This window comes from Eptesicus fuscus, chromosome 12, assembly GCF_027574615.1.
Source record: "Eptesicus fuscus isolate TK198812 chromosome 12, DD_ASM_mEF_20220401, whole genome shotgun sequence".
Lineage (NCBI taxonomy): Eukaryota > Metazoa > Chordata > Mammalia > Chiroptera > Vespertilionidae > Eptesicus > Eptesicus fuscus.
In genome coordinates, this window is record NC_072484.1 from 12,322,240 (window position 1) to 12,394,328 (window position 72,089).

The following is a 72,089-nucleotide window of genomic DNA, read 5'->3' on the forward strand; positions in this document are numbered from 1 at the left end:
TGTATTCTTTTCTAGGGATCATTACATCTGTGATGAGTCTCAAATGATCCCCTTGTCAGAGACTTGCTGAGTGGTGAGCAAAACAAGGAAATTAACTTGGGTTCTGGGAAAACCCCACGGAAGAGAACACTTCCTGGGAACGGCTCTGTTCTCTCATGGACAGGGCTGCAAGGACTCTGACACCTTTATTTTGTTGTTATTCATTCCCTTTGTTCTTTAATTTTGCTGTAACTAATTTAGTTGAGTCTTCTTTCTCTAAGTTATAAATTGCAATTTTGAGTGGTGTGCTGTGTACCAGACACTGCTTTAAGAATTTTGCACGTATTTGCTCGCTTACCCTTATGACAACCCTGGTGGCAGATACTATTACTCGACATTTTACAGACAAGGAAACTAAGGCCCAGAGGGTATAAGCAACCAGCCTGAGGAAGTGCTGACTGACTCAGTCTGACTCTGAACCCTCAGTCTGACTCTGAACCCTAGCCCACTTCATCACTTAGCCTCTCCTAAATGCAGCATGGAAGACAGGGTGTTTGTTTTATTTTTTAAATAATCAGACTTGTGGGGCAACTGACTGCCCTTATTTAGCACTAGAGGCCCAATGCACGAAATTCGTGCAAGGGGCTCAGCTCTCACAGCCCCAGCTTCGTCCGGAAGGTCGTTCAGCTGTCCGGTCTAATTAGCATATTACGCTTTTATTATTATAGATTATTCAGTATCCTCAGGTCCAAACTTCAATCCAGTTGTTTGTTTTTTTTTAATAACTTCTCTCAGCGCTCAGTGGCCTATCTCCCAGACCCTGGACAGCCGCAGCCTTTGAGCCTCAGCCACACCATCCATTAGCAGTGATTTCTCAGTGACCTAAATGATAGTACATGACTTTGCTACCCACTAAATTTAAGCCCTTGAGAGCCTTCATATTTCTTTATCCCACAATGCCCAGTCCAGGCAGAATAGGCAGTTGGCACATCACATATGCATACTGCCTGACTAGCTAATGGATAATCTGTAGCTTTAACCCGTTTCTACCAGTTTCCAAAAGCATCAGCCATGGAAGGGATGCCTGCATAAAGCCTGGGGAGCAGCTGACTCCATTTGTTGGCATCTTCCGAGAATAGTACTTTGTGTTCTGCAAACTTTGGAGGTCACTGGAATTTATTTGATTAGTTTTACTTTCAAGTTACCTCACAGCCTTTAGAGACCATTTTCCCCCTGGAAACCAATTGCTTGCAGTCACACCTGCCCAAATAGATTGACCCAATCCTGTAACCTCCAGCAGCACTTCATTCACACCAACACTCAGGTGTGAGCTCTGTATCCATGCCGTTTTTCCAATAAGTTAATTGGTGCCAAATATCTTTTCATAACCAATAAATTCTGCAGAGCTGAGGAAGGCAAATAAGTCTTGCTTCCCTGCACTGAGGCCCACTAATGAACAACACAGAATCACATTTTAATTATTTGTATCCAGAAGCCTGCCTTACTGCTTCATATCTCCCTTTGGCATATATATAAACAACAACACAACTATGGGTTTTCCCACCTGAATCAAAGGCAGAGCCAAGCATTTGCAGGAATTGGGGTCTTATGAATACTTCATGTGGTTATCTTTGGCTTCAGTATGTGCATTCCTCTCCCTGGACAAAATATTTGGAAGATTAATTGACTGTCAGATGTTAATGGAGAGAAAGGAGGAGCTGATGACTGACATCTCACTGCTGCTTCCTTGTCCTTCGAATTCCAGCCCTGCAGCTGTGGCCAGTAGCAGGAAAGACACAGGACATGGATCCAGTGATTTCTGCTCAAGATTGGCATTTAGCCCTTAAGCTGGGTGACCTTGAGCCTCATGGGACCTTATTTTCCATCCATTTCAATACGTTTAAATGGAAGGCAAGAAATACAGAATGTAAATCTCATGTCTAAATACAAACAGGTTAATCAGCATAAGTGATCAAATAAGAAATGGTAGCTAACTTATTTTGCCAAATGCCACAATAAATCTTCTGTAGATTAAATCATTAAATTTTAAAATTAAAAAATATTTTATAAAATCAGAATAATATATTAATGCCCACTGGGGAAGAAAAGTAATGGTTTTATTGTTATAGTGATAGAATTAGCTACAAAAGAAAAGATCACAATAATGACTACACAATTTTGAAACTTTAATAAAATGAAAATCAGCAGTGTGATGATAAAGTGTGTTATAAATATAACAGGTAAAGCTTAAAATCTGAAATATACCAAGCTTTAATTTTTTCCCCCTCAGACTTGCTCTTCTTCCACTTTGGCCAAACACAGCATTGAATTTACTGCCTTTTTCACCCCTTCAGTCCCCTCCCCAGTTCTGGACCTCCTCTAGATCAGCAGCAACCAAGTCTCTGTTCTGAATGTTCATAGTTTAGACAGGTTTCCGACCACTCCTGGTCCTGGAGCTCAGAGGGAGGAACAGCAGCTCATTCTCAGTGCCTCATGGTTTTCCAACACTTTCCATCATGAATCCATCTACACACCGGGTTTCTGCATAAGTGCCCTGGGTGTGAATTATTGGTGAGGCGGGGGGAACTACATATTATCACATGAAACTGACAACCAAACCATTACAATATACCTTTTCCCACCTCAGACAGGCCTTTGATGGCACTGGCTGTCCTTTTACTCACCTCCAATTTAGGACAAAAAGGGAATTCTACCCCTTCCTACAGCAAGTAGAATGGCAGCCTGCCTGCTTCTTAAAGATGCAGAATCTCAAGCCTCAATCAGACCTACTGAAAATGATTTTGCATTTTAGCAAGACCCCAGGTGACCTGATTGCACAATAAAGTTTTAGGAACACTGGTCTAAAACTCATCGTACTCATCTCTCAATAAAAGTGAGCCTGGATTGCCTGCTGGCATGGCTCAGTGGTTGAGCGTCCACCTCTGAACCAGGAGGTCACGGTTCAATTCCCTGCAGGAGGCGGCCGATCAATGATTCTCATCATTGATGTTTCTGTCTCTCTCTCCTTCTCCCTTCCTCTATGAAATCAATAAAAATAAAAACATTTTTAAAAAAGTGAGCCTGGATCTCATTTCACAGAGAATATTGGTGAAAAATATAGGGGTCCCTTTAAATTTCTTCAATTGCAAAGCCTTCTCTTTTGTTGCAAGATATATCCCAACACCCTCCTTATCTAAGGCTAACTATTCTGCCTGTGCTTCTGATTCTACTCTCTTTGAACAGCTTTAGAAAAATGATGCCATCTCTCATTCTCTCACTCTTTCATTATATGATCAATCTCAGCCTTTCTCCTGTATCTTTGCTCTCAACCTGAAAAGGGATTTAAACAACCTCATATTAAAATGGAGTTCTGCCAACATCTACTAGACAACAAGACACCAGCATTTCTTTTCTGATCTCCCTAATGGCTGGCTCTGAAAGAATAATCTACTCTTGTTCCTGTAAATTATTTAATTACCATTCATCCTAGGTTTGGGACTAAGGCCTGGGCCAAGATTCTTCTCTCAAAGATTTCTGGTGCTTTGCTAACTGCTTACTATAATTGCTCAATCTCACAAGCATGATCTTTAACCCAAGCTCTCCTTGAAAATTAGTTTCTTTTTTTATAATGATTTTCTTTTTTTAATTAAATTTATTGAGATGACATTGGTCAACATGATCATATAGGTTTTAGGTGTGGGTTTCTATGTTATAAGATCTGTATATTGCTCAGTGTACCTGCCACCCAAAGTTAAATCTTCTCCTGTCACCATATATTAGAACCCCCTTCTCGCCAATCCCCCCTGCCTTTTTTTTCAATCAGCACACTGCTGTTTGTGCTCATGGTTCCGTTTTATATCCCACATATGAGTGAAATCATATGGTTCTTAGCTTTTTCTGACCGACTTATTTCACTTAGCATAATGTTCTCAAGGTCCATCCATGTTGTTGCAAATGGCAGTATTTCATCCTTTCTTATGGCTGAGTAGTATTCCATTGTATATATGTACCACGTCTTCTTTATCCAGTCCTCTATCGCGGGACACTTTGGTTGTTCCCATGTCTTGGCCACTGTGAATAATGCTGCAGTGAACATAGGGGTGCAATTCCACCCCCCTGGTGGAGCCCTTACTTTTCTGATGTCTCTGATCACTCACTTGCTTTTGTCTCCCCACAACTACATGAGTAGCAGGCAGGGATCCTGGTTGGGATCCAGGTAAGTCCTGGCCTGAGTGAAAAGTTGATGAGCAGGAATGTGTAGACTGGGGGAAAATAAAGAAAGGTAATCTGGGTGAGTACAAGATACAGTTCCTTAAGATAAAGATGCCAACCCAAAGGAAGAGCAGAAAAAAGATATAGGAAGTGTTTCCATAAGAATATTGGGTAAACAAGATATGAGTGGAAATGGCCACAGTTTTGGAAATAAGATCCTGTAGTTCTGCTGGCAGCATAAAAAATAGAAGCTTGTGGAGAGTGAACATCAATCAAAGAAAGACAAAGGGCTTTTTTTTCTTTTTTTAAAAAAATATATTTTATTGATATTTTTACAGAGAGGAAGAAAGAGAAATAGAGAGCTAGAAACATCGATCAGCTGCCTGCACACCTCCTACTGGGGATGTGCCCGCAACAAGGTACATGCTCTTGACCGGAATCGACCTGGGACCCTTCAGTCCGCAGGCCGACGCTCTATCCACTGAGCCAAACCAGTTTCGGCAGACAAAGGGCTTTTTGTGGGTGCACATGAAACACGTCGTTGCCCTAGAAATACCTGGATTCCACAGTGAGCTGCTGGGCTCCTGAGCCCCAAATTCTGAGTTATCAGTGTTAGTGCAGACCCCTCAGGTGCTCCTACACAGTGAGCCTGGGGAAACCTGGGTGCTATAGACACCCCCACCATCCTAACCTCAGCACTCCATACGTTCTTTCTAGGTGAACTTCTCAGGTGATCTCATCTTCTGCCGTGGCTTCCCTAATTTATGACTGCTGGTGGTGGGGAATAAAGATGTCTGGCCATGCCTAGCTGTGAGCACCATCTCAAACACAGCAGGTCAGAAAGCTCTCCTCCGGTCTACTTATCTATGTTTTCCTAGCATCTCCTCTCATCAGCACTCATGTGTCTAATGGACTCATTTAGACCTGGTTTCTTTTCAGTCACATTTCCTTATTGTATTTTTTTAGCCTTTATATTTGGACTTTTAAAATATTAACTGTTTTAATGGGAAAAATACATGCAAAAGGTAAAAAAAAAGAAATTATAAAGAAAAATGCAATAAAAACCGAAATCTCCTAGCCTCCAAAAATCCCATTCCTCCTTCCACAGGAAGTCCCCAATACCCCTTTGCGGTGACCCCTTCCAAGGTGCTATTTCTGCAGATACACAGGCTCAGGCACAGGCTTAGTCCCCACTGCATGCCATCCTCAGTCAACCTTGGAGATGGCTCCATATCAGCATAGATAGCTCTGCTTCCCTCCCTGTCACGACTGCACTGCATCCCAGCGTGTGGGTGCTTGAAGATTTGTTTTCACTGGTCTTCTTTGATGCACTCATAAGTGTGTTTTCAATGTTAGGAACCAGTAACAATGTTGTCATAGTACCACGGCATATGCATTTTGTAATTAAAAAGGTGTTACCATATCATTTTCCAAAGTCTCTGTGGCACTTTATATTTTCCCTAACAATGTATGAGCAAGTCTTTCTCCCAACAACACTACCAGCAAAAGGGGGTATTAATAATTTTGACAAAAGTGGCAAGTGATTTTTTTTTTTACTGTCAGAAAATTTGCCTTTTTCTGATAATCAGTGAATTTGAACTTATTTTCATATATGCATTGCCCATTTGGATTTGTTTCCATTTGAATTATCTGTTTTTCTCCAATTTTTCCATGTTTTCTTTCTCTGGTCCATTTGAAAATTTTCACTTTATAAAATGGATATTAGCCCTTTTTTCAGTTGGTATTTTTATGGCATCTTTCCCATACTTTAAAAAGTTTTATATAATAGCCTGGCCATGTTGCTTAGTGGTGGAGCATCGATCCATGAACCAGGAGGTCACAGTTTGATTCCTGGTCAGGGAACATGCCCAGGTTTTGGGCTCAACCCCCAGTAGGGGTCATGCAGGAGGCAGCCAATCAATGATTCTTATCATTGATGTTTCTATCTCCCTCTCCCTTCTTCTCTGAAATCAATAAAAATATATATTTTAAAAGTTTTATATAACACACAACTGTCACTTCTTTTATATCTTCTATTTCATTGTGGTTAAAATGGCCTCTCTCAAACATAGAATATGCATCTATGTTCCTAGATTTTCTCATAAGAATTTAATTACCCATTATTTACATTAAAGCCTTTGATCAGACTAGATTTTAAGTTTATATAACTGCTAACATCTCTAATTTTATTTTCTTCCAGAAGACTAACATTTATCACAGTGCCATACTAATATATAAAAACCCTGGGTCATAAGGACCAGTAAAGACTGAGGCTCAACCAATGGGAAGTCCATCCTGCACTCAGCGCTGGGTTGCCATCCCAGCGCTGACTGCTTCTGCTGCCAGTGAGGTGCCCCAGCACTGACTGCTAAGGGGGCTGTGAATCAGGGCCAGAGAGAGGCCTGAAGGGAGAAGCAGGGACTGATCTGTTGCCTCTGTGGCAGCTTTTGATCAGCACTTGCTCTCTCTTTCTCTCTCAGTCTGGCCAGCAGCCATGCCTCCATTTCTCTCCAGGCCTCCACCAGGGCTGCTGATCAGGCCCGCCTTTCTGATCAGGCCTTGTTGATAGGCCCAGAGACGCTGACTGGCATAGGAACTGACCAATCAGAACCAAATGTGGGTGCTGTGAAGAACCAATGGCTGCCTAGGAGGTGGAGCTTTTGACATTGATTGGCATAGGAACCAACCAATCAGAACCAAATGTGGGTGCTGTGAAGAACCAATGGCTGCCTAGGAGGCAGAGCTTCTGATGCTGACTGGCATAGACACCAACCAATCAGAACCAAATCTGGGTGCTGTGGGGAGCCAAAGGCTGTCTAGGAGGTGGAGCTTTTGACGCTGACTGGTGTAGAAACTGACCAATCAAAACCAAATTGGCCAGCAGAGGAGGGCAGTTGGGGGTGAGATCAGGCCAGCAGGGGAGGGCAGTTGGGGGCAACCAGGCTGGCAGGGGAGGGCAGTTAGGGGTGATCAGGCTGGCAGACAGAGGCAGTTAGGGGTGATCAAGCAGGCAGGTGAGCAGTTAGGAACCAGTGGTCCCAGATTGCTAGAGGGATGTCCCACAGGGATCAGGCCTAAACTGGCAGTCAAACATCCTCCAAGGGGTCCCCAATTGGAGAGGGTGCAGACTGGGCTGAGGGAAACCCCCCCTCCATGTATGAATTTCATGCACCGGGCCTCTAGTTTATTAGTAATCTAATGTTTTCCTGCGGAATTGTGTTTTGTCCCATATGAAATCCTCATACACTGAGACTGATGTCTGGATTTTTCATAGGGTTCCTCTGCCCCACCATTGACATGATGATTGGTTATAACAGCTCTGAGGATCTAAAAACTGGCAAAATATAACCACCCTCATAATATAACCACCCTTATTTTAAAAAATATAAATATATACATTTTGCCATATAAATTTTACAGTCATTTATTTTATCCAATTCAAATAAAATACCACACTGGAATATCAATTATAATGATAATGTTTGCACATTATTTTGGAGAGCATGTGATATTACTGTGACATTAAATCTTCTCATGTGTGTCTCTCCATTAGCTTCATTCTTATTTCACATATAATAAAAATTTGGATGTAAGTTCTACATCTTATATCAGTTATATAGGCTCTAGGTCTTTCTTATTAAACATATTTCTAACTAGTTTATACATTTGTCTTCATTGCAGGTAGAATACTTTTCCTATTTTATTTCTAATTATTTATTGATCAATCTAGAGCAGCCATGTTGTTTGAGTACTGATGTCTGGTGTGTATCCATGTGGAGGAGAACTAATGGAGACTGATTGGGGAGCTCTCCCCTCCAGGCCCTGCCTTGGGACCCTGGGTGATGGCCACAGGGACTGCATAAGGAGTGGGGAGTAGAGAAGGCTTTTGTAGCACCTCTGAACTCTTGTATGTGAATGAGGCTAGGATAGTAGGTGTCCTAAGAGTTCCTAATCAGTATAAGGGGAAGGAGAAAAACGGTTGCCTCAGTCTCCAGAAATGGAGAAACAGCTATGCTTTACACACAGAAGAATCTTCACTTTGTCTCTTCATCTTGGGAACATGTATTCATTCAGGACTCAGCCCAGAGACCCCCCTCTCTGTGAAGATACCCTGTCTCCCACAGGAAGTTTGTGCCTCTGTATCTTATGTGAACTTTGAAGTCACCTGTAAAGATTTATTGATCCCAGACTTAAGTCCTCCTTCATCTACAATGAGAGCTCTTATGGACATGGACTATGACTTGTTTGCCTGCATACCTCCAGTGCCAGTACAATGGCTGGCACACAGTAGAAGATTAATATATACTTAATTAAGTGATAGCAACAGAAGGTAAGAGCCAGCCCCTAAAAATGGGGTTCTGAGAAGAAGTTTTCAGAACGTATGCAGCAAGGATCTACAGTATGGAATGCTGGGACCAGTTACAGCATTGCATACCAATTTCAATACCCCTATCTCTCTGCCATGACTACATGACCTTTTCAACCCTAAATCCTCTTTCTACATCACACTCTTTCTGCATTTCCCACCTCAACCCCTCAAATAGAACCCATATCCCAAATGTTACCTACCCACTGTTTAAATTATAATACTATGCTCAGTTTCAAGAGCTACAACCTCCAAGTACATCTTCCTCACTGTTTTTTCTTTCCATGTGTATTTAATCTTCATTACTTAAACAACCTACCCCAGTCTTTAAGAACTGCCTGGTATTGCTAAGTGTTGGCTAGAAACTAGGAGGGAACCAGAAGTGGTAAGCAGGCTTTTGCTTCTGCCCTCAAAACCCATGGACCCAGGACTCAGATGAGCTCCATACTGAGCTTCTATAATAATAAAAGGGTAATATGCTAATTAGACCAGACATCTTCTGGACGTCATTCCAGATGTCCTTCCTGACAAAGCCAGGGCTGGAGGGACGCCAGCCTGGGTCCCGGGTGCCTGTCGGCAGCTTGAGAAGGGAAGCAGCCCAGGTTCTGGGTGCCTGCTGGTGGCCAGAGGAGGGAAGCCCAGGTCCCGGGTGCCAGAGGGAAGCCAGTGCCGGCAGCCAGGGGAAGGAAAGCCTACTCTTGCACGAATTTTCATGCATCGGGCCTCTAGTACTTTATAAGACGGAAGGTTACAGCACAAAGAACACAGGAGTGGAAACAGAACCACTTAGTTTTCCAGATCTGACTCTACCACTACTTAGCTTTGTTGACCTGGAATAAAACACTTAACCTCAGGCTTTAAAATAAGGATAATGGCCTAAAAGGGAGGAGATTAGAGTAGCTGCTTTCCAAAGTAAACTTTTCTAAAATAATCCTATGACCTTAGTTCTTCAAGGTTAAGGACACCAGCTAAAGTGGGAGCACACCTTTGCCTGCAGGAATCCAGGAGCCATGCTGGGCTTCCCAGGCCCAGGCGGAAAAGAGAGCCCTTTGCTCTGGGTTAGTATTTCTGCCTGGTTTGCTGACCTTAAAACGTAGGAGTCTGGATTTGGCCAGGATTTTCCCAGTTCTGCATCCTGGGAAGCCACTAAGCCCTTAACAAACTGGGATGGTCCCAATGCGAGGATCAAACCTTTTTCCTTTTTTGTAGCAATCCTGCTCCTTGCCTGCCAGGACAGAGGCTTTTGTCAACATCAGACTTCCTGCTAATTTCTAGCTCTGCTGGTTGACACCTGTTGGTATAGGGTGCTTCCTGTCCTTAACTCATTCCCTGTTAACATCTGGTCTATCACAGGACCAGACCTGTGCACTCTGCTAAACCACTCTTGGTTATCTGACCCCAAAGAATTTGTCTTTTCTTCTGTGAAAAAAAAAAAAAAAAAAAAAGGAGCTAGAGTTGCCATGCCAGAGGAATTGCCCTGCACATATTATGCCTCAAACCTTTGGAATGTTAAAACATGGCAAAATAACCATTGGACCAGGCCTAAAGCAACATTGTGCCCCAAAGAACTGTTTGTGAAGATAACGAGAAAGTAGTTGTTAGAACTGCCGGACTGATGACTACTGGACTCAAAATTAAGAACATTACTTAGAATTAAATGACTGTGTGATGTGACCTGCACCGATAGAAGTGCCTTCCTTCTATTGAGGTAATTGTCCCCTTCTTCTTCCCATAAATACCCAGGCCTTCGTCTCCTCATCAAAACCATTCGGGCTTCTGCCAGACTCAGTGCATCCCAAATAGCTATTCTTTGCCGCTCACTTTGCAAGTTCTGTTGCCTCTCACTTCAAAAGACTTTTTATTTTTAGGTTAACACTTTCCTGTGTGGCTCTACTGGTCTCTACGAGAATCCTGTCTACTCCCAAACAATAATATGTAATTGACATCTTGTGTGGGCTACATGTGGTGTGGTGACAAGGATACAACTGTCTCCATCACAGCCTCAACTCTGCTCCAGGTCAGCAAACTCACTCCACAACGGGCCACAGAGCTCACAAGGCAGGCCCGGCAGGCCCAGCAGTGTATGTTTATGGAATAGGCAGCACCCTGCTTTTGTGCACTTGCTGTTGTAAAGCTAAAGGGTGAGAGACATCCAACCTAGCAAGATTAGCTTGGGCATCAGTGAAACCAATCAGTCAAGAAAGTGACTGCTGTGAGCAGGGACCTCAAACCACTCACAAGAGCTTCAGTTTAGTGCACAGTCCCATGGTGAGATATTAGATAGAGGAATGGTGCCGATTGGATTTAACTTTGGGAAGAAAGACCTATAGTTTTTGGACCTTGTGTAGGCTCGGGGTTAGGGTGTTGTGTACCTGATTCACTCCAGAGTGACTTGCCACACACCCGCTTGCATGGTCTTTAACAGAGACCTATGAATGCAGACCCAATAGGAACTCCAGAGAATTTCAGCTCCCGTGGTTTGATTTGAATAGTAGCATTTGACTAAGTGCACATATCTGAAATAATCCAGAGGTTACATATAAAGTGAAGCATGGTGATGACTTAAAAAAAAAATGAATTCAGAAATAGAGCATCTCCTTTCCTGGCCAGTAGGCGGTGCTGCCTGTGGCACTGCTGCACCCCCTCTTAGGGTGCCATGCAGCTTGAGGGCAGCCCAGCCCTCTGCCCTGCCATGCCCCACCCCAGCCCACCTGCCCCCCAGCTCCTCCTCCTCCGCTGCTGCCCCAGGGCCCCGGCCTCCTAGTCACCTCCCTGGGTGCCCTGAGGCGCCCCCTGCCAGCCTTCCAGGGGCTGCAGGGCCAGGGCGAGGCTGTGGTGAACGGCCTGAGGAGCCCTGTGTACTATGAGGCTCAAGTCCCAAACTGAGGTAAGTCAGGTGATTAGCAAATGGTTAGAAAACTTGGTCCAGGGAAAGGATATGAAGTATTTGAGGTTATTAACATCACCAAAGAGTGGTTGAAGAATTCTTAAGCCAGTGAAGACAAAGAAGATAAAAGGAGAGATTAACATTCTGGAGAACCTTCCTGTGGAATATCATTAAATTGATTGACACTGTGAAGTACTTTGTGTTAAGACACTGGCTTTGGTATTTGAATATATCAATATCAATATCAATAATATAGATTTTAAGCAACTTTACAGGATCTGGACAGACTGTGATATCTGGTTTTATATGGATGACGTACTTCAAGTTCAGAATTACTGACCAGCAAGGGAATTGTGCTTAGGAATGTGAAACCTCCCAATGTCAGGACGGATGGATCACCAACAGGAAAATCAGCGACTGATAAACTGGGGTCTGGCTGAGTTCTACCCTCTTGCTCAGGACTGCAATGTCCTTATGGCCTCCAGGTACTTCAAGGGACCAGAGTCTTGTGGACTATAAGATGCATGACTTTAGCTTGGATATGTGGAGTTTGGGCTATATGCTAGCAAGCATGATCTTTCAGAAAGAACCCTTCTTACACGGACAGGACAACTACCTACCACCATCTTGTTTGAATTGCCGAGGTTCTGGATACAGATGAGCTGTATGGCTATTTGAAGAAGTATCGCATATACCTAGATCTGCCCTTCAGTGATATTCATGGGAATGCTGGGAAAACTTTATGCATAGTGAGAACAGACACCTCATCAACCCTGAGGCCCTAGATCTTCTGGACAAACTTCTGCAATACGACCGTCAACAGAGATTGACTGCCAAAGAGTCCGTAGAGCACCCATACTTCCGCCTCACGGGGAAGGAGCCGTCCCAGCCCTGTGCAGGTAAGGCTGTGCTTGCCAGGGGTCTCACAGCAGCTGGGTGAAGACTGGAAAGTGATGGGCAATGCGGCATTGATGCTTGTCAGTAAACCAACCAACCAAATACAAATCTTGTAGGAAAACTACAGTGTGATCTGAAATTTTAGTCATATCTTCTAAACACAAAGAAGGGTAAGACCAAATAGTCTGTCAATGAAACAAACAAACAAATTCTGGCAGCGAGCGTGATGATGCACACGGTTCAGGAACGGAGGGACCTTTCCCTTTGGAATGCATGCGAGATGAGAGACTAGACATTGTTGCACAGTTACCTGTATTGAACAGGAGACTGCTGTTGAATTAACCCTTTTGGTCAACAAGCTGTGGCTATCTGACTTCCTATCAATTCCCCTGCAGTCTGGGTTTCCTTGGGTGAGATTCAGGCTCAAGTTTTAGCAACACATCAGCAGTCTGTACTGACACACCAGCCTCATTTACCAAAAGGAGATATTAAAACAGCGACAGTATTAAAAAAAAAAAAAACAGAAGTGGAGCAGGTGCTGTGTAATATGCTGGACATTCCTGGTTCCCTGGCTGTAAGAGAAATGGGCTCTGGGAAGGCATCCTTTAAGGAGATGCTGAATTTTATTTGAGGAATTAGCATGTCAGTGTGTAATGTTAAATGGCTTAATTTCCCCAGAGGGCTAAATGTGTTTCCTTACATCGTTGATGCTTATGAAGCTGTGCTAATTTAAAAGCTCTTGCCTGGATGTCAGGATGGAATAACAACTACTGCAATAAACACTCAAAGAACATTTTCTGCCCAGGCTGGCTCCACCGCAGCCCCCGTGTGCCACCTGCGGGCATGGTCATTCTGTGCCCCCTGGCCAACTCTGCTCCAGGTAGGAAACTCCATAGCAGCCTCTGACCACCTCCCATGACTGGTAGCGGACCTCATCCTTGTTCCTGTTACTATGAAGATGCAAAGCTGAAAACTGCACACAGGCCAGGGGTCCCATACTGGGCCTAGCCACAGGCAGTTCCACCGCTTACCTCTACCCCTGCTGCATTCACACACGGTAGGCCACACCTGCTATGGTATGTGTCTCCTCTTGGTCGTGGAGCTGTAACCAGAGGTGAGCATGTCGCAACTTCTGCAGGACTGTGGGCTACAGTATTCTCTTGGGCCCTGTCCTACCTACAGAGGACCTCAGTGACTAGGGCTTGCTTTCCCAAGCCATCGGAAGCTAGACTCCATAACTATTGCCTGTGGTCCTCTAAGAGCTGGCCATTTGCCTCCCACCACATGGATTGCTTACCTGTCCAGTGACTTTCCCGTATCTACCCAGGGTGTTTCTGCAGGAGCTCCTAGAAACCAGCCCTTTGTCCTGCAATGGCATCAGGCCCAAGCTGGCTGTAACAGACACATCTGGAGCTGACTCACACCCCTGTGACTCAGGGGTGAGTTTCAGGCTCAAGCTTTAGCCCAACTGTGGTGGGCAATTTCCTGTGTCCAGACAGCATTCTCCTCACACCCCTGCTTCCAGACTCTCATTTTTTTTCTGGGTGTTTTTATCTGAAGCCATAGAACCTGTTCCGTGCAGGGAAGTTAGCCATCAGTCAACGGAGGGTGCAAAGTGGCAGATAAATTCTCTAGCTTGCCATCTCTTGGATGAGCATGTCTGTGAGGAATTCTGGAAGCTGAGCTCCAGTGTGTGGTCAGGATCAGCAATCGCCTACCCGCTGGTGGCTTTTCCTCCTGGGTTACACTCTCCTGCTCCATCACTTCTGCTTCCTGGAGACTCTACACACATCTCAGGTTCTGCTTTAGAGGGTGGAGGCAAACTAAGTTAAGGGGTCACTACAGGTTTTCTACAGGATCATTCTGACCTAGAATCAGGCAGCGAGTCCCGCTCATTCAGTGGCAAGGCTGCGGGAAGTCTGCCCTAGGTGTTACGGGAATTGCGTGTCTACCTGCAAGTGATTCGGTCCGTCAGTGAGGAAAGCCCAGATGCAGTGGAAGGTGGAAGCCCCGGGGGAGGCTGAGGGCCCTGGGTGTCCAGGTCCGGGCTTCTGCCATGAGAGACCAGGTGCTCCACTTCCTCCCTGTGGGTTAGTTTACCGGCTCCTTGGCACACAACAGTGAGGAAAGCCAGGATCCCAGCAGTCATCTCCCTTAGGCACTGCCCACTGCTCTCCACTTCTCAGATCAGTCTTATCAACTGCCAGAGCTGGTGGGGATGCCCAAGGCACCCAGGGCCTCAGCACTGACTAAGGCTTGCCACCTCCTCATCTCTGTGTGTTCTGTCCTGTCTGGTTTCATTCTCTTCTCCTCGTCCTTGTAGTTGTGTCTCTGAGACTCCTGAGTAATCACAATGACTAGTAGAGGTTTATGAATATAATCCAGTTTTTAATAAGCCAAGATTCATATAAAACAAAAATTAATATTCTTGACTTTGGCTTTTGTAAAGACTTGATTTCTGCTTCTTCCCATTTCTCATGTCCTCATCCACATTGTTTATCAAGTGTGTTTTATGAAGACTGTGTGTAACTTTGAACTTCCCTACGCAGGGAGTCCTAGTTTAGTTTTTGAACCCTCTTGGTCACTGTACATTGGCCAAGGTCACTCTGCCCTGGGTTATTTCTCTTCCTCCTCTGTCTTCATGCCTTTCTCATTCTCTTCAATCAACGGAATGAAATCCAACGAGTCTGAGTTCTACTCTTTTATAATAATCATCTATTCTGTGTACATATAGGTATATATGTGCAGTAAAGAACAAAAGCATAAGGTCAGAGAGGTAATTAGTATAAGAAGAAATTTTCAACTTCATAATTTCAACTCCCTTAGCTTTTCCTAAGAGGCAATAGACCCAAACAAATTAAGTGCTACAACTGGTGATTATGTTTTCTTCTAGGATTTGTATGGTTTCAAGTCCAACATTTAAGTCTTAAACACATTTTTTAGTTTAGTCTTGTGATTGGTATAAAAGTTGGTCTAGTTTTATTTTTTGCACATATCTGTTTAATTTTCCCAACACTATTTATTGAATAAACTATCTTTAGCCCATTGTATGTTTTTGCCTTCTTTACCAAATATTAATTGACTATAAAGGTGTGGGTTTATTTCTAGGCTTTTCTATTCTGTTCCATTGATCTATATGTCTGTTTTTATGTCAGTACCATGGTGTTTTGATTGCTATGGCCTTGTAGTATGGTTTGCTATTAGATAGCGTGATTCCTCCAACTTTGTTCTTCTTCATCAAGACCACTGTTGCTATTTGGGGTCTTTTATGGTTCCATATAAATTTGTAGAATATTTGTTCTAGTTCTGTGAAATACACCATTTGTATCTTGATAGGAATTGGATTGAATCTGTAGATTGCTTTGGGTAGTATGGACATTTTATTGATGTTAAATCTTTCTACCCATGGACACGGCATATGCTTCCATTTATTTGTACCTTCTTCAATATCTTTCTTCAGTGTCATATAATTTTTCAAGTACAGATCTTTTACATTCTTGGTTAAATTTATCCTAAGGTGTTTTATTCTTTTTGAAGTAATTGTAAATGGGATCATTTTCTTAGTTTCCCTTCAAATAGTTCATTGTTGGTATATAAAAATACAACTGATTTCTGGATACTTATTTTGTATCCTGCTACTTAGCTGAATTTGTTTATCAATTCTAATAGTCTAAATTTTAAATGACCCACACTCTGTCCCAGCCATTTTCAGTCTGGAAATTTAATCTGTAGGTCATTTAAATGCAAAGATGCACATGCAAAAATGACTTTGTAAGAATAAGTCTGGATCTAAGAAAATATTCATTAATAGGGAGCCAGTTAAATAATTAATGGTTTGTTCTTACAAAGATATATCATGCATCTGTTTAAAAAATAACTGTTTATTTTTGACACTATGGCATTAGCTCCAAAATGTAATTTAAAGTCTATAGAACTGCAGAATGTAGAGTATGCACATATGCATTTGTGTAAAAAGAAAGACATATTCATATACTTGTATTTGTATAGATTATTTCAGAAAATATAAGCAAGCAGAGCAAAGTGTTATAAAACAGAAACAACCCCAATAGAAGAACTGTCTCTGACCACCTTTCACTGGATGCACACTGACTCAATTTGATATCTGAAAAATCTTGCACACATATATCATTTTCTTAAAGAAAAACTATTTTAAGAGCAAACATGAACAATGTACATGATCATAACCCCATGTTTAAAGGCACTATAGTTTACATCAAAACAGATTCTAAAATTTGAAATTTGGAGGCAAGGAGACCATGACTAGTTCCAAATGGAAAAGACCAGTGTGGCTACCTGAGTCACTGAGCCCTGGGCTCAGGTTGTTACAGGCTACTTACAGAGCACAGCGGAGCTGCGGGCTCCCACCTGCTTCTGTCTTCTCAGGTCGTGGGAGTTTCAGATTGGTCAGGGGAGAAGGGCATTGAGTGGCAGCTGCAGCTGCAGGCACAGGCAGGTATGTGGGCTGCTCACCTGCTGGCAGAGAAGCCCAAGTGATTTTTGAAAGACAAGTTGTACCATATGATTTCACTGATATGTGGAATCCAGTGAACAAATAAACTATCAAACCAAGTAGAGACAGACCCATAGATAGATAGCAGGCTGATAGCTGTGGGGGCAGGGATGTTGGGGGGCTTAGAGAGGGGGGAGTGAAAGGATTGAGAAAAAAAAAAGATAAAAACACATGGATAAAGACAACAATGTGCGGATTTCCAGGGGGAGGTGAAGAAGGGTATAAATGGTGATGGAAAGAGGCTTGACTTGGGATGGTGAACATACAATACAGTGTACAGATGGTATGTTGTGGAATTGGCACCTGAAACCTATATAGTTTTATTAACAACTATCACCCCAATAAATTCAAGAAAGGAAGGAAGGAAGGAAGGGAGGGAGGGAGGGAGGGAGGGAGGGAGGGAGGGAGGGAGGGAGGGAGGGAGGGGGAGAGAGAGAGAGAGAGAGAGAGAGAGAGAGGAAGGAAGGAAGGAAGGAAGGAAGGAAGGAAGGAAGGAAGGAAGGAAGAAAGAAAGAAAGAAAGAAAGAAAGAAAGAAAGAAAGAAAGAAAGAAAGAAAGAAAGAAAGAAAGAAAGAAAGAGGCAGCAAAAGTGGCAGGACATTGGATAATAAAACATTGCTAGCACTAGCCAGTTTGGCTTAATGCAGTGGTCGGCAAACTGCGGCTCTCGAGCCACATGCAGCTTGCAAGCCACGGTTTGCCGCTCTGTTGACTAATGAGTTTGCCGACCACTGACCTAGACTCTCAATTCCAATAATTACAGGCTGTTGTTGTTCCTTGTGATTAAGCCCCTATGGATGGAGCCTCGGGGGGATCCGGTCAAAGGTTGCAGACTGAATCCCAGGCCCCAGCATGTGTGGGAAGCAACCAATTGATGTGTATCTCTCACATCCATGTTTCTCTCTCTGTGTCTCTCCCTGCTGATTCCACTCTCTTTAAAAATCAATAGAAAAATATCCTCAGGTGAGGATTAATGAAATAATAAAATAAAATTCCAGGCAAGATAGAGGGAGAAGAAGGTGGAAGCAGAATCATTGACTTGAAGTCTGGTCTTCAAGACCCTTCTGGATGAGCCTCAGACACAGCTGCCCTCCCTGTCTCTTTGCTCCCCCAAGAATGAACCTTCCTATCAGCACACTGTTTGGGAGCTGTTCTCACGCCTGGGAGCTTTGACTGAATTTTGATAGCTGCTAAAGAGAGTGCCTTAATAGTATGTCAAGTGATTAAAGGCAATTAGTGTTCAAAAGCCCCTTGTAATTCCAAAAGTTCTCAGACATAGGCATTTCAATTGCTCTATAGTTGTCTTATAGAATTGAAAATTATGGAATTAAGGTATACATGGTTACTCAACTGTGTACAGGAGAACTGCTCTGATCAGAGAAGCCACACTGTTGCTCTGGCCTGTGTTCCCAGTGGTTAGAGCGTTGGCCCATGCACCAGAGGGTTGTAGGTTCGATTCCCAATCAAGGGCACCTACCTGCTTTGCAGGTTCGATCCCTGGCCCTGATCAGGGTTTAATTGGTTGGGAAGCAACCAATCAATGTCTCTCTCTGTCTCTGTCTCTCTCTCTCCCCCTCCCTTCCTCCCACTCTCTCCAAAAAAATAAAATCAATGGAAGAAAATATCCTTGGGTGAGGATTAACTATATATATATATATATATATATATATATATACATATATATACATATATAGAGAGAGATAGATAGAGAGAGAGAGATATATAGATAGATAGAGACAGAGATAGAGATAGATAGAGAGATATAGATATATATAGAGATATAGATAGATATAGATAGATATAGATATATGTAGCTATGTATAGCTATAATAATAAAAGAGCAATATGCTAATTAGACCAGAAATCCTTCCAGATGACTTTCTAGATGAAGCCGGGGCTTTGAGAGAAGCCCAAGTCCCGAGTGCCTGCCGGCGACCGGAGGGAAGCCGGTGCCAGCAGCTGGGGGAAGGAAGACCTATTCTTGAACGAATTTCATGCGTCGGGCCTCTAGTATATGTATAAAAATAGAAGGAGAATGTGATATATATATATATGTTTTATATATAATATTTACTTTTTCTGAGTGACTATTATAATTTACAAAGTATTTATCACTGGTTCCCTCAAATTCTTAAATATTTCAGGACTAACTCTGCTAATTGGGATTTAAAAAATCCTCACAGGAGTCATAATACACCACAAAGTCGAGCTTTATGTAGCAACCTAGGTCTCAAAATTAGAAATGTGCAAGGAAGAGCTGGACTTGCTTCCCAGGGTCAGCGACGTTAAGCACATGACTGTCATTCTACTTGTGGCTTTAGCCCAGGCTCTGTGGGCTCTATGAGCCCGCAATAAGGCAGCCAGGAAAAGTGAACCTGTTATCTACAACTCTGCACAGTTCCACTCTGTGCCTCTCTCAGCCGGCTTTCAGGAGGAGTCCACAGCTGGTAAGGACATATTTCTATTATCTGCATCTAGCCTGCTGCTGGTTATGCACATTCCTTGGTATGAATAAGACAGTCTTTACTCAAATTGCTTTCTGCAGGACCTGATTCCCTTGTGGAACTCTATGTGAGAAAGGCTGCTCTAGCAGCTTATTGGACATAGGCCCACACGCAATTCAGAAAACCCATGACCCTCCTCAGTGGCTATAAGATTTTCTGTGTTCAACAATGTAAGACCAAGGTTATATGTATCTCCTGACTAGCATATTATTAATATCATCTGTATGTTTGTCTGTCTGCCTGATTTATCATTTCTGAGAGTATTTGTTAAAATCAATAGCCATTATAACATTTATACCCATTTATTTCCATTAAGCGAACATATTCCAATGATGGTAACTTCTTCATGTTCTGTGATACCCCGTTAAAAACGGACTTTTATCTTTCCATAACATATTGACATATCCACTTGCTCGAAGAGTAATATGTAAGACCCAGCATTTCAAAAATATTGTTATATTTTTTCAAATGTTATTTTCAACTTTCTTCCTTATTTTTAAGTGTTTTTTCAAATGGATATTGCATAGTTGGATTTTATATTTTTTTTTTACCCAGTATGAGATTTTTAATCTTTATATTAGAATAATGACTGCTTTTAGTATCATTTTTGTCTTACTAGGTATTATTTCTTCTTTATTTTATATATAACATAATGTATAGAACTTTTCATTTCTCCTTTTGTAACATACACCAACCCTTTACTTATGCATTTAAAATTTTTTGTAACATACACCAATCCTTGTATTTATGCATTTAAAAATTTACATATTTTGCTCTATGAAAATTTCACCTAACTTCCTTGTGCAGTTCAATGACTAGTTGTAAAGTATATATCTGTTTAACTACTGTTGGGTCAAGCAATAGAATATTATGCTTCCTATGCATTCCATTCAATAACATTTCAAACCCAAAAGTTAAGCATAAATTATAAAGTCAATAGTTCTTTGCTTTTCTTGATATATAGGGAATATTGACCAATGTAGTTTCATTTTTCCTGTTTTGAAACTTCCCATGAATGAAATAATATGTCAGAGAATATTGGTCTTATTTCTTTACATAATACACTGAGTGGCCAGATTATTATGATCTCTGAATGCATAATAATCTGGCTACTCAGTATATATATATATTTAGAGGTCTGGTGCATGAATTCATGCATTGGTGGAGTTTGGCCAGTCTGGCCAGGGGGAAGGGACATGGGCTGTTGGCCGGCCTGCCTGCTGGTCAAACTCCTGGTTGAGGGGACAATTTGCATATTAGCCTTTTATTATATAGGATATACACTGAGTGGCCAGATTATTATGCATTCAGAGATCATAATAATCTGGCAACTCAGTGTATATTTGAGATTTTACCCATGTTGTTGGCATTAAATTCATCATTTTCATTTAATATAGTATCCCATGAAATGATTTTTGAATAAAATGTACTTACACATTAAAAGAAGGTACAATGCATTGAGTGATTGAATATGGATGATTTTTGAGTATATCTCAGGGTTTGAGAGTTCATGAAGCAGAAACACACTGGTGAAAAACAAAATTGATTTCTATCCAACAAGAGCCCTTATAAACTAAAACTGCCTATTGATAAGTAAATGAATAAAAAGCTCTTTTGTTATGGTTTCCCCCTTGGAAAATCTTTTAAATTATACTTCTCTGGTGTGCTTCTTCTCATAGTTGGATCTACAGTTTGAAACAAATTAATTGATTAATTAATCAGGCAAATGAGATGTTTTCAATTAGACGCTGGGTTCTGAAAGACCAGCCTGACATGCTCCAGGCACAGAGATTTTCCTGGCAAATCATGGAAGCTCTGGCCTTTGGTGCCAGTTTCCTATTTCCTTGCCTTTCTTCTACACAGACCTGTTACTTAATATCCAAAGTGCACACTTCCCATCTCCCGAAGGCTCCTCACACTCACATACACACACACACACACACACACACACACACACACACACACACACCTCTCTGCACATTCCTGGGGCCTCTGTGACAGGAGTCAAGGCTGAGGGCTGTGCAGGGAGGGGCTGGCAAAGGGCCAGCCCAGTGCTCATACTGGCAACCTCTCTTTCTCACTCTCTCAGCCAGTCACTGTCTACATCCTTAGGGCCCTATAGGGCCAGAGCTATGTCCTGCAAGCTTACTGACAAAGAAGTATAGCTGGCCTGAACCTTTCCAACCCAGGAGATTTATAGTTCTCTGAACCACGTTCTCATTGGATGGTAAGTGCCCTTTGCCATAAGTTCCCATTGTGCCTGGATTACTCATGCATTCTAATTGTTGAGGACAATAATGTTGGTGCAAATGGGCTGCAGGACCATGTGATCTGCACCAGACCTTGAACTTTGAGCAGCCTTGGAAGTCACTTAAATTACCAAAATGTGTCTCTTCTGAGAACCATCTCTTTCCTCTTCCCTTCTCTTCTCTCCTCCCCTTCCCCTCCCCTCCCCTCCCCTTCCCTCCCTTCCCCTCCTCTTCTCTCCCCTCCTCTTCTCTCCCCGCCTCTCCCCTTTCCTTCTCTCCTCTCCCCTCCCCTCCTTTCCCCTCCTCTCTCTCTCAGTAGGTTACTAGCAGCTTCCTCACTCTCATAAATTTGAATGCCTTTTAAAAAGTTGAATTTGGACCCGTTTTCCTGATTATCACAGCTTCCATCCATGCCTAGAGCTTCAAGAGTCCTGCTCCTTCACATTGTTAGAAAAGGCAAAGATCAGAAGGGTTATTTAGGGTTATAACAGGCAGCCTTTGACCAGCAGGTGAATTGGGTTGCTTTCAGCCAGGAACAGTCAGGCACAACTCTAGGTGGGTTTTACCCTGGGCTCCAGGGGCTTCATCCCAGCCTGTCTGAGAGAACATGAAGGGTAGCGTAGAACAGTGAGAGGCAGATTCAGGAGCCAGCACAATAGGGCAGCCCCTTTCACAGGGGTTTCTTTGGGCGAAGGAGACGGGGCAGGAACCTTGTTTTGTGTTGTCACTAAGCTTTGGTTAACAGCAGAAAAGGCTGCCAGTATTTCTGGAGAAGCAAGGAAGGCTCCAGGGACTAAATGTACACCCTGGAATTAGGAGCACAGAGGGCTCTTTCATGCTCTGTTCAAAGAATTGCCAAGTGGCACTGGGCAAATCGCTTCACTCCTCCTCGTATCCCATGCATGTCATGATGTAGAAAAACCAGGCCTGGCTGCCTTGGAGCAGTACCAAGATGCCTACTTCCTGCACACTCCCGGGCCTCTGTCCTTTCATTGGCAAAAACCAACTCCTGGGAACTGTTCCTTTCTCTGAGGTCCTGCCACCAGCTCTGGGGGAAAGCTAGCCATGCCTCTTCCCCCATCTCCTGACCTCATATAAATGATATCCTATCTAATAAAGAGGGAATATGCTAATTGACCCTCACGCCATTGCAAAGATGGCTGTGCCCACAACCAATAAGGAGGGAATATGCTAATTGACTTCCCCGCCCTCAAAGATGGCAGTGCCTACAGCCACAAGATGGTGGCACCCAGTCCTCTCAGCCCCACTGGGGCGTCAGGTGCGAGGCAAGGCCGGGCCCACCCCCAGGCAGGCCTGGTCACTCCGTGCGCCTTCCTCTGGCGTCCCCCAGTCCCTTCAGCCCCCAAGCCACCCAGGGCTTGCCCAAGACACAGGCAAGCCTCGGATGGTGGGTGCCCAGCCACCCAGGGCCACCTGAGGCTCTGGTAACCAGGGCTGGCTGAGGCTTACCCTACCGGCAGTGGCAGCAGCAGAGGTGTGATGGGGTGTCGCCTTCCTCTGATTGCCAGGTAGCCTCCTGCCCCTGAGGGCTCCCAGACTGTGAGAGGGGGCAGGCCGGGTTGAGGGACCCCCCTCCAGTGTATGAATTTTCATGTACTGGGCCTCTAGTCATATAATATTTGTCCAAAGCACATTCTTTGGTTACTACAGCTTTTTAATAAGTTTTGAAATTAGAAAGTGTGAGACTTCTATGCTCTTTTTTAAGATTGTTTTTGCTATTATTAAAGTCTCTTGAGGTTCTATATGAATTTTAGAAAAGGGTTTTCTATTTCTGAAATTTTGATAGAGATTAGATTGAATCTGTAGATCTCTTTGAGAGTGTTGGTATCTTTTTAAAAATTGTATTTATACTTCAGTTAGAGCCAACAATGTTATATTAGTTTCAGGTGTAAAACTTAGTGATTAGACATTTGTATACTTTATGAAGTGATTTTCCCATTAAATCTAGTACCCATCTGGCACCATACACAGTTATTACAATGTTACTTACTATAATCCCTATGCTGTACTTTATATCCCCTGACTATTTGGTACCTTAATGCTATTATCTTCTAATCTTTAAATATAGTATGACTTTCCATTAATTAAATTAGATAATTAATTTCTTTCAGCAGCACTTAGCTGTTTTCAGTGTACAAGTCTTTTGCCTCCTTGGTTAGGCTTAGTCCCAAATACTTTTTTTATTTTGATGCTATTGTATATAGTATAATTTTCTTAATTTCCTCTTTGGGTTGTTCATTGTTATTGTATAAAAATGACTGAATTTTGTGTGTTGATTTTTCATGAAATTGTGCTACTACAGCTTTGCTGAATTTGTTTATTACTTCTAACAGTTTTTCTGTGGAATCTTTAGGGTTTTCTTCATATAAGGTCAGGTTGTGCACAGAGATAATTGTACTTCTTTCTTTTTAATTTAGAACTTTTATTTGTTTTTATTGCCTAATTGCCCTGGATAGAACTTCCAATACTGTTTTTATTCTCCCTTGTGGACAGTTCTGAGACTCATTTCACAGGGTTCCCAGAAGAGCGTGGTCCGATGGTGTCCAGTTGTCCATATGAATGTCTGAATATAGGCAGCCTCTTTCTATCCAGTTTCTCCCTCATTGTCCTGCACCTCTGCCCTGTGGGGTTAAATTCCCAAATAAGCTAACTGAGTTCAGGCTTTGCCTCAGGAGATCCCCAATAAAGATAGCAACTTTTTCTTGTCTCTCCCCTTCTCTCCTTTCCCCAGTGCCTCCTCCCCCAAACACACACACCTGTGTTCATACACAGATACACAAACCCCATCCATCACTTAACTAATACAGTAACTTTGAGTCATCTGCACCCAATTTCAAGTTGAACTTCAAGATCTGAGATGCACACTTTAACCCTTCTCTTCATTCTGCCCATTCCCCCTGCCCCCACCCCCCCTTGCTTGGGGAAAGTATTTAGGATCTAACATTTTTTTGTGTGCTTTATGCCAGGTATTGCTCTAGATATTTCCACAAGCATTTTTTTCTCATTTATTCCTCACTATGACCAATAGCAGAAAATATTCCTAGCCATGTCACAGGGTGGGCATATGAGTCTTAGAGAAGTTATATTTCTGGGCAAAGATCACTCTTGTCACCTGACTCTAATGGCTCTTCAGGCCTCACAGCAGGGTCTGAGGAAAGAGGAGTTCTTTCCCTCCGGGAGGGCTCAGCTAGAGCTGAAGTTCAGGTGAGACTCGAGAGTGCTGCAAGGGAGGAATTGCCAGTGAGTGGGAAATCTGATTTCTCTGACAATCCGTCCAGTTTTAGTCAATGACTGGCAGGAATGGTCTGGGAAAATGGGCTTGCTGTGGTCGCTCCACCCTGTCCACAAAATGGAAATAGGACAGCATTGCATGTTGTTTGGGAGAATGGAGGAAATGACTCAAACACCCATTAGAACCATCATTAACAGTGGGTATTCCAGGACAAGGGGCTTCACAGAGGAGTTACTGTTCTCTCCTGTGTCTCCCAGGGGGTGATCAGCTCTATTTAAGTCATTGGCGGGGCACATACTTCAGGTGTTACCTCAGAGGACCACAGAATCAGATGGCCCTCTCACCTAGCCTCGTCATGCAGCTCCTGTGCAGAAAGAGGAAGGAGCCCAGATCTTCATCAAAGACCACAGGCACACAAAAAACACAAAGCTGATGAAATGAGTTCAGTTATCAGTTGCCCTTATTGCTGAACAGTCGCTGGTGGGTAAAAGCCCTAGGTACTCTCTGTGTAGATTGGGCAGATAGATCATGTCTGGCCTCCTAGTTGAGTACTGATGGTCCTGAAGAGAGCATGGTCATAAAACAGTTGAGTGAGTGAGACATCTAAACTGACTCCATAGGAGTTGGTTCAGCTATTTTTTATCATTGAGTTCTGGGCCTTCCTTTCATGTTCAACCACTTCATAGCCAACAAAATTGTGTTCACAGGTCTGCTTTGCAGACAAACATGCACACATGAATGTCAGGTGAGATTCCACAGGTGCCTGCAGTCCCAATGGATTCAGAAGGATTCCTTAGGACTGAGTGTTGCCATGTGCAAACACCATAATGTGCACTGTGGATAGAGTTGAGAGTAAGACCCACCCAGTGCTGCTCAGTGTAAAACTCACTTTCTAAGTCCTACTACTCCATAGACCTGCAGCATCAGCAACAGTTGGGGCTTGTTAGAAGGGCAAATTCTCAGCTCCCATCGCAGACCTACCGGATCAGAAACTAATTCTAAGGTTGGGTCCAGGAATATATGTTTCACTCTACAAGTGATTCTTTTGCATGCTCAAGTTTGAGAAGTACTGGTCTAGTGGAAATCTTACAGAAAATAAACATGTAAGCAAATGAAAAAATAACAATAATCCTATATAATAAAGAGGTAATGAGCAAATTGACTGTCACTCCAACACACAAGATGGCCGCCCCCATGTGGTCAAAGATGGCCACCCCCATGTGGGCACAATATGGCCACCACAAGATGGCCAGCAGGGGAGGGCAGCTGGGGAGAAACCAGGCCTGTAGGGGAGGGCAGTTGGGGGTGACCGGGCAGGCAGGGGAGCAGTTAGGCATCGATCAGGCTGGCAGGGGAGTGGTTAGGGGGTGATCAGGCTGGCAGGCAGAAATGGTTAGGGGCAATCAGGCAGGCAGGCAGGCAAGCGAGCAGTTGGGAGCCAGCAGTCCTGGATTGTGAGAGGGATCCCAGATTGGAGAGGGTGCAGGATGGGCTGAGGGACACATACCCCCCCAACCCTTACCCCATGCATGAATTTCATGCACCGGGCCTCTAGTTTTAGATAATTATTAAGTGTGAATAAAGTAACAGAGTAAAGGAGAAGTGGGAGAAGATACAGCAGTGCATAGGGTGGCCAGGGAAGATGTTCTTTCAGAAAGATGCCATTGGAACATTGAACAAGGATAAGATGTGAAAATCTAGAGCAGATATTGGAGGGAGAAGGGAAGGAAAATGCAAATGTCAGGTTTAGTAGTGAATTTAGTATGATGGAAAGGTCTTTTGACTTCCAATAGGGTTAAATCCATGAGTGAGAGGGAGAAGTGAGAGAAAGGGTTCAGGGCATGGTGAAGGAAAGTCTTCTGAAGAAGACAGGGTGCTTACATTTTATTCTGATTACATGGAAGCCAATTGGAAGGTTTTAAACAGGAAGCTGACATGATCTGATTTAAATTTGAAAAGATCACTCCTCTGACAGGCTGTGGATACACAGGTCTTTCTGTTGCTATCATTCCTTAAACTGTACAAATGCATCAGATCCACTTTGCTGCTGAGTCTTTTCCGACCCTAAGGCTCATCATTGTCTTTTTGTGCCTGTGCCTGGTTGTAGGCAGGCTGAGTTCCATGTCCAGGGCCTGATGCCAACCTCGAATGCATCTCCACATCACCATGAACTTTGTTGTTCTGAAACAACTAACTTCATCTCAATACTCTTCCAATTAGAAACATTTTAAATTTCCTCTAGGAAGTTGAGACCCATGCTAGAACATTTGTGGATTTTTATTTCCAAAGTTTTCTAGGAGCACATTTCCTGCATCTCTCCTCCCACCCTACCCTGTTGGCACCCCAAGCTGAACAGCATTCCCCACCACACAGTTGCTAGTTAATGCTCCCCTCTGTTTCCCAATTCTTAAAAAACAGGATTTTCATTTAAGAGTCAGATAAGGTTAAGAACACCTTTTCATCACTTGCTTTGAGGGTCCAAGTGAATGGGAAATTTGAGTTGCTCCATACCCTGTGGAACACAGAGTCCTAGAGATAGATATTGTGAGAATGTAGTGACTTTTAACCTATTGACCTTGTCCAGAGGATACACATGATCTCTGTGGAAATAAGATTTTTGTCATATCACCAGGCATGGAGGTTCTTCATCATTCATGAGAACTCCTCAGACAGGTGGGGAGAGGTCAGTGGCACAGAGCTTCTGAGAAGTAGTCATATTTCATTGGCCAAGGGGAAGAGGGAAAGAATGGTCCCCTCTGCCTGCCATGCTCAGACTGGTATTGCCTGATATTGTCCTTAGCAAGCTCCTCTTAGCTTGCTCCAACTTAAAAGCCTAGGCATACAGCATCCAGGCATCACTGGGGCTGTGTTTCTATTTGTATGAAGGCTTTGATCCAAAACCCACTTGTATCTCCACTCCTTTATTGTGAGTTTCCTGAGGGTGATTTTACTCCTAGGGTCTGCCACATGGTCTTCAACAGCATAACCCCCAGCAAGTGCTGTTGAAATGGTAACCTATTAGAAGAGATATTACAATGAAAGCTCTAAAGGGAAAACAATCACCACGTTCCTCATGGGCCATTGTGTTCTACTTTTACTCAAACATCTCTCTCTCTTCCCTCTGCTCTCTTTGCTTTTATTTTTCTCTCTGAGACATCTGGGAGAGTGTCTGTTTGTGATTTACAGTTCACCAGAAGTACACAGTAGTCATTTAAATGCAAAGAAGACACAGTCTAGATGCCAAGGGCGTCCTCTCTCCTGGGACTACATCAGTGAAAACTTGGCCAGACCTGAGCTGGGCTCCCAAGAATTGAGAAGAGCAATTTTGCCGCAACCTGGAGGCTAATATGTTCTGGCTAAACTCCTGAGTTCATGGCTCTCAGCAGGATTTCAATGTTCTGTAAAATCCATTCTTTGCTGATCCAATGATCTTGTCTTTATTGTGATTTATTTTCATTAGAACCAGAGCCCAGCAAAAATTTCAAGGTTCTTCCAGACTATGAGTCCATCCAGATGATAAAAAGAGACTGCAAAGGTACTAAGAGCTTTTATGTCCAAGGATGAGTGTCTGCCCTGGGAGCAAGGTCACAGCAAGATAGTAGGCTCCAAGTCCAGGAAGGGGGAACAGGAAGCTTAATGCAATTATTCAGGGAAGCGTAGTGACTCCCTGATGCCATACATATTTAGGATGTTTCTAGATTTCCTCCCCTCCTTCTTTATCTGCTCTTCTTGGTTTTGATGATGTCTGACTGAAATCATTCTTTGGTTCCTCTGGGATGCCTATAGTTGTGGTCCTCAGCTTCTTCCCCTTTCACTCCTGGCCTTATGGTGGGTTGGCAGTTTGACTTCACCCCCAAATCACCACAGCTGATAAACTATTGCAACTTCCTGAACTGAGCTAATAGAAAAGTAAATAAATAAAAGGTTCCTTGAAAGCCATTTCAACTATGGATCAGATATCTTTTTTCTGGTTTCAAAGGTGGTGGTTGTTCTATCAGTGAATCTGTTGTTCCACATTTGTCTGTCATGTGGCATTAATTCTAGACACACCCAAGGAAAAGAAAGACCGTGCTTGTAGTGAAGTAATTTGAGATTCAGAAGCTACCTATTTTCCCTCCATCTTGATGTTGAAAATCAGCAAGTACACAGTCTTTGGATAGTGCCCTACTAAAATCGTGAGTTTTTAAAATTAAAATTACATTATGCAGCGCTAAAAAATGCACTAGGAGCAAATATTGATTTTCCTCATCTTATTTAACACTGCGTCTTCACAGAGTGTTTTATAGCCAACCATTAAGTAATAGCTGGAGCCTCAGTATGAGAACAGCAACAATGAACCTCATAACTCAAGAGAAAATAAAGACAAAATCTGAATTTCAACTTTCCACTCCTGCAAAATTGCCGTTTCCCATCTACCTGAGGAGCTTGTTAACACGCCCACTTGTGAGGCTCTGAGGGCTGATCTTGGAGGTCAAGGTCTGGGTTTCTAAAGAAGAGCTGTAGCAGAGTAAGGAGCTTCTTTGCAGCTCATCATAATCAGCCCAAAGCACCTTTCTATTAAAGAACTGGAGATGGAGCTTATTGCTATTATAAACGGGGCTCATCAATCAAATCTGCTCACATTTTCCATGTGCCCTTGCTAACCCTATCTAATTCACAGGCTAGGCCATCAAGAATAACCTCCAATGACCCTCAATGTGAATCCAGCCAGCACTCTTCCTGGCACTTTCCAGGCTGTGCTGTCTGCAGGGTGTGTGGCCAGACGACTGATCTGTGATCATTCTTGAAGTCCTGCAAGCTGGGCCTGTCTGCAAGAAAAGAGGCAGTGGACTTAGGGAATTCCAGCATTTAGAGGAAATACAAGGGCCCATGTCACAGAGCATGCCCAAAGCTGAGGAAGGATGTGAAGATGGTGCCCTGGCTGCTCCAAGGAATTGTGATGTCTATTCAAGGTCAACACAGTGCTATGCACAGGGGGTCACAGTTTTAAGTTTCACCTTATTTTATAGAAGCCATGTCCATTCCAGTGGCACAAAATAAGCATCAGAAGAATACAATGAAGAACAGGCAGCAATGCAAGACTATATCCAAGAGTCCCATCTCATCTGACCAGTGTGTGTGTGTGTGTGTGTGTGTGTGTGTGTGTGTGTGTGTAGGGGCGGGAGGGTGAGGTGCGAGGGAGAGGAAAGAGAGGAGGGAGAATAGGAGGTGGGCACAAAGGGCGTGAACTGAAAGTGCAGTTCCAGGAGGGAGATGGGATAGCTCACCACCTTCTGAGAAGCCAAAAAGTTCATTCCAGGCAGGGTGCCCGGCACTGTGAGGGTTGAAGCAGCCTAATATCAGTGGCGATCCAGGATGATAGTCTAGGAAGACAGTGGTCACATGGTTTGGGGATGTTTTGTGATGTGAACCTACTGTAGTGAGGATATTATGGGGAGCAGTGCCCTCAGTCCGGTCACATGTCAGGACTCCATGGAGAACAGTCATAAGCCCCGCTGCTTCAGCCCAGGGACTGGAGAGAGCAGACTCCTATGTCCCTGGAGGCAGCATCCCAGGCTTCATTGTAAAAGAGGTATCTGCCTTCTCACTAAAGGTAATTTTTCTCAAATTATATGATCTTCTTGAGCAATTTCAGAAGTTGGCAGAAATGTTCTTTTAACATTTTTGTTAGTAACGAGGGCAGGCAGAACCCTGGCAGGGAAACCTGGCTGTGCCTGCCGAGTGCCTTGGGCTCCACAGTCGTCACTGCCCCACTTCCATAAGCTATCTTGTCACAGAGACTACAATCTAACTTAGAGGGTGAAAACCGAGGACTAAAAGTTCCTACTCAGATGTCCTGGTGGTCTAAAGCATAACCGTGCGCGGGGTGTTAAAGGTCTGCTCATTGCTGTGGGTATTATGTCTGTCAGTGCCTTTCTCCCCCAGGGAGCCCCCTCACGTGGCTTCGTATGCAGCCTGTGCTGCCTGCCTCACTCTCTTCAGCTGAAGCTTGATGGTGACCCATCTCAGTTCTCACATGTCACTTCCTTCCCACTGTCATCGCTCAAGGGGAGGTCCTGTCGTTCTGGAGAGACTTACCTGACCTGTGAACTCCGCGGGACACACTACACTGCCTTTCATGGCCAGCTGCTGGTCCCAACTCTTGACAAGCCATCCCAAGTCTCTGTCTACTTTCAGAGGTCCTAGAGAGGCACAAGGTGTGCGCTGTCTTAAGGATATAAAGATGGCACCCTGGATGTGAAGAGGAGGCCTGGCCAGTGTACCTCAGTTGGTTGAACATCATCCTGTACACCAAAAGGTTGCTGGTTCCATTCCCAGTCAGGGCACATGCCTGGGTTGTGGGCTTGATCCTCAGTAAGGCATGCAGGAGGCAGCCTATTGATGTTTCTCTTTCACATCGATGTTTCTCTCTCTCTCCCTCTCCCTTCCACTATCTCTGAAATCAATAAAAACTTATATTTTTTAAAAGAATAATATGGGAGGAAAAAAACTAAACTGGGTTATTGTTCATCAAGGTCTGATGGTGGTACTCACCAGATAATCAGAATGGATTGTGGTGTCTCTTACAATTAGTAGTCATTTTAACCAAGAGAATGTTTGCATTCCTATTGCTTCCACAAACCACCAAAGTGAAGTAAAACTCTTACATTTCTTTTGGTCCTCAAGACACGTGTGCTCGTCTGGGTCTCGGAGTGTGTTCCAGAATGTGCGGGGCCCCGACGAGGCTCCCACCAAGTGTAGTAGGGATGACTGTGGAGCCCCACGCACTCTGCAGGGCCTGGCTAGTTCTGCAGGAGTCACAGCAGGCCCAACATCTCCCCAGGCAGGACAGTGCTTGTGCCCAGCTGGGAGGCTGGAAGCTGTGGGAGTGCCCTCAGCACGCAGGGGCAGGGTCTCCAGTGTGCTTGTCCCTGGCCAGGAATTCTTTGACACGAGAAGAGAAGGGTGCAGAGGGCTGTGGGTCAGGTGTGGGCTCAGTGTGGGAAGGGACCAAGAAGGACAGTAGGTCTGTTGGTTCCATGCCCCAGCCCTGCCACTAGATGAGCAGAAGCATTTCTCTCTCAGACTCAGCAAGTTCAAGAAAAAAAAAAAAAGTATATTCAGCTGGCCCGTTCCTTTGTAAATCCATTGCTATTGGAAACCTTGCATGGAGATGCTTCAAAGCAAAGGATGATCAAATTCTCAGATTACAGGATCCAGCGATCCCTCCACCCCTCCCAGTTACCATTTACTCCTCATTTAGTGGGACTTGAGTCCCAGGACTAGAAACCCAGTGATGGCCATTAGCTGAGATTCTGCTCCCAGTCTTATTTCATTGGAAGCAAACTGCTGAAGACCTGCTGTCCACTCCTACAGCAAGGGTCTCAAAGCACCTCTGAGAAGGGGTGTTGGCCTTTATGCCTCATCTTATTTCTAAAGTCCATGCTTTTGGGTACCATTGTATGACCAGTGACCCCCTTCAACTGACTTGCCACAGGGCAAAGAAAGTGAAGCAGAAGCAATCTATAATAATAAAAGTGCAATATGCTAATTAGACCGGATGTCCTTCTGGTCTACGAGGGCAGCCCGGGTCCCGGGTGCCAGAGGGAAAGCCGGTGCTGGCAGCCAGGGGAAGGAAGGCCTACTCTTGCACAAATTTTGTGCATCAGGCCTCTAGTGTTAGAATGAAGTGTATTTCCAAGGGAGAAGGAATGACCCACTAGGCCTTGTAGTGGCAAAGTCAGGCAGCAACCACGCTGAATGAGCTAAGATTTCTAGCTTTCCCCATGAGAGTCCTTCCTCTGCGTCTGCATGTATAAAGCCTTAGAAATCCATTACCTGCAGTTTTCCTGAATCCCCAGAAATCTACCGCCAACACATATGACAATATTCTCTGGGTACTTCAGACAGACAGAAACACAGATTCTATGTGAGCCAGTTTCTGCTTTAAATAAATCCTACAGCAGTGAGTTTACAACATCTATAAATTAAGGCACCCATGCTCTGCAGGCTAGGAGAGAGGTGGCCCACTGTATTCTGAGAGGCGCATGTTCTTAAATGTGCTCTGAGGCATTCTTAAAACACAGATCACTGTTATTCAGGGACATGTGAATGTTCAGGAAGGTGACATAAAACATCACACACCCCCAATAGTAAGTCCACTAGTATATCCTAGCACAGCAGTGTCTGCATCAGTAGCATCCAAGGTGGGCAGCCTGGTCCTTGGCACACAGGGCTTCCTGCCTAATCAGATGCTTGAAGAGAAGACTGAGGAAGAGTTGGCAGTCACACCGGATGCTATAAACATTTACTTTAAGTATTCAAATGATTCCCTCATCCAATAGTCCGCAGGGATCCCCTTTGCCTACTGTTCTTGGAGAGGGGTGGGCTTCAGCGTTAAGAGTTTGGTCCCCAAATTTGTGACTGGCTGGGCAAATTCTATTCACTTTCTTTCTTTTTACCTATCTCCAGAAGAAAAAACAATTATATACCTCAACCTCCTTTTGCTACAAGCCATCTGACCAAATTGACCAAAAACACAGTGAGAAAAGAAGAGCTCCAAACAGTTTGGCCAACAGCTCACAAACATCCCAATTCCTCTATTTCATCTAATATCCAGAAGGAGTCATTGGTATTCATTGTGCAGACTAGGTAACACTTAGATGGTGGCTCATATGAGTAAAGACATATTCATGGTCCATGGGGAGTGGGGAGAAAGTAGGTCTTTTCTAGGACACAAGAGATAATACTTTGTGACCTGTTGCAAGTGAAAATCGGCCCTCCTTGGAGATCATCAAGGCAGAGCTGTTGATCATCTCTTCAATATCTGTCCTCTGCTTAGAATAAAGACTATGTTTCCCAGCCTCCTTGCAGTTAGGTGTGGTCATGTGACCCAGCAGCACTGAGATTACATCAGGGGGAGGGGCTTTCCCACAGTCGATGTGGGTCCTTGTGTTTTTTCTCTGGGTTACCCATCCTGATGCCCCTAGAAAAACGGAAGGACCATCATTGACCATGAGGCTAAGGCCATGCATGGCAGAGAAATAGGATCTGACATGTGGAATGTCATATCTACTTTGGGCAGCTGGATGTTAACCTGAAAATGGAATCAACTTATATCTTGTTTAAGCCTCTGTTAAGTTGGAAGAAGGGAGAGGGAGAGAGAGAGAGAGAGATAGAAACATCAATGATGAGAGAGAATCATTGATCGGCTGCCTCCTGCACATCTCCTACTGGGGATTGAGCCCACAACCTGGGCATCTGCCCTTGGCCAGAATCAAACCCGGGCCCTTCAGTCCGCAGGCCGACACTCTATCCACTGAGCCAAACCAGCTGGGGCGGAGCTTCTATTTTTTAGCTGAATTCAATCCTGACTGACTCAGTTTCTGCTTCCTTTTGGGGAAACTGGACTTCCACATACTGGGAAGAGGTGGCTAAAACCTCAGGTTTTGGAATCAGATGCCTATGTACAGACCCCAGGGTTGTTGTGTGGCACATGGTATGTCAGCAGAGGATGGACGGGCCTTGGTGACAAAATAGCTCTCTCAAAGCTAGTTCCTTCACCTCCATCTCCTAGTCATTAGGAGCCAGTCTCAATGAGCCTTAGTTTTCTTATTCTTGAGAGAGAAGGACATGTTACACCTTGCTGGCTGTTGTGAGGGATTGAGGATCAGCACATTGATGGACACTTCAGAGCTTGGGGTGTGTTGGTGAAACAGACCCATGTGTGTGTTCACCAGGGCCAGATACTCCATGTCCTGATTTCTGTGTCTAATTCTCTTTGTGGTGGTCCCTCACCCTCAAATACTCCTCTCCACATCTGTGATGGGCTTGCTGGAAACACCCTCAACTGACATGCAGGCAGCCCATGGGAGAGCCCAATGTTTATCTGTGATTGCTGGCCCAGTGAGCACAGAGAAAAGGAAAGCCTGTCATGTGAGCGATCGTGTTTTTCCCGGGTATTTTCCAACACTGCTCACTCTTGTAGTTCACCTGAGCACTGTGGCAACTTCGCCTCAGTTAGAGAAAAAATAACATGTGCTTTGCTGTTTTAGGTCTATATGTAGTGTCAAGTTTTGTTACTTTAAACTCATTATGCAACTTAAAAGACCTGAAAGAAGGTTGTTTTTCAGATTAATAATGTGTGGGGTTGACAAATTATGTGAGAACTAGAGGCCCGGTGCACGAATTTGTGCACAGGTGGGGTCCCTTGGCCTGGCCGGCGATCGGGTCCTGTCTTGCCCAGTCCTGATAGGGGCCAATCGAGGCCTGCTGGCTGGGAGGAGGTTGGCTGTGGGAGCACACTGACCACCAGGGGCCAGATCCTGTGTTGAGCATCTGCCCCCTGATGGTCAGTACGTATCATAGTGACCAGTTGACTGGTGTAATGGTCACTTAGGTTTTTATATACTAGTATATAGATTAGATGAATAGTCTCTCATAAGAAACAAATCTAAAAACAGTGGACACTACAGCCCTCTGCAAGCACCCAATAGCTACAGTACTACAAACATGCCTTTTATTATTATACTCTTATGTAACTCCTTTCACACTGCAGTGTGGAATAACACCAACGTGTTAAAAACCTGCTTTGCCGTAAACTAAAAACCTCTCTTTGTTTGCCCAATTTTCCTCAGAAATTTATTTTGCTGTTGATGGAGTTATCTTGCTTGACTCTCTCTCTGGATGATAAATCAGAATGTAGTGACCCTGACATCTGACCAGGTAAGCTGATGCTTAAATGTTGATCATTATGAAATGTCAGGAGCAAAAGGCAGGCATCTCCAAAATGCAGAGATGGCTCTGGGAAAACTTGGTATCTCCGAGAACAGAAGCCTGACAGCCAATGCATCATTTTTCCTAGCTGAAATGAATTGATTCTGTCACCAGCAAACTAAATGTAATTAGGATCTTGACTGGAATCATAAATTGTATTTAAATTACAGTTAGCAGGGAACTGAGGCCAGACATCAGTGCAAAGGAGTTTGCAGTGCAATGTGGGCGAGTTGTCTTCTATTTTCCTTTTTTTTTTTAAAAATATGTTTTTTATTGATTTCAGAGAGAGGAAGGGAGAGGGAGAGAGAGTTAGAAACAGTGATGAGAGAGAATCATTGATCGGCTGCTTCCTGCACGCCCCCCACTGGAGATCGATCCCACAACCCAGGCATGTTCCCTGACAGGGAATCGAACTGTGACTTCCTGGTTCATAAGTCAACACTCAACCACTGAGCCACACTGGCAGGGCAGTCTCCTATTTTCTTAGGACTCTAAGAGTTTTTTTCTTAGTATGGAAAATACTCCGATAGATATACACCTGCCTATAAAAAAAAGTGTCAGAGACAGAGATGGGGGGAAAATGCCCCTTTGGTGATCATGTTCAGTTAAACTGGAATGTGTTACAGACCCTCCAAAAGCCATAAAGCCTCAAGACTAAAAATAATATCTGAGTGTGTGGGGGTGTGGGGGCAGTCAATTCTTTTTGGGGAGAAACTTTCAACAATGGTCAACTGTTATTCATTGAAAATAATAGAAACTACTTTATTCATGGCCACATGAACTCTACATGCATGAAGCTGTTCCTTTAATGGTAGAGGACACCTTCTCACTCTCATCTTTTTTCCCCTTTCCAGTGGGGACAGGTATCTTGCTTATTAGATGTTTCAAAATGTGCCAGCCCTCAAAAAGCACATTTAAAAGAGCAGTTTCTTGCTCTGGGAGGCTGTCTTGATAATCTTGGAGAAGAGAAAAGAGTGATATGTGGGAATCTGATGTCTGCCATGACTAGGATTTCTGGGTAGTAAAATCCAAGGAGACTATGGATTAGAAATAGATGCTGGTAGCAAGAATACCAGGTATCGAGTGGAGGAAGCACAAACTCTCCTGGTGTGGGTGTATTTCCGTATACCTATTTTATGCAGGGTTTTGTTAAAAAAATGGAACATGTCATTGTGACACAAAAAAAGAAAAACAGCCTCCTTTTTAGTCAGACAGATAATCTTTTAAAGAAAGTTTGCTATGTGAAAATATAAATTATAAAATAAGCATAAATGATGACAGGGCAAAAGAAATGATAAATGTAAAAGAATATTATAAAAGACAATGAGAAATAAATTAGAAGATTTGAGTGTCAAATATTTGAGGGGAAAGGAGAAATACAGTATAACAAAACAATAAGACAAAACAATGAAGTAGATAAAGCATTAGCTGAATCAGTCAAATAAAAAAATGCACAAACCTCAGAGGGAAGGCGGGTGGTGGGGGTGAGTGGGAATAGATCAACCAAAGAACTTGTATGCAAATATGCATAACCCATGAACACAGACCATAGGGTGGTGAAGGCCTGGGGTTGGGGGAAGGGGCAGGCAAGAAGAGGTCAATGGGGGAGAAAAGAGAGCATATGTAATGCTTTAAACAATAAGAAAATAACACAAATAAAAAGTAAAATTAGAAATCTCCAAGGCTATATTCTTAAAGAGATAATGAACCTTTCAAAAATTATTCTTCATTTTAAATATTAAAACAAAAGCAAAAACTGAAAAATAATAAAATGTCCATGATTGTCTAGATTACCAAAATTGATATAAAAATAAATATAAATATTAACTATACAAGAAAGAAATGGAAGATTTTAAGCAATTAACTTTAAAAGTAATGATTGGTTCAGAAAACTTTGCATGCTGATTTTATACATTTCCAAGGAATAGATATTTCGCTTGCTACATAAAATATTCATGAATGTGGACAAAAGGTGAACATTTCTGCTGAAGTTATTGTCATGATACGATATCTATCAAAAAAGCAAAAACTGTGAACTAGTATATAAATTTGTGCATGTTAAACATAGAGGGCTTCTTGGAGTAGCAGTGTGAAGAGTTCCATGGTCCCTCCCACAGAATAACCTACATATATAAAAGGCTAAGTGACCAACCGTCCAACCATCTGACTGACCAGCCAGTACATATGACGCACACTGGCAATTTAAAAAGAAATGTTGAGTCGCACCTGCGTGATACATATAAAGCTCTCGCTTGCGCCAATCATATGCATGTGTTTCGATCTGTCATTGTCAATTGTGAAAAAGCAAATAACAATATTAAAATATTTCTTCAAATTAATTTCCTTTCAATGTTCACGAATCTGTGCACCAGGCCACTAGTAACAATACAATAAGAGTGGTAAAAATTGCTTAAAAAACAACCATTCAAAGTTTCTGGAAATTTTTCTAAGGACATAGAGCAAATGGAAAAACACTTACGATTTTTAAAAATCTACTAAATTTATGTAAGAACAACAAGAGTCTTTGGGGTTAGAACTACAATGTGCTCCCTCTGCATTCTCCCAGCTCAGCCTAAAGAAAGCTAGCTATGGGAATTCGCAGAAAACAACATAGGGCTCTGTCTTCCCCTGCTCCAAGACTAGAGCTTCGGTATCTCCCTGGAGGGACGGGCCAACAGCATTCCTCATCCTCCCCATCTCATGTTCTGAAAAGTCTACTTCAAGCCTTTGTGACCCAAAGGCCAGGGCTCCCTTTCTGTACCCACTCATAGGCCAGAAGCTCTGTCCAGGTCAGGGAGGGAAAGTCAAGCTCAGAATACCAGAGGCTGACAAGTTCTGTCCAGTGCCTCACTCATAAAGCAGGGGTTCCAATACTAAAAATCAGCCAGTACCCCTACCCCCAGTTCTAGTGGAGTGGTACAGAGTTTTAGCCCAGGAAGGAAGGTGACAGAGAGCGCCATTACTTTTTCCAAATGGAATTGGCTTTATTTAGAACAGCACATGGGAAGTTTAACTTTATTGGCTTTCTTGAGAACAATGGAGATTTTGGTGGTAAACAATTGAAAGAAAGCTGGTGATTCCAGAGAGTGAAAACAAGTCATAGACAAGCTAGACATTTACCAGAGAGAACCAGGAAAAGTCACAAGAGTCACAAATAAGAAAAGCCCTTGGGATTCTGAACAAATCTCAAAGACTGGCCTTGAAGACTACCTCTGAAAAGGACCCCATGTTTAATTGCATCAGACTGAAGAGTAATTAATGGCCTAAGGCATTAAAAGAGGAGAGAAATCAGCTGGAAGTTTGTGGAGGCTAATGGCTAAGGGTCACAACAATAGAGGTGTCCACCTTAAACGACAGATTAAGGAAAGAGCCCAGGAAAGCCCTTCTGAAACCACTCTCATTCCAGATCACGGGGGCATGATCAAACCTGTGCCCTTTGAGGAGAAGCAACTGAGTCTATACCTTGTGGGGAAAATAGACTTCGACAATCAGATAAGCAAACAACAGTGTCAAGGCCCAGGGGATAAAGGTCAGTATCCATATTTGCTACAGTATATGATACAAAGTGCCCAATTTTCAATGAAATTTATGAGACATGTAAAAAGGAAAGCAATCCCTACAAAGGATTAGAGTAAGCAAAAATTGCCATTGACATGGTCCAGATTTTGGCCTTACCAGGTCATATAAACATATTCAAAGAAATAAAGGAAACTGTTATAAAATAAAGATATTATGAGAGGGCATGATCAAATAGGGAGATAGAAATTATTATAAAAATACCGAATAAAATTCTGGATTTAAAAATGTATAATAAATGAAACAATCCATCAGAAGGTCTCAACAGGATACTTTAGCTGGAAGTAGAAAGAATCAACAAATTGAAGACAGACTGATAGATATTATGCAATCCAAACAACAGAGAAAAAAGAATAAGGAAAATGAATAATTCCCCAGCCAGGTGGCTCAGTTGGTTGGAGTGTCGTTCCATACATCAAAAAGTTGTGGGTTTGATTCCTGGTTAGGGCACATACCCAAGTTGTGGGAGGCAACCAATTAAATTTCTCTCTCACATAGATGTTTCTCTTCCTCTCTCTAAAATCAATAAATATATCCTCGGGTGAGAAAATAATGAACAATGACTCAGAAACATGGGGCACCATGAAGTATACAACATGAGTATGATGGGTACAACAAGAAGAGAAGAAAAAGAGAAAGAAGCAGAAAAAAAAAAAAAACATTTGAAGAAATAATGGTTGAACAACTTTCTAAATTTGGTGTTAACAAAGTCATGGTAGGATAAAATTTTCATTAGTAAAGCTCAACAAACCCCAAGTGGGAGAAACACAAAGAAATCCACAGACAAATACATTATAGCAAAAATTTTGGAAGCCAAAGAAAGAAAAATATGAAGGCAACAAGAGAAAAATGACTTGCCATATAGTGGCAAGTTTCAGTGGAACCTCCTCTGAAACAATGGAGGCCAGAAGAAAATGTGATGACATGTTCAAGGTTCGGCAGGGGGTGGGAGGACGGGGGGGCGGGGGAGAATCTGTCAGCCAAGCATATTAGGTCAAAAACTCTTTTCCAAAAATAAAAGTGAAATGCATTTACAGATGAGCAAAAGATGAGAGAATATATTGCTTGCAAATCCAACTTATAAGAAATATTAAACTATATTCTTCAGGCAGAAAGCAAGGGATCCTAGAAGGTAATTCAAATCCACAAGAAAAAAAAGGAAGCATCAGGAAATGTAATTATGAAATTATTCAAAAGTACAAATGCATATGTATTTTCCTTTCTTTTCATAAGTGATTTTAAAGAGCAATTTTATGTCAAATATGTATATGATTATAATTTTAGGCCTATAACATATAGAAATAAATTTGACAATAAGCTCACCAAAAAAAGGCAAGTGAGAGCAAAGCTGTGATAGAGTAAGAAAATAAAAACAGATAAAAATTTGATTAGTAAGTATAAAAAAAAAGAAACAGAAGAGAAATAAATAAAATGGTTAATGTAACAAATTCAATAAATATGTCTGCTCTTCTTTATTCTTTTAGTTTATTTCAATGATAAAAATTACATAAAATAATTATTATATCAATGTATTGTTACTTTATAACAATTTTAGATGAATATGCATATCCACATTAACAGAAAAAGTTGGAGGAGAGAGTAGAGACATATAGGAGTACATTGTGAATATCTAATTAGAATTAAATTACTATTAAACTAGAGGCCCAGTGCATGAATTCATGCATGGGTGGGGTCCAGCCAGCCCGGCTAGATGGGGACTGATCAGGGCCAGGAGGGCAGCAGGAAGGGGACACAGGAGGTTGGCTGGCTGGCCCCGCCCCCAATCAGGGTGGGAGGGCTGATTGGGGTTGGGGCTGGCTGGGGGAAGGGGCCAGGGGAGGTTGGGGGTGCCGATTGAGGCCCTGATTGGGCCAGTTGGCCTCCACAGTGCACGTCATAGTGACTGGTCATTCTGGTCATTCTGGTTGCTTAGCTTTTATATATATAGATGAAGCAGTTTCTAATAAGTTAAGATGTATATAGAGCAACCATCTATATATGTTAAAGCCTAAGGGATCATCCAACTGTCTGACTGTCCGACCGGTAGCTATGATGTGCAATGACAATCAGGGGGCAGACTCTCTGACTGGTAGCTATGACACACACTGACCACCAGGGAGCAGATGCTCAATGCAGGAGCTGCTGCGCTGCAGTGACTTGGCAGCTGCGGTTCTCAGGTGATGCACCCTAGAACCAGAGAGGAGGGAGCTCGATTCCAGGGTGCTTTACTCGCGAACCACCCTCTCATAATCCAGGACCCCTTGGGGGATGTCAGAGAGCCAGTTTCAGCCCAATCCCCACAGGCCAGGCCGAGGGACCCCACCGATGCATGAATCCGTGCACCAGGCCTCTAATAAGTATATAAATAAATATCATGAAAAATTAAAGTTAAAGGATTTAAATAATGCAAGGAAAGCAGTAAAAAATGAACATAAAGCAATATATACATAGCAAAATAACAGAAGCAAATCCAAATGAACCAACAATAACATCAAATTTGAATGAATAGTCTCAAAAATATATTCAAAAGGCATATGTTGTCAAAGTGAGTAAAAAATAATATTCAGCTATGTACACTGCTATAGGCAACATACTTTAGATTGAATGATACAAATAGGATAAAAGTAAGATCAGAATTATCATACAATCAGCAACCATAAGAAAGAAGAGCGGCTATGCTAATATCAGACAAAATAGACTTTTAGATAAAAAAGTTATAGATAAAGAGAAATAGTGTAAAATGGCAAAATACAAATCCATCAAGAAGATATAACAATCAGTAACATACATGCATCTAAAAACAGAGTCTCAAAATACATGAAATGACAACTCAGAATTATAGGGAGAAATAGATAAACAAAAGTAGTTGTAGATGTTAATAACCCTCTTTCAATCATGAGTAAAATAACCTAGAAAAGAACAATACAGAAACATAAGACTTGAATACCATCTATCAACTAGATCTAATAGACATAAAACACTTTATCAAATAACAGTAGAACACATATACTTCTCAAGTGCATATAAGACATTCTTCAGGATAGACCCAAGGCTAGGTGATGAAAAAGAACTTCAGTATCCACTCATCTGCTGATGGGCACTTGGGTTGTTTCCAGATCTTAGCTATCTATTGCAAATTGTGCTGCTTTGAACATAGGGGGCATATATTCTCTCTGATTGGTTTTTCAGGTTTCTTGGGATATATTTTGAGAAGTGAGATCGTTGGGTCAAATAGCAGTTCCATTTTTAATTTTTTGAAGAAACTCCATACTGGTTTCCATAGTGGCTGCAACGGTCTGCATTCCCACCAGCAGTGCACTAGGGTCCCTTTTTCCCACATCCTCACCAGCACTTGTCATTTCTTGATTTGTTGATGGTAGCCATTCTGACAGGTGTGAGGTGATATCTCAGTAGATAAGTAGATAAAAAAGTTGTTGTACATTTACACTATGGAATACTATGCAGCTGTAAAAAAAAAGGTTCTCTTAACCCTTCGAGACTGCATGGAGGGACCTGGAGAGTATTCAGTCAAATAAAGGTAAGTATCATATGATCTCACTCATATTGAATCTAATGAACAAAATAAACTGATAAACAAAATAGGTCCATAAGCATAGATACATGCACCAGACTGACAGATTTCAGTGGGTTGGGAGGGATGAGAAGAGATTAACCAAAGAACATATATGCATATATGTATAGGCCACAGACACAGACAATAATGTGGTAAAAGCCTGGAGTGTGGCAGGGGCTAAAGCAGAGAGTGGCAAAGCTGGGGGGAATATAAGACAAACATAAAAAAGAAAATAATATGAAATAAAAGAGTTTGTGTGTGCTACCTGCTATTAAAATATTACCTGGTATTAAAATATTAAAATATATTGAGAAGATACAATGATTAAACTATTTGCAGAAAGGACATATGAATTAGTGGAACAGACAAAGGCTCAGAAATGGAATCTGATATTTATATATGATAGAGTTAGCATTTCAAATTATCATATTGCTCAATAGTAGTCTCGAGGACAACTGTTTAACTTTGGAAAATATTATAACGGGGTAATTCACCTAAAATTTTTTCAAATAGTGACACCAATTCATCTATAAGAATGTTGACTAGAATGTTATTTATGTGAGAAAATATAACAAGCCTAACAAGTGCCCAAGGATACACTATTTTAAGCAGTCACAATAGAGACGCGAATGGAGGCCAGTTTGTGTTCTGTGAGACCTCAGGAGAGTGCTCATGTGAAGTTTAACACAAGCACCAGGAGATGAATTTGTAAGGCATCTGGGAGGTGACTGCCCTCATTGTACAGAGGGGGACACTGAGGCTCTAAGAAAATGTCACATCCTAGTTTACAGCTAATTAAAAACAGATTCAGACCAGGATACATTTTTAAAATTCCATTCTCAATGTGTTTTATAAGAGTCACATTAAAAAGGAATTTTTGGTTGTATAAGAGAATTTGCCATGGCATTATTTTAAATATGCGCTCCTCTGGAACATTTTAAAAGATTTATTTGTAACCTAATGAAGGAGGAATATTTCAGGAACACAACTGCACAGTCTTTTTACAGGATTACCCACACACTCAGTGGCATGGTAATTATTTTTCATTCTAGCCTTTCCAATCTAATCAAGAAACCTGTGGAAATATGTAATTATATAGCACTTTAACTTTCTTATAAAGCGTTTCTTAAGTAATATTTTCAAGCTGTCTCTAGCATGAATGAGAAGCCTGATATTTCATAAACTCAAAAGACTGTAGTCAAGGTGATTTCTGCCTGACTCCTAAAAGGGGACTTGCCTCATTTCCAGGACTATTCGATCTCAAGGTCATTGCCAGGGCACAGGCCATGCTGGGAGCAGCTGTTTGCTGTCTCCTGGTGGGATGGCGATGCTGCCCTTTGCCATGGTCCTACCCTGGTGGTGCTGCATCTCATCTGCTCCTTATTTTCTCTCCTGCTGAGAAGGCAGTGTGGGCCCTCACTGCACTATTTATCTGTGAGCTAGAGATGCTGGCTGTGAGCTCCCTTACTGGTTAAACAGGCAAAGCATAGGTCAGGAGTAAAGACATGGAAAGAAGAGAAAATATATTTCAGGCAAATACTAATTAAATAGAAGCTAGTGTTACTATCACAATATTAACAAAAGAGATTTTACTACAAAAAATTGTAGTAAAATGAAACATTAAACAATATTTAAACATTTAAAAAAATAACAAATATACAATAACTCAAAACTTTTATGTACCTATAAAATAGCTTAAAAATATACCTATAAATATATATTTAACTAAAGGTTACATTAAGCTGTTTATATTTATAGATATACTAGAGGCCCGGTGCACAAAATTCGTGCACGGAGGGGGGTTGTCCCTCAGCCCAGCCTGCACCCTCTCCAATCTGGGACCCCTCAAGGGATGTCGGACATCCCTCTCACAATTCAGGACTGCTGGCTCCCAACTGCTTGCCTGCCTGCCTTCCTGATTGCCCCTAACCGCTTCTGCCTGCCAGCCTGATCACCCCCTAACCACTCTGCTGCCAGCCTGTTTGCCCCCAACTTCCCTCCTCTGCTGGCCTGGTCACCCCTAACTGCCCTCTCCTGCAGGGTTGATCACCTCCAACTGCCCTCCCTTGCAAACCTGGTCCTTCTCAACTGCCCTCCCTTGCAGGCCGGGTGTCTCCCAACTGCCCTCCCCTGCTGGCCATCTTGTGGTGGCCATCTTGTGTCCACATGTGGGCAGGATCTTTGACCACATGGGGGCAGCTATATTGTGTGTTGCAGTGATGATCAATCTGCATATTACTCTTTTATTAGATAGGATAGAGGCCTGGTATAGGGGTGGGGGCCAGCTGGTTTGCCCTGAAGGGTGTCCCTGATCAGGGTGGGGTTCCCTTGGGGTGTGGGGCGGCCTGAGCAAGGGGCCTGTGGTGGTTTTCAGGCCGGTCATGCACCCTGGCAACGCAAGCAGAGGCCCTGGTATCTGGAATTTATTTTCCTTCTACAATTGAAACTTTGTAGCCTGGAGCAGAGCCAAGCCTGGGGCTCCCTTCGAGGCCCACAGCCATTTGTGTTGGGGTTATAATTGAAACTTTGTTGCCTTAAGCGGGTGGGCCTGGCCAGGGTGTGCAGAAAGCTTTGCTTCCCTTGTTGCCGGCGGCAACCCTGGCCTGCTCTCTCAAGCTCCATTCTGCCTCCATTTGTTTGAATTTGTTTACCTTCTATAATTGAAACTTTGTAGCTTGAGTGGAGGCTTAGGCCTGCAACGGCTGGCAGAAAGCTTGGCTTCCTCTGTTACCTAGGAAACCTTGCTCTCTGTGGCTGTAGCCATCTTGGTTTGGGTTAATTTGCATACTCACTCTGATTGGGTGGTGGGCGTGGCTTGTGGGCGTGGCTTGTGGGGGTGTCGGAGGTATGGTCAATTTGCATATTTGTCTATTATAAAATAGGATACTTTATAGGTCTCCAGGGTAAACAAACAAATAATTGATATAGTGGAATATTTTGCTAATTTTAAAGACCTCAACTAGACAAAGAATTTGTTGGGGTTTAGAAATTTAAGCCACACAATTAACACTCTTGATTTCATAAACAGAGAATATTTGCTTTTCCCACGCACATATACAGGTCCCCCCAAAATGTCTGCACACTTTGAATAATTATTAATTCCAATGGGTTAAATCTGAAAAGAAAGAAACATCAATTGAGCTGTCAGCTGTTAAGTTCTTATACATTTTGAGGGGACACCCTTTGGATCATTTTTCAATCCTCACCTGAGGATATATTTATGAATTTTAGAGAGAAGAAGGGAGAGAGAGATCTATGTGAGAGAGAAAAACATTCATTGGTTGCCTCTTGTATGCACCCCAACCAGGTATGTGCCCTGACCTGGAATCAAACCCATTACCTTTCCATGTATATGATGATGCTTCAATTGAGCCACACAGGTCAGAGCTATAAATCTTTTTTTTTTTTTGAAAAGCATACAAGTTAGGCAATAAAGCATGTTAAAACTTTTTAAAGATTCTGTGATTGTGGTTTCACAGAGTCATCTCTTTGATCCCAAAGCAATTAAGTTAGAAATCAATTATAAAAAGGGAGATAAAATGTTATAATGTTAGTATTTAAACAGCATGTCACCTTTGAAACAAAGAAGAAATTAGAGTGAAGCTTTATAATTAATTATAACTAAGCATAGAAAGAATATTACATTCCAAAACTTTTTTGAAAAGAAATAATTAAGAATGTGGAAACAGCATAACAACAGATATAGCAGAGATTAAAAAAATTAAAAATTAATAAAATATAATTTACAACTCTGTCAACAGAACTTAGATCAAATGGGGAGAGAGGGAAACAAGAAAAACAAACTTTCTAAAAGAGATTCAAGAATGAATAGAAAACCTGAAAAATCCTATAATCATTAAGAAAAGTAAATCAGTATTCAAAAACCTTCCCACCAGCCCATTTTACATAAAAGTTAATTCAGACTCTCACAGAATAGATCATTCTAACATGATAAAACTCTTCCAGAGTTTGGTAGTTTGGTCACCCCTCACTGCCCCGCCTGCCAGCCTGGTAGCCCCATGCAGCATGCTGTTCAGTCATTGTGTGAGGGCATCCTGACCAATTTGCATATTACCTTTTTATTAGTATAGATTGTACTTGAGGTTTGTAGAGGCTTAGTAATGAATAGAAGTTATAAATTGGAAAGCAGGAAAGAAAATGAACACAATATAAAAAATAAATATTTAAAAAACAAAAGCAATGTATGAGTTAGTAATAGTTATCAAAATGCTCAAGAATTGTGACTATATAATAAATCAATTGCATTTCTATAACCAATATTAAACAGTTAAAAATAGGGAAGGTAGAATTACTAGTTATCAAGACATAATAATATTATAGAAATTAGGACTGTGTGATACTAGTGCATCAACACATACAATGATCAAGGCAACAAAACAGAAAGCCCAGAAGTGTGTGTAAGATAGAGATGGCCATCCCTACTGGTCAGGAAAAGGTGGACTATTTTAATAAATTGTACTAGGAAGATTTGTTTATACAGAGGGAAATGAATAAACTGCATCTTGCCTTACATTATATACTAGAGGCCTGGTGCACGAAATTCGTGCACAGAGGGGTGTGTCCCTCAGCCCAGCCTGCACCATCTCCAATCTGGGACCCCTCAAGGGATGTCCGACTGCCCGTTTAAATGGGATACTGTTAAATGGGCAGTCGGACATCCCTCTCACAATCCAGGACTGCTGGCTCCCAACTGCTTGCCTGCTTGCCGTCCTGATTGCCCCTAACTGCTTCTGCCTGCCAGCCTGATCACCCCCTAACCACTCCTCTGACAGCCTGATTGATGCCTAACTGCTCCCCTGCCAGCCTGATTGCCCCTAACTGCCCTCCCCTGCAGGCCTGGTCACCCCTAACTGACCTTCCCTGCAGGCTTGATTGCCCTCAACTGCCCTCCCTTGCAGGCCTGGTCCCTCCCAATTGTCCTCCCCTGCTGGCCATCTTGTCATGGCCATCTTGTGTCCACATGGGGGCAGGATCTTTGACCACATGGGGGCAGCCATCTTGTGTGTTGGAGTGATGGTCAATTTGCATATTACTCTTTTATTAGATAGGATAGAGGTCTGGTGCATGGGTGAGGGCCAGCTGGTTTGCCCTGAAGGGTGTCCCGGATCATGCCCTTTGGGCATGGGGTGGCCTGGGCGAGGGGCCTGTGGTGGTTTGCAGGCCGGCCATGGCCCCTGGCAACCCAAGTGGAGGCCCTGGTATCTGGGGTTTATTTATCTTCTATAATTGAAACTTTGTAGCCTTGAGTGGAGCCAAGCCTCCTGCTCACTCTGTGGCCACAGCCATTTTTGTTGGGATTTATTTACCTTCTATAATTGAAACTTTGTAGCCTTGAGTGTTGGCCTGGGCCTGCCAGGGCAGCAGGGAAGCTTGGCTTCCTTCATTGCCAGGGAAACCCAAGCCTCCTGCTTGCTGCAGCTCCGTGGCTGCAGCCATCTTGGTTGGGTTAATTTGCACACTCACTCCTGATTGGCTGGTGGGCGTGGCTTGTGGGTGTAGAGAAGGTACGGTCAATTTGCATATTACTCTTTTATTAGATAGGATTTTAAAACAATAAAAAACATAATTAGATAACATGTAAATGCGGAGAGTAAACTTTAAACACTTAGAAGAAAAATTGAGACTACACTTAATATTTGGGGATAGGGAAGGTTTTCTTTTAAAAATACATACAATGCTAACCCTCAAAGATCGATAAGAAGCTAAATTTAAGTTTGAGAACTTCCATTTATCAAAAAATCCCATGAAGAAAGCAAAAATGCAAGCTACAAACTGGAAAATGATAGTGTATTTGAAACAGATAATAAATAAGAAATAAATATTCAGAAACCAGAATCTCTCGAGGGCAATTAGAAAGGAACAGCAAAACTTAAAATATGGCCAAAATACACAGACTAACCTTTCAGAAAATAGAGACAGAGATGCTCAAAAGAATGAGAAGATGGCCAGGTATATGACATTGTCTGCCATAGTGAGATCCTGGATTATGCCTATTAGATGGGCACAGTCCTTGTGAAGGTCAAACCCAGGGCAGCAGCTGGCATTCTTACACAGTGCTTATTGAGGTATAGAAATTGGGACAGGAATTTCCTTGCAAAACAACTTGGTGTTATCTTGTAAATTGAACATCTGTGCCCCCTGGGACTTAGCAAATCCACTGAGATCTATATTCTAGAGAAACTTCCAGAGACAAGACCAGAATGTTCACAACACCATTATTTATAGTGTATTGTAAAAATGTACTCAACAATAAAATTGTTTTTAAAAAGGGGGAATTAAATAAATGAAAAACAATTGTTCATTCTTATTGTGATCATTTTAGGAATGTTTATTTCTCAGTTATTCCTCCTTTAAAATTTTTTAAAGGATTCGTTGCAATTTCAAGCATAAATTCTCTGGACTTTTAAAAAAGTAATTCTTTGTCTTTTTTTCAGCCTTCAGAAGCCTTTTGTTTTTTGTTGTTGTTGTTTTATGCAGGGCAGACACCAGGCACTCTCCTAGAATTTTGGCAGGATTTTTTTCCTTCAGACTTAGGAAGCTGAACTGCTTCACCTTTGTCTTTAAAATCACAGTGTTATGTGATTTCATCTCTTTTTCTACTCTTTCCACTTCTGTTTTCTTCAGATTCACTAAAGATGTTGCACACATGGGTTGAGTCACTTGAGTAAGTGCTGCTTCCTCTCTTTTTGTTTTCTGAAATGGCTGACTGATTATTGTTAAAGTTTACACAAATAACCCCATCAATGGGATCCCAGAAGACACTATCTCAGGGAAGAGCTAGGCGGTGGGTGGATGGGGCACCCCAGTTTGTCGGTCCCTGGACCAGTGGTTGGCAAACTCATTAGTCAACAGAGCCAAATATCAACAGTACAACGATTGAAATTTCTTTTGAGAGTCAAATTTTTTAAACTTAAACTTCTTCTAACGCCACTTCTTCAAAATAGACTCGCCTAGGCCGTGGTATTTTGTGGAAGAGCCACGCTCAAGGGGCCAAAGAGCCGCATGTGGCTCACGAGCCGCAGTTTGCCGACCACAGCCCTGGACTCATACAGCCCCCTGTTCTATCCCAGTGTAAGTAGAAAGTCAAGCACAGGGTCTAAAGGACTTTGCAAAAGGCAGAGGAAGGAGACGTCAGAGAACAAAAGCCAAGACAGTTCACCCCCACAGGCAGGAACCGCTATTTTGGGGATTTTGTAAGACTATAAGTTTCTTAATTTTGTCACGATGGCTGTCTTTTTTCTTAATCTTTATTATTAAAAGTATTACAGATGTCCCCTTTGTTTTATTTTCCCCCATTGACCCCACTCCACCCTGCACAGGCCCCTCCCAGACCTTCACCGCACTATTGTCTGTGTCCATGGGTTATGAATATATACATGTAAGTTCCCTGGTTAATCACTCCCCACTCTCACCCCTCCCCTGCCTTCCCTCTGAAATTTGTCAGTCTGTTCCATGCTTCCGTGTCTCTGGGTCTATTTTGTTCATCCGTTTATTTTGTTCATTAGATTGATGGCTGTCTTTTGAAAGGGGCAGAAGAGACCACTGGTTGTTCTTCAGTGGAATTCTGAGTGTCAGATAGGATGCTCCATCTCCCATGATTATCCAGTTCTATGAGGTGGGTACCTTTTCCTGTCCTCGGCCAGGCTATTTTGCAATTCTGTTCAAATAGGGAAGTGGATTTGTGGAGGGCTGATGGCAATGAAGGTGTTTTGTGTTCATTGTGATGCAGCTGGTTCCTTTTCAAAGCAATAAAAATACTCCCTCCCTCCCCCGCCCGCCCGCCCCGTGGAAATGCAATTGATTTCTGATCTGAGAAAGGACTTATCCAAACATTCTATTTTTTCCGAATGTTACATTTTAGTGCCAGAAATTTACCCAGTTTTGCATCTATGATTGAATTCATCCCAGCATCCTGATTGCCTATTACATGTCTATTCTTTAGATATACTCCTCTGAACCTGTTTTTGTATCTTATATCATTCATTAATCGATGAATTAAATAAAATTATTAGCGCAGGTTTACATTTGTGTTAAAGTCATGACTTTAACTTTCGGAATATTATCCCTTAAGAGTTTTTACTCAATGCAAACTAAAAGTTTTATCAATGATGTTCACAAATGGTTCACTTGATTCTCACAGAAAATGTTGGAAGGATTAATTTCTATGCCTCATTTTACAGATGTTGAAAATGAGGCTCAGATTTTCTATGCCACTGGCATTTAGAATTGGGTTTACTGAACAGGCCTGTAGTCCTGCCTCTAGAAAGTGTGATATCCAGACCAACAGAAAATTCTCAGCCCCACTTCCCCTGTGCCAATCCTGACCATAAAAGTATAGCGCATGCCGCTCTTACTGAAGAGAAATAAATGTAATATTCTTTGGGTTAGAGAAAAAAAATTAAAATGACATCATTTGGATTGGACCCATATGGTTCAGTTACTTCTCAATGTAGCACAAATTTATTTTAATTTAATGGATTTGTTACAAATTTCCTGAAAAGCTTTTTCAGAAGGAGGTTGTGAATTAGCAGCTCAGCATCCTACTGAGGAACTCATTATGTAGCAAGGTACAAGCTGAGATAATCAAATAATAGCTGACAATTTATAACTTCAAAAATCATATTCTTAAATATGCAATTGTGAGAGAAACATTTGCCGGTAGCATTACTGCAGTGCATGAAAATGGTTAGTTTTTGAGACAACAAACAGAGTACCTCCTTCTTTGTGGCCATCTGCTCTTGCCTTTGAGATATTTTGGCAGTGGGCTCTAGTCCAAGTCATTTCTCCTTCTCTAGCTTCCTCTGCTGTGTCCTACATCATGATGCACAACTCAGGGACCCTGTAGGGATATTATATCTACTCAATTAGTAATGAAACTAGGAAAGATGTGTTAACTTGAATAATGTCAGAGTGGAGGAAGTGTGTGAATGGCCCATGTTTGGGACATGCGATGTCTCAGGAGAGAGTTTGTTTTGGGCAGAATCAACACAGTAATTGGTTTAATTACTTCATGCATCATAGTGGTTTTCTAAGAGGTACTAAGCCAAAAGATCTTTTAACAAACCAAAAAATGCAATCTTTGGATTTGTGTAGGGCCCCAAATTCTCATGATTTTCTGAGTAATATTTTAAGATGTATGTTTTAAATATAAGCTTTTTATTCACATCAGAATTTATTATTGTTGTTCTGTCAGATTGTATCTGTGTTATAATATTTTATTATATTGAGGAAAATTCCTTTCATTCTCAGGAAACATATCATAAACCACAATTGCTTTTGCCTAATTCCGCTTCACAATAAGTTCTCCCTTTTAATAGCCTATCATATCTTTGAACCATCAGTTATATAAGCATCCTTGGAATTCTCTAAGCTATGCACATCTTTAATTTTTAATAAGAATGTTAAGTTGCCTGAGACCAAGGCAGGGCAAGGACAATATGCCTCACAGTATTGAATCCATTTTTGGATCTAAGATACATAGTAGGCACTTTTGAAAAGGAAAACGGGGGTCTTGCAATCTAGTTCAGTATCTGGTTAAAACTGTAATTGTACTTCCCCACTCTGACTTACTTGGGCGGAGCTGCAGAGCCTAACCTCAGGGCCCCACCACAGCTGACTTGGGCAGAGCTCAAGGACTGCCACAGGAGGAGAGATATAGGTCAGAGCCTCCCCACGAGTTTAGTTCAGGCTTTGGATCCGGAATTCCCCTGGACTAGCAGATCTGAGAAATAAAGGTTAAACTTTCCTCCCTCAGAGTGCTGGCTGATCGTTCTCCCATGCATTCTGCCACATTTTAAACATATGGCAGTTCTACTGAGGAAATCTGTATGTTTTCACCTACTCTGTCCACCTAAACCTCTGGGTCAACTTGTTTTCAAAACTAGGCTCTGCTACAAACTACCTACGTATCTTGGGCAAATTTCTGAGCTTTTGTCTCAGTTTCCTCACCTATAAAATGGGGATAATAATTGTACCTATCTCAGAAATTCGTTTTGGGGAGATTAAGTTATTTAATATGGTAATATACTTAGAGCTGAGCACATGTTAAAGAGTCAGGAAGTGTTAATCACTCTCCTGAAGAGATTTGATTTCAGGGTTACTATAGAACATATTGCCACTAACTGTCTCCTGTATCTGCCTGATTTGGTGTCTGAAATGAAAATTACTTCTTTTTTTTTTTTTGATGAGTATCAACAACTATAAGTATCTGTTGACGAATACCTAAATCCCACACTTCCCAGTTATTTAAGCCAGTTGTTTGGGGTTGTCTCACCAATGAGACCAAGTAAAGGTTCATGGAGCTCGGATTCCCAGTGCCCTCCCTGAGACTTGGTGAGGCCAAGGGAGAAAAGGGAGCTTAGTTTATTTATATGGAGAGAAAAGCGGGAATGCAGAGCAGAGAAATGGGACCCAGTGCCAGGCAGTGAGAAAGCAGGGCTTTATGAAGAAGCAGGTGCCTGGGGGAAGGGAGGGCATAGAAAGGAAAGTGAAATGCTGGCCCAGTGTTAGGTTCCTCATAGACACATGTTAAATGTAAGGACAATTTAATGTACCAGTAAATGAATTAATTAAATAATAATTAAGTGAAGGTGAGAGCACCAAGTGCAAAGACACCAAAGACGGTGTATCAGAAACCCAGCAGGGAACAGATGTGATGTCACATTCAAATCAGGGTGATCTGAGTAGAAAGCATGAACAGGCATATTTACCAAATTATAGACAAGGTGTTTCTTTGTGCAGAGCTGTAATTGCATAAGTAATCATGTCATACTAAGGATGAAAAGCAAAATCTAATGTGTGGCTTATTTGCTGCAGGTGGACAGATATTTAAGATGTGTCCTTTGTATGTGAACATTATCTCAGACTGTGTCCAAATTTTTATCTTTGCCTTATTTTGCCACCTATGATAATTGATTTCCAGGCTCCAACCTTTCCTAGAATAATTATTTCTTTTAATTAGAGACCATCAATATAATTTAGCTAGTATGTTGTAACTCAAACAACGTTAAGGGCCAAAAATGAGCCCTCGTTCAATCTCTTTGTCAGTTGGGACATATTTCTATTAGTGCATTTATTGTATTAGAATAAAATATTACTATAGCATGTGTTTCTCATTGACTCACAAGCCCTTTAATAGCAGAAGCCAGATTTTATGCAAATCTATGACCTCACAAGCATGTGCCTGATAGAGTTGTTAACTACACAAGTGGTCAATGGTGCTTGGTTCTTGCCAGTTGGCCGGTCTAACTCAGGGACAGATGATGTTTGCCATCTCAGCACAGGTTATCCTTGTGACTAAAAACCTGTCTTTAATTATTTTGGTGTATAACAGAATAAATATGTATTTCATCATTAGGAAAAAAATCACAGATATTGTCTGTGTATGTATAAGACAGCACATACATTCATCCATTCTTAGGAAGAGGAGCATGATATACAGGAATAGACATGGAAATATAACAGAAAGAAAAAATGTTAATTGTGGTTATCCCTAGGTTCAAGAATTAAAGATTAATCTAATTTAATTATGCCATTCAATAATATTCAATATTTATAACAATAAAAATGCCAGAGATACAGTAAAATATCCAAAAATTCAGGGGTACCATGCTACTTGTGTTTGTGAAAATGATACTGTGACATTCAAGATGTCCAAAGATTTTCCACCATTTCTCCCATTAAGAGGTGGAGTCCAAGTCCCCTCTGTCTGAATATGGCTCCAATGACTTGCTTGACCACTTGAGTGCTTGCGTGCAATAGAAGTGATCTTCTGAAAGTTCCATGGCTGCTTTATGAGAATCCTTAGAGCTTCTATTGGATCTCCTGGCATGCTATTTCTTGGATGCCTGAGTCTTCATCCTCTGCTGGAGAAATCAGTAGGCCATGGTATGACCGGAAGAAACTCAGCTGTGTTTGGCCTCCCAGGCATGTGAAATAAGGTGGCAGGCATGTGAATAACATATCTTGGACCTTATGACCAGTCGATCCATCAGCTGAGTCCCACTGACTGCCCCTGTCACTTCATCTCTCAAATAAATTCTTGGCTCACATAATTGTGAGATCTAATAATTTCTTTTTAAACCAGAAGTTTTGGTATAGTTTTTATGCACCAATAAGTAGATAGAACAAAATAAAGATAACCGAGCCATGCCTTGCTTTGGTTCATTTAAGTAGCTCAGACTTGTAGTCATTTGGATGGGATTTACAAAGGGCACTTAAACGTGATACCACAAATCAGAAATTGTCCTATTGTTAACTGTATACATCAAAGCATTGGCATATACACCTATTTGTTATTCAATGGCATCAGGACTTCTTTTTCAAAACAACCCTGTTCTAAGAGGAGTGATATTATGGGAGTTTTTTAAATTCTGTGTCTACTCAAAATCAGGCACTTGGACTTCTATCAGTTTTTGTGTTATCAGCTGTTGTCCTTATTAATCTGAAGATATTTTACACCAGCACTGCAGAAATAAAAGTTAAACAGGCCTGTCTTTGTATCTTTGATGTTTTAAAAATCCTTAAAGGAGAGATAAAGATAGAATAAGTTTTATAATTTAGTTTTATTTTTACACTAGAGGCCCGGTGCACAAAATTCGTGCATGGGAGGGGGTGTCCCTCAGCCCAGCCTGCACCCTCTCCAATCTGGGACCCCTTGAGGGATGTCCGACTGCCCATTTAGGCCCAATCCTGATGGGATCGGGCCTAAACAAGCAGTTAGACATCCCTCTCACAATCCAGGACTGCTGGCTCCCAACCACTCACCTGCCTGCCTGGCTGATTGTCCCTAACTGCTTCTGCCTGCCAGCCTGATCACCCCCTAACCACTCCCCTGCCAGCCTGATCACCCCCTAACCACTCCCCTGCTGGCCCAATTGCCCCTAACTGCCCTCCCCTGCCTGGTCGCCCCCAACTGCCCTCCCCTGCTGGCCCAGTCACCCTAACTTCCCTCCCCTGCCAGCCTGATTGCCTCTAACTGCCCTCCCCTGCTGGCCTGGTCATCCCCAACTGCCCTTCCCTGCTGGACATCTTGTGTCCACAAGGGGGTGGCCATCTTTGACCACATGGCAGCGGCCATCTTATGTGTTGGAGTGATGGTAAATTTGCATATTACCTCTTTATTATATAGGATTTCTCTTGGAGTCACACACTTGCTCATTGGAGCCATTGTAATGCCTGTTGCCTTGTAGTTTTATCATAGAATACTATTCAAGAAGATGGGGAGATCTTTGTGGTTCAATAATGTCTCAGACTTTCTTACAGTGTCCTTAGAAAGCATATATGCAGTCTAGAAGGATTTTTTCTTTTTAAATATAGTCTGTAGATTCAGGATTTATTTATACTCACAGTCCTTCAAATAGAAGATTTTTCACTAAGAGTAAATTTCTTGGACTCCCAAAAGATCAATTCTAGAGTTTCAGAGCATTTCCTTTATTTTTTTAAAATTGATTTTGAGAGAGCGAGAGATTTGTTGTTCCACTTATTTATGCATTCATTGATTGATTCTTATATGTGCCCTGACCCAGGATCGAACCAGCAACCTTGCTGTGTTGCTGTGTCTGGACAATGCTCTAACCACCTGAGCTACCTGTCCAGGGCCCTGATCAGCTAAATGCCTATTTTCCACTTCTCATAGAGGTTTTACAGGTTGTTGATGAAATAAGAAGTCCCATTTCTGTGCCATAAGAAAACTCAGCACAATTTTCTAAAGATAAATACCAAATCATTTTCTCATCAGGTTTAAATTTTATGAAGTGTTCAAAAGTCATTAAAATGTATGGCTCTAAATTGTCTAGGAGTATCTTCAAAAATATTATCCCCTGGCTATTCTGAAAGCCATAGTAAAATAACATAGATTTGTGTCAGTGGTTTAAGTTCAACACATAAAACAGAGCATGAGACACTCAGTACATAGTTTGGTATTGATTAAGAAAACTGAGTTTGCAAATAGTAGAAGTAGAGAAGCTTAAATTACAAGCCCTTTAAAAACTAATTTTATTTTTTCAAATGAAAATCTGTAGAACTACTAAGGTTGGAACTCCCAAAAAGTGAAACTATGTGTACTTCAAATTAAAAAGAAAGAAAATCTTGTCTGATTTACTAAAAATCAGATTTTTAGAATATGTTTAAACATTTATAATGAGTAGTATACTCATTATAAACTACTATAAGAATCAATTACAGGACTTTTAAAAATACAGAGTAGATATATTTGGCCCTATTCCTCTTAACTACAGCGAAAACCCTAGAAATTATATATGAAGCAGACATAAGAAGACCTGTAAAGGTGAAGAGAGAACTACAGATTGACTAGGGCCTTGGAACACAGTTCCAAGTAATGGCATTGTGCTGAGTTCTCTTGGTTTTATCTTTGTCTCATATATTTTAGACAGAAGTTAGAAACCCAGAAATACCAATGACTGCAGATAATAAAACCCCAACAAAGGCCTGCCCTCTGTCCATGACAAATGAACGGATAAAGAAAATGTGGTACCTATATACATACAGTAGAATATTATTCAGCCTTTAAAAGAATGAAATTCTGACACATGCTATAGCATAGATGAACCTTGAGGACATTATGCTAAATGAAATAAGTCAGTTACAAAAGAACAAATATTGTATGATTTCACTTATATGAGGTAGTATCTAGAGTACTCAAACTCACATAGATGGAAAATAGAATAGTGGTTGCTAAAGACTGGGGATAGGGAGTTTTCTAATGGGTAAACAGTTTCAGTTTTGCAAGATAAAAAGTTCTGGATATTGGTTGCATAACAATGTGAATATGTTAAGATAATTATCATTACTAAACTGTACACTTAAAATGATTAAGATGTTAAATTTTATGTTATACATATTACATCCCAATTAAGCATTTTTAAGAGCCTGCTTTCTTTGGTCAGTGATCCAGCAAAGGACAACGTGTCCCTTGTACCCTCCACCCTGACACAACTGGGATGGTTAAAAAAGGCTGAGTAGGGCACTGGGATTTCCATCTTTGCCAAACAAAATCAAGCCCCTGAAGTGTTAGTGAGGAGTCTGGACTACTACCCCCAGCTGGCAGGAATGCAGAAGTACAACCCCTTTCCCTGAGGAGTGGTATCAGATGAGATCAATTAAACCAAAAGATACAAATAACCTCTGAAGTCTCATAGCATAATAACAAAATGTTCAGTCAAAATTCCAATTAAGATCACTTCTCATACCAAAAAGTAGAAAGGTTTTAAACTGAATGAAAATACAACCAATAGATTCCAACCCCAAGTTGACAGAGCTATTAGAATGATCTGATAAGAATTTTAAAGCACCCATTGTAAAAGAGCTTTGGCAAGCATTACTAACATGTTTGAAACAAAAGAAAAACATAGAAACTCTCAGCAAAGAAATTTAAGATATAAAAAAGAACTAAATACAATTTTTAGAACTAAAAATATAATAACTGAAGCAAAAAGCTCAGTGAATAGGCTCAACAGCATAATGGAGTATACAGAAGACAGAATTCGTGAACCAAATGATATGGAACAAAAGAAATTAGCCAATCTAAACAACAGAGAGAAAATAGACTGAAAAATAAAATACAAAGAACAATATTTCAAGAGCCAAGGAGACTAAAGCAACAAAAAGTTTAACTTGGTGTCATCAGTCTCCCAGTAGAAGAAAAGGGGCAGGACTGAGAAATAACAATAAAATAACAATGACCTAAATTTCTCAGATTTGACAAAAGACATAAACTTATAGGTTCAAGAAATTGAGTGAACCCTAAACTTAAACAAATCTATACTAAGACACATAAGAGTCAAATTTCTGAAACTGAAGATAGGAAAAAAATATTTTTAAAGCAGTGAGAGAGGAACAATTGGAATGATAGTACATTTCACATCAAAACCATAAAAGCTAGATAAAAGTAGGTCATTTTTCAAGTGCTTCAAGAAAATAATTGTCAACCTAAATCTTATACCAATTAAAATATCTTTCAGAAATGAAGGAGAAATCAGATAGAATTTGTCACTAGCAATCTTCCTTAAAAGGATGGGAAAATGAAGGCCTACAAACAGAAAGAAATGATTAAAGAAAAATTCTTGGAACCTTGTCCCAGGAAGGAGGGAAAAAATAATACCAATCATAAAAATTTTATGGCAAATAAGTGCATATTTAACATTTAAAGCAAAATTATAAAATTATTCTTATGTAATTTAAATATGTCTAAAATGTTTAGACAATTGTGTTATGAAGGGGAAAGTGTAATGGCGCATAAATGGAGACAAGGTTTCTACTGCACTGCAGTATTTCATTTTACTTCACTTGGTGACACTGTTAGACTTGGTAATACATTTAATGTAATGAATGTAATATCTAGAGCAACCATGAAAATAGCTATACAGAGAGATAGAGTCAAAAATTCTATAGACAATTAGATAAAATGAAACCCTAAGAAATATAAAAGTAACCCACAGGAAGACAAAAAAATAGAAAACAGAGAAACAAAGATCAGAGAGAACAAACAGAAAATAAAATATCAACTTTTAAGTGCCAAATATCAATAATTACCTTTAATGTAATTAGCCTAAATGCATTTACTAAAAGACATAAATTGGCAAAATATATTACACTAGAGGCCTGATGCATGAAATTTGTGCAAGAGGCTCAGCCCCTGCCACCTCTGCCTCAGCCACTGCCCGCTGCAGCGGCCAGCTGCCTTGGCTCTTGCAGCCCTGGCTTTGTCTAGAAGGTCGTCTGGAAGGATGTCCAGTCTAATTAGCATATTACACTTTTATTATTATACATAATCCTTTGTTGGCTAAAAGAAATTCACTTTAAATTCATGAAGTTCATGTGTTTAGAGGACCTGTCCATCTGGAGCCTATAGTCACATCCCAGGCATCCAGAACTTCAGGATCGCCTGCTCAATGGCCCATCTCCTATGTTTGTGAATACCTCTAGGTCAAGGTGTGGATGAGGTATGACTGTTTGTGGCAGATATGAACATTTAGTGTGTCTGTGTGGATATACAAGTCCCATCTCGTGGTAGAACAGGGTTTTAGCCAGTATGAGAAAGAGGTAGGGGGCTTGAATCAGGAATGGAGGCCAGAGCCAGCTCATCCCACACCACTCCTCTGCTATGGAACTCCAAGGACCCAAGAAATATAAATTAAACCTGGCTTTCCAGGTCCTTGTATAGTTATATTTAATTATGTGAGATGATGGCTCTGAAGTGCATTTGTTGGACTTTCTATGCTTTGGTAACTTCTCATCTCTTCATGGATGCCTTCTGCTATGCTTGAACTTTAAATAGGACTGGTCTTCAGGGGTCTCTCCTCTAGCTGCCTTCACTCTCACCACACCTGGGAGCAGCCTCAACCATACTGGAACTGGAACCAAGGTTCAACTTCGCCTGCTGCACCAAAACCAAACTCTTAAGACAGATGCTGGTGAAAAAGGAAAGAGGTTTATTCAAGTTCCAGCATCTGGAGAAGATAAGGGACTCTTGTCCAAAGCCCATCTTAGCATCTCAATGCAGGCAAGGGTTTTTATAGGGAGGGAGAAGGAAAGCAGGACAAAGAGATCAGGAGGAGGGGCTGTGGATGTGCACACAGTATCCTTGCTGGTCTCGATATGGATCATTATTGTCAGCATACTGGAACTGGCCAGTGCCAGCCAGATTCCTGCAGTTGGATAACCTGTGTCAACTGAAATCATGAACAAGGCCATTTCTTGTACAAGCAGGAGCTGGGACTGCTGATCCCTGCAGTGTGCTTATAAGGAAACTATTTTTATGTGAGTTCTTTTTTTTTTTATCAGTTTGTTAGTACATTTTATCCTAATTCCATTTCATGGTAGGTAGGGGTAGTATACAGTTTTTCTTTCCTGATACAATACCACAGCTGGGAGCATCCCACAACTGCTGCTACCCTTCAGATGGTGAACACTACTAGAATTTCGGCCCTATCCAGAGCTCTCTGCTGAGCTCCTGAACCATCTATCCAACTGTTGGTATCTTGGAATTGCTTCAGACACCACGTACCCAATAGTAAACTTATTTTTTTATACTACTTACTTTCCATTTTGACATACAGGTTATCATCTTTTTTTCTCAAGCCAGGACACTGGAAGGATCACAGTCTCCTCCTATTCACCCCAACATTAAATCAATCCCCAAGTTGTATAGCTTCTACCTCATCAATTTCTTGTGTGCACACACCTTTCTTGTTCTTGCTGCCAGGCCTTACTAATATGACCAATGCTTTCCACCCAGATTCCTACAATATCCCACCAGCCAGTACCTGTGCCTCCAGATACTATCCTCCAGCCTCCAGCATGACCTATTACATTTGCAAATCATATGGTATTGTTCCCTGCTTTACTGCTCCCGGGGTGTTCAGCAGGTCTCAGGATACCATACAAATGCACAGACACAGCAACAACTGGCTTTGCCCAACCTGTCTTTTGTTTGCCTGTCCAGCCTCATCTCTCATCACCCCCATGTGCCTCTGTGCCCCAAGTCTCACATAACTATTTGGAAATCTTTGGGTTTATAGAGCAATTTCACACTTTACAGGTATCACTTTCCTGCTTGAAACACACTTCTGCATCTGTCAGGTCAGCCCTCACAGTCTTTCAACACTTGGCTCAAGTGACACTTACTCTGAGGAGCTTTTGCTTGCTTCTGTGGTGCAGTTGGATGCCCCACCCATGTGTTTCTACAGCACCTTGGAAACTCTATATCAGCACAACTATTGTAAAATATTGTACTCATTCCCAAATTCAGTGTGGTCTCTAAAGCTATCTACCCACTGCTTTGTCTTTCCTTATTAGATCCCTCCTTTATTTATAAACTAGAGGCCCCATGCATGAAATTTGTGCAAGGGTAGGCCTTCGCAGCCCCGGCTGCCTCGTGGCCCCAGCTGCCTCATGCTGCCCCTGCCAGCACCTGCCTTGGCCTGGCACTGCCCACATCCACTGCCCCTCCCGCCCCCCACTCCCCGGTTCTGCAGAGCCCCCTGATTGATCGCCCCACAGAGGGTGGCCTGGGCCTCCTTCTTTGGGGCGATCGTGGGGTAATGGCGGGTCCTCTGACCAATCGCATTGTACATACCTTGGCTGGCCTGGCGCTAGTGCATGTCATAGCGTGGTTGTCCAGATGGTAGTTCTATTCAGTTGTTCAGTCAATTTGCATATTATGCTTTTATTATTATAGCTATCTTTTTTGCTCTTAGTCCCCTAATCAACCAGACTTGATCCATTACCAGTGTTAAACCCTGAGTCTGAATTCATTAAGGAGTTGAGGCACTCAGATATTAATTCCATCAACTTCTAATCCCTGCACTTAAAGTTTTATACACAGCTCACCCATCCTTGCTTCATTTCCTCTGATTTTAGAGGTTAGAGGAGTCCCTCCTCCTCTGAATACTGGCCATACCCCCACCATTGTTCTTGGTGTCACTCATCCACACTGACCTTGTTCGAACGTAGTAAATGTCAAAGGCCACCTAGAAAGGTGCCAACATTAACTGATTGATCAGGCACTTGGCAGATGAGTCCTACATGGCTACTTCAACTCCAAGATGTCATGACACTGTGATCTAGCTCTGCAGATCAGAGTCACACAGTCACTCATCCCTGGGCAAGACAGGAGTCTTGCCAAATGTGGAGCTCACCACCAATTTCCCGTCCACAGAAAGATCATTTCCATTCCTAACCTTCTGCTCCCATCTTCCCACCTCACTTTTGGGAAACACTGCTTAGTCTTGCCCCGACTTTCCTATGGAAATGGATTCGGAGTTCATCAATGCTGCAGTGTAACCAACCTCACCTTCTCATCAGGTAGCTCTGTGAGATGTTTAATCACCACCTGTCGTGTACCTGTCAGTCAAAGAAAAATTGACTTACACATACATCAGTAGGAAGAGAGGAGCACCCAAGAAAAAGAAACACAAATAGCAAGGACATCACTAGACAAATAATATAATTCGTGATTTATTTTTAAAAGAATTCATTTGGAAGATTAATTAATGGAATCTGGGGCCTGACTTGAATGCTTGGAGAGTAAATTCATTTAAATGGAAGTATTCTCAGAGATAGATTAATATTTTTTTTAAAAAAAGTGAGGTTGAAATCTGAATCCAAGCCTTTACCACTGCAAAGAAAACCATTCTGAGAACTGGAGGCTGGGTTATAAATAACAGACTAACTTATTTTGAAATAAAAATGATAGCCCCAACCAAAAGAGCAGAAAATGTGGAGGGTGGATAGAGGTTGGAAAAAAAAAACAAAACTCACCTTGAAAATGTACTTGAGTAGAGCTGAGAGCTGGATAATTGAGCAAAGCTTGCTAAAGAACAGGCCTTGACAGATAAATTGAGGGAGGAAGGCGAGTGAATGTGGGTGTGACTCTAATAATAAGATAATGGAGCCCTTCACATAAAATTGCTGAGACACAAAATCCTGCTTGGGAGCTGCAAATGCACACTGAACAGGGGAGCTGGGCTGGAACATATTTTTTCTTGTAATCAATAAAAGGTATTAAACTTATATTTATATTGATGTTGATAATGCTGCCTCATGTTTCTATAGTTGATTGTATTTTAAGACCACACAGATAAGAATGCAGGTGGCAGTTCAGTGTGGTGGAAGAATGCCTAGATTGGGAGTGGGGCAACTTCTTCACCCACCCCAATGCTCAGTGATGCTACTAAGTATAGCAGGCTGTGGGGAGGATTCACTCCAGCTAAGAGCTGCTTGTTGAGGACAAGATGGCCTGTGGATCTTCCATGGAGCAGAGGGCCCATGCACACTGCTAGTAAGGTTTACAGTGTCTACCTTCTGGATGCCCAGTTCATTTGTTCCCTAATTGCCTGTTTCAATCCAGGTAAGGCACTTGATATTTCTGCAGTTTGATTATCCCCAGTGATACCAGGCATAGGTTTATTTGAGATATCCCATGGTAACAGATACAGAATGTGCAAGTGACTCCTTTGAGATTCTGCACGAAGCTGTACTATAAAATACCCAAGTTACTACCGAAGTGATGATGCCCTGACTACTGAGGAGGATAATGAAACCCAAATCAAAGACATGAGGTACAGAAGCTTCCCCCTCCTTCCTTCCTTCCTTCCTTCCTTCCTTCCTTCCTTCCTTCCTTCCTTCCTTCCTCTCTCTCTCTCTCTCTCTCTCTCTCTCTCTTTTCTTTCTTTCTTTCTTTCTTTTTTCTTCCTTGTGTACGAGGCACTCCTCCAAAGGTTGCAGCTCCTGCCCAGAGATAAAACATCTATGTAGCCATTGGCTCTGTCTAATGATACTAAGTGAGGCCATGAGGCTTTGTACCTTTAGGGGGCCCCAGGGAGTAGCCAAAGGGTCACAGCAGTAGCCATGGCTTCAGGCACACTATTCTCTGAAGCTGAGTTTCCTTATGTGGAAAGTGGGTTTGGTGCAGAACAAGGGGGAGGCACTCCCAGGCCTGACCCACAGAGACCACTCAAACAGAACTGTTACCTCTGCAGAGGGAGGGCCCACCTGCAAAGTGAGGGGCCTACCTGAGCTCACCCAGACTCACTGCACATCCTTTCCCAGTGCTTCTGCCCAGCTTTCCAACTATTCTGACCAAGGCACCAGGCACATGAATAAAGTTGTCTGGAACATGGAGGACTAATCCAGCTGCCAGCTAAACACCACAGAAACTACAGTAAACACCACATGAAATGGAAAAATTATCCAGCTGAGCCCAGCCTGAATCCTCACCCACAGATTATGAGCCTACCTAATAATAGACAAATATGCAAATTGACCATACCTCTGACACGCCCACAAACCATGCCCACAAGCCATGCCCACCATCCAATCAGAGCGAGCATGCAAATTAACCCAAACCAAGATGGCTACAGCCACAGAGAGCAAGGTTTCCTAGGTAACAGAGGAAGCCAAGCTTTCCGCCTGCCCTTGCCAGGCCTAAGCCTCCACTCAAGCTACAAAGTTTCAATTATAGAAGGTAAACAAATTCAAACAAATGGCGGCAGAACGAAGCTTGAGAGAGCAGGCCAGGGTTGCCGCCAGCAACAGGGGAAGCAAAGCTTTCCACACACCCTGGCCGGGCCCACCCGCTTAAGGCAACAAAGTTTCAATTATAACCCCAACAGAAATGGCTGCTGGCCTCGGAGGGAGCCCCAGGCTTGACTCCGCTCCAGGCTACAAAGTTTCAATTGTAGAAGGAAAATAAATTCCAGATACCAGGACCTCCGCTTGGGTTGCCAGGTGGCGTGGCCAGCCTGCAAACCACCACAGGCCCCTCGTTCAGGCTGCCCCACACCCCAAGGGAACTCCCATCCTGATCCAGGACACCCTTCAGAGCAAACCAGCTGGCCCCCACCCCTGTACCAGGCCTCTATCCTATCTAATAAAAGAGTAATATGCAGATTGATCATCACTGCAACACACAATATAGCTGCCCCCATGTGGTCAAAGATCCTGCCCCCTATGTGGACACAAGATGGCCACCACAAGATGGCCAGCAGGAGAGGGCAGTTGGGAGGCACCCAGCCTGCAAGGAAGGGCAGTTGAGAAGGACCAGGCCTGCAAGGGAGGGCAGTTGGAGGTGATCAACCCTGTAGGAGAGGGCAGTTAGGGGTGACCAGGCTGGCAGAGGAGGGAAGTTGGGGGCAAACAGGCTGGCATGGGAGTGGTTAGGGGGTGATCAGGCTGGCAGGCAGAAGCAGTTAGGGGCAATCTGGAAGGCAGGCAGGCAAGCAGTTGGGAGCCAGCAGTCCTGGATTGTGAGAGGGATGTCCGACTGCTAAACAGGCAGTCGGACATCCTTCCAGGGGTCCCATATTGGAGAGGGTACAGGCTGGGCTGAGGGACAACCCCCCTCCGTGCACGAATTTCGTGCACTGAGCCTCTAGTCTTATATAATAAAGAGGTAATATGCAAATTGACCATCACTCCAACATACAAGATGGCCGCCCCATGTGGTCAAAGATGGCCGCCCCCATGTGGACACAAGATGGCCAGCAGGGGAGGGCAGCTGTGGGCAATTAAGCCAGGAGGGGAGGAAAAGTTGGGAGGGACCAGACCTTCAAGGGAGGGCAGTTGGGGGTGATCAGGCCTGCAGGGGAGGGCAGTTAGAGATGACCAAGCCAGCAGGGGAGGACAGTTTGGGGGGACCCAGGCCTGCAGGGGAGAGCAGTTAGTGGTGACCAGGCCTGCAGGGAGGGCAGTTAGGGGCAATTGGGCTGGCAGAGGAGGGCAGTTAGGGGCAACCAGGCTGGCAAAGTAGGGAAGTTAGGGGCGACCAGGCCAGCAGGGGAAGGCAGTTGGGGGCAATTGGGCCTGCAGAGGAGCAGTTAGGCATCAATCAGGCTGGCAGGAAAGTGGTTAGGGGGTTATCAGGCTGGCAGGCAGAAGCAATTAGGGGCAATCAGGCAGGCAAGCAGGCAGGCTAGCTGTTGGGAGCCAGCAGTCCTGGATTGTGAGAGGGATGTCCCAGATTGGACAGGGTGAAGGCTGGGCTGAGGGACACCCCCTCCCTATGCACAAATTTCATGCACTGGGTTTCTAGTATATAATAAAATGTTTTTTGTTTTAAGCCACTTAGTTCAGGGTGGCTATAATGCTACATAGAAAACTGGAATTCATGGAGAAATCTGGTGCACATAACATCTGAGAGTGTCCCTTCCAAGTCAGGAAGCCAGGCCCTTGTGCCAAGCATCAGTTCGTCTTTGCAAACAGAAAGACCTATAACGGGGGGAATAAGCAGCTCCAGGAGAAGCATTTCCCACTGACCAAGGGCAATTCCCATTAATCAAGGGCATTTTTCTAGGGATAGTAAAGCTCAGGGCCTTCACAGGAAGTCTCCCAGAAGCTGAGGATGGTGCACCAGCCAAGTAATGGAAACCTAGGGGAAGTCATCAACAATCTTTTCCACAGTGGACAATGAACAGGGTGAGCCAGAGGTAGATGTACACATACTCATATTCACATGCACACACATAGATATGTACATATGCACATGCATAATATATGCACACATGCATGCACACATACACACATTCATGCATGCATATATGCATATATATACACACATAACATACACATGCCCATACATACAATCTACATACATGTGTGCATATACACACATCTACAAGAATCTACATGCATACACATGCCCATCTACATACACACATGTTTATTGAGGTTAGCACATAAGTGTATATGAGCATCAATTGAAACATTTCATTACATTTTCTTTCAGTTCTGAAAATCAAACAGTATATATATTTTTTATAATTATACTTTATTGTTGAAAGTACTACATATGTCTCCTTTTTCCCCCATTGACCCCATCCAGCCCGTCCTCATCCCCCACCCCCGGCCCTCACCACCCATTGTCTGTGACCGTGGGCCATGCATATATGTATATAAGGTCTTTGGTTGATTACTTCCCACCCACCTACCTTCCCCCACCTTCCCACCGAGATTCTGTGCTCTGTTCCATGTTTCCATGTCTCTGAATCCACTCTGTTCATCAGTTTATTTTGTTACTTAGATTCCACATATGAGTGACATCATGTGATATTTGTCTTTCTCTGACTGACTTATTTCACTTAGCATTATACTCTCCAGGTCCCTCCATGCTGTCTCAAAGGCTAAGAGATTCTTCTTTTTTACTGCTGCATAATATTCCATGGTGTAAATGTACCACAGCTTTTTTACCCACTCGTCTACTGATGGGCACTTGGGCTGTTTCCAGATCTTAGCTATTGTAAATTGTGCTGCTATGAACATAGGGGTGCATACATTCTTTCTGATTGGTGCTTCAGGTTTCTTAGGATATATTCCTAGAAGTGGGATCACTGGGTCAATTTTTTGAGGAAACTCCATACTGTTTTTCATAATGGCTGCACCAGTCTGCATTCCCACCAGCAGTGTACTAGCGTTCCCTTTTCTCTGCATCCTTGCCAGTACTAGTACTTGTCATTTTCAAACAGTACATTTTTAATCTTCATTGACTTTGCCATCTGCCTGGGGTCAATGGGGGGAAAAGGAGACATATGTAGTACTTTGTCTCTCTCTCTATCCCTATTTCTCATTATTTCTTTCTTGTTCTTTTGCTGTCTCTTGGCTGGCTATGGTTGCACAGTGAGCAGGAGTTAGTGCTTGTGCGTGAGGAGCAAACCACAGTGGGCCAATTTTTCTGAATGCACCTGCTTAGTGAACACAATGACAAACTCCACAAACATACAGATCTCATTAGAGAGGCTGGAGCCAGTGCAACAAAAGAAAGGAGTGGTGCGCCAGGAACCTTGACGTGTGGTCAAAATGTGCCATCAACCATATGATAACATCTAAAATGTATACTTGTGGGAAATATCTAGGTAGATGACACATCTTGATAGTAAGATTATTTGACTGACTATAAGTCATACACTCATATGTTCATTCAGAGATTTTTATTTATTTATTTATTTTTACTGAGAGCCTACCTGTTACTAAATATCCACCTAGGGGCTCAGAATAATGTCAGTGCTCTAATACTGAGACCATGTTATGTTTGGATTTTAGTCTCCACTCAGCACCTCATGTGACTTAGAGAGATATGGGCTCACAGGTGACTCTGCTGCTTTCATACCATGTGATGAACTTCTCTTTGCCTTATCGGGTTTCATGCAGATTTAAGACACTCTGTGGGTGGTGTCCAGTAAAGTTTCTATGATATTAGAGGGACGTGAATTGTTCCCCTGTTCCTGCTTATTAATACTATCATTTTGCATAATGCCAGTGTGTACAAATATACAAGATCTCAGGAGGAATCTTGCTGCCATTCCTATGATTGGCAATAAGTCCCTTTGTTATAGAGAGGTCAACTTTGGTTCTACATTTATTCTAGGTGAAAGATTTTGCATAACAGGAGGCCAAAGTGAAAGTGAAAACAAGGAAGATCAGTACACAGTTTATAAAAGTAAAATGTATTGGTGCTAAGGTATATATTCATTACCTTAGGCTATTTATATGTAAGTATGGCCTATGCCAACACTTTGCTTTATCTTCAGAGCACAGCACTGGATATTTTGAGCTTAAATTTTTTTAATGAGATTTTCCTTTTAACTTTATTTTTAATGTTGATACTATTACGGATGTTCCCCATTTTCCTCCCCTTTGCCCACCTCCATCCAGCCCCACACCTCTTCCCTCTGGCCTTCACCACACTGTGGTCTGTGTCCATGGGCTATGCATATATATTCTTTGACTAATCTCTTCACCTCTTTTCATCCGATCCCCCTCGACCCCTTTACTCTGACATCCGTCCATCTGTCCCACCTATTCATGCCTCTGGTTCTATCTTGTTCATCAGTGTATTTTGTTCATTAGATTCCATATATTTTCACAAGAGGGGAATGATAAGGGCTCCCACATGTGAGGGCAATTAAACTCTGAACCCTTCTTGCACAGCAGCACCTCCAATGCTTGGCTGGACCTCTTGAGTGGATCAGATGGTTCCCTAAAGGCTTAGGTGACACTGGGGAGTCTCACCTGTGATTCTTCTCTCTGGCACTCCTTGAGACAAGCCTGCTTCTCTCCACAGCAGGTACCCACAGAGAGTTCAGCCCAGAGACTCAGGAGCAGCTCTGTCAATTATCTTCTCCCTGCATGTCTCTCTTTATCTCACCAGGATCGGTTCAGATCCCTGTCAGGGAGCCTGGGCTAGTCACCATGGTAACACAGTCTCACTCAGCACATCCTACCAATTAAACAGGCTACTGGAACATTCAAGAGTCATGTGCCAAAACACACACACAAGCATAAGAGTGACAAAAAACAAAACACTAACCCAATACTTCAGGATTTGAAGGAAAATCAAGTTTGTGGCTTTTCTCTTTTCGTGACCTCTTATTTCTAGCTCCCTCCCCTACTTTTCAGCAAGTGGCACCAATGGTCTCTCAAAAATCATGAGCTGATGGCGGCAGTCCTTATACAGCAGAGTCTACCTACGGTTGGGGCTTGGTCCCACACAAATACTCAAAAGGCTGTCTTCATTCTAGATAGTAACAGAGGCATGGGACTGACCTGACTCTTTAAAAAAATCATACCTGGCCTCCACACTTTTATTTTTAGCTGTGGATGTCACTAATCATTCTCAAAGTCATTCAGACTTTCTAAACCCCGTTCAGCTCTCCTCACACCTCTCCACCCGGGCTGTGTGGAAGGCCTTCTCCAAATGTTTAGCACTTGCTCAGGTAAACCCTAACCCACCCACAGTACAATCTGCCTCCATCTTTGTTCGTTTAGATGAGTAGGTTAGCACATCATTGTACCTGTTCTTTGAGTTAAGTAGACACACAAAGATGGTCCTAATTCCTAATTGAAATGAACGTTGGGGTGTTGTCTCAGTGGAAGATAGATTTGAGCCCCTTGTCTCTGTCCCTTGTTATACCTGTTATACCTACCATGACCATTCAGAGAATCCAATAAGTTAACATGGCAATAACAAAGCCTCAACTCCCTCCAGCTTGCTACATCAAGCCAACAGAGGACTTCACTATCCCCATCCCCTCCCCATTTTCCAGAAATTGGAAAAGTAACTGTAGCACCAGCCTACACCAGAGCAGCATCCTCAGACAACCCTTTCTGTCCATACTCCAACAGTGACAGGAAGGAGAGGTGACATTCATTTTGTCAAAACAATCATGGACTTGATGACAATATTACTATCCTGCCAGTTAAAAATAGTGCTAATTTATTTAAGTTAATTCCTCCCCTCTTTAGTGATAAGTTATTTGCTATTCCTTTTGCTTTGGGAAATCTAGAAAGAAGGAAACTCAATCCACATGATTAGAAAAGGGAGAGGATAACCACATTATTAAATCAGGCCTAACTGCCTACCTAAAGGGCAAAGATGAGTACTGAGGGTTCAAGATTTGAAAGAGATCGCCCTCTTGAAGCCAAATTGATTGAACACCAACTTCCATTTAAGAAGCTCATGGGAAGTAAATAACGCTTCTATTTGGCACCTAATAAATGCCTTGTAGGGTGCTCAACTTACCACATGCACTGCTATTGATGAATGCGTTCCCCTCTTCATTTCTCTCCAGCCCCACAACCCAGGCCTCCACATTTGTCATCTCCTTCTTCCCTCCTCTCTCAAAGAAAGTGATGTGGCAGAAGAAAGAATGGTCATTTATGACGCTCCTACTGTGAGTGTCAGGTACGGAGCCAGCTCCTTGCTCAGGTGGCACTTGTTGCTGGAGGTAAATTCGTGTCACAAGAGATGCCTCTCCAAGGCAACCATCGTTTAAGCAAAACATGTGCTTATGATATAGTAGATCGAATGACGAAAACTTACAAAACAAATAGATGTTAGACAAAATTTAGGTTTCTTTAAAGCCAACTATGTTCGACTTCATAGGATGAACAGATAATGAGTCAAGTGTGGTTGGAGATGTGGGGAACAAATTTTTCCAAAAAAAATTAAAATGCCATGAATGCCTAGCATGAAGCTCTTCCCCTTTTGTTGGACTCCCAGAGTCCCATCCGGAGGAGAGCAGTTTCGGGTGGAGACGGGGATACTATTCCAAAGCTTCACCGATTTTCCCGAGAGCCTCTTTTAATGCACTCATGTTGAAGATGGCCCTGTCCGTCTCAACAGGTCCCTCTCCTCCCAGCGTGTGGGTCCAGCTCTGTCGGAGCCAGCGGATGCCGCTCTTTGCCAGCCCCCAGCACCTCCTGAGACCTGCAGCTTCTTCAAAACTGATGCTTTCACTCTTGCAGTGATTTGCATTTTTTAAATTTATCTGAAGTTAGCAACTATTGACAGAGGGATAATGACAAAAATATTAGTTGGGATAGATATGACAGTCAAGCAGAAAAGAAGGACTGAATGAAGACTAATTTTCCAAGTGGCTGTAAGCCTATAAGGGGTGTATTTTTAGGCCACAGTACTTCCCTGTGAAACCATGGAACTGTGGGGCATTAGAAAACGGCATGCAGGTAATGAGGACCCTTTGAAATGCTTAGCCCTGAGAAGAACTAGCAAGATGCAGGCATTTATTTCCACTGTACAGAGAAAAAAACAGACTCAGAGGTGAATGAATTTAAACAAATGTGTCCTGCCCGCTAATATTACATGGCCAGAGCTCACAATTAGTCCCTCCCACCTCTGCACTGTTTCATGCTAGAGCCTCCCTACCTTGGTTAAGCATTCCACTTGAACACTCAACCTCACAGACCTCACCCAGCTTCCTCAGTTGGTCTCTGTTCTCCAGTATGTTCATGTACAGGCCTCCTGAGGAAGTGTC

General features: G+C 42.4%; 1 pseudogene; it reads left to right on the forward strand.

The window, feature by feature from the left end:
* Window positions 1–10,517: 10,517 nt before the first annotated feature.
* Window positions 10,518–12,384, forward strand: LOC103285888 (casein kinase II subunit alpha'-like; annotated as a pseudogene).
* Window positions 12,385–72,089: the final 59,705 nt, after the last annotated feature.